The following is a 71,839-nucleotide window of genomic DNA, read 5'->3' on the forward strand; positions in this document are numbered from 1 at the left end:
CTTTTATCATCACTCTATTTCTCTGTCTCATGCTTTCTCCTCTCTCTCCATCCCCCTAATTAGGTTAGTCACTATGCCACCTGCTCCTGTTTGAGTGACAGGAAAAAATACCCCTCTTTCTTCAGAACCATCCCCAGTGATGCCTTCCAGGTGCGGGCTATGGTTCAGATCTTGAGGCATTTTGGATGGACCTGGGTTGGTCTTCTCTATAGTGGAGATGACTATGGCATCTATGCTGCTCAGTTATTTCAACAGGAAATGCAGATGTTTGGGCATTGTGTTGCTTTTTCTGAAATCTTGCCAAATGATCACAACCCCAGAGATATTCAGCATATAACAGGAGTGATTCAGGCCTCTACAGCTAAAGTTGTGGTTGTTTTTGCTCTTTCATCCTTTCTGATACCTTTGATGGATGAGGTGGTGTTACAGAACATGACAGGTAGGCAGTGGATTGCAAGTGAAGCTTGGGCCACCTCTCTTGAATACCACACTCCACGTTTCCTGCCCTTCCTGGGGGGCACACTAGGCATCGCTATCAGACGTGGAGAGATTCAAGGCCTTCATGATTTTCTGCTACATCTCAATCCTAGCAATGATCCAAGAAATAATATGTTGAGGATCTTCTGGGAGAACATGTTTGAGTGCAGTTTTGAAACTGGGGGTAAACAAACAGATAGAGAGCAAGTGAAAAATGTTTGTACAGGACAGGAGGATCTAACCATCATGGACACACCATACACTGATGTTTCAGGATTGAGGGCATCTTATAATGTCTATAAGGCAGTTTATGCCCTGGCACATGCACTTCATAACTTGATGCAGTGTCAGGAAGGGAGAGGACCATTCGCTGGGAACAGTTGTGCTGATATAATCAACCTGAAACCTTGGCAGGTAAGAACCACATGTATAGTGCAAATTCTCTCCAGGCATAGAGAAGAGCTAAAGGTGGAAACTGTGTACGCTAAATTCATTCAAATTTACGATAAACACATAAAACCTGTTCTGTCTACAAACTGCACAGCTGGTTCACTACCTCCAGAAAGTGAACTTCACCACTGGCTTTGGGGATCATGTGTCATTTGATAAGAATGGAGATGCTCTGGCCATCTATGATGTGTTGAACTGGCAGCCAAGCTCTGATGGGTCAATAACGATCCACAAGATCGGTGTAGTAAATGAAGGAGCAGCAACAGGGATGGTGCTCACACTGGATGAAGAAGCAATTTACTGGAACTTTGAGGCAAAAAAAGTAACTAATATTGCATGTTAATGTAATACATTTTGCAGATATGTAATCTGAATAGTCAAAGTTATAAAATAAGATAAATGTCATTTGTCATTATGTAAGAGATGACAAACAAATGATTGGTAATGGATGATATCTCTTTCAGCCCCCACGGTCTGTGTGCAGCGAGAGCTGTTCCCCAGGCACTAGGCGAGCTACAAGGAAGGGCCTTCCTGTCTGCTGTTTTGACTGTCTGCCATGTGGAGATGGAGAGATTTCTAATACAACAGGTAAATCATATTCCGATATTTTAATATAACTTGAAAAGGAATTTTCTCTTTAAGGTTTTTTTTTTTCCTTCATTTTTGTGACAGATGCCATTGAGTGCACAGCGTGTCCAGAGGACTTCTGGTCCAATCCAGATAAGGATCAGTGTGTCCCTAAAGAAGAAGAGTTTCTATCCTATGAGGAAACTCTGGGCATCTCTCTGACCACTATTTCCTTGCTAGGCACCTGTTTCTGCGCTCTTGTGATGGTCATTTTCGCTCTTCACCGCAACACTCCCATAGTACGAGCCAACAATTCAGAGCTCAGCTTCTTGCTGCTGTTGTCACTCAAACTGTGTTTCCTGTGTGTGCTGCTGTTCATTGGTCAGCCTCAGTTGTGGACATGTCAGTTAAGACATGCTGTGTTTGGCATAAGCTTTGTACTGTGTGTCTCCAGCATCCTGGTCAAGACTATGGTGGTAATAGCTGTGTTCAAGTCATCTCGGCCAGAGAGTAAAGGAGCGATGAAATGGTTTGGAGCAGCTCAACAAAGATGCACAGTTCTGGTCCTAACAGCCCTCCAGGTTGTGATATGTGCAGTCTGGCTATCAACTGCCTCTCCAACACCCCATAAAAACAACCAGTATATCCGCTCTAAAATAGTCTATGAATGTGCTATTGGCTCAGTGGCTGGTTTTTCTATGCTGCTGGGATACATTGGACTGTTGGCAGCAGTAAGCTTCCTTTTAGCTTTTCTGGCGAGAAATCTTCCAGATAATTTTAATGAAGCAAAGTTCATCACTTTCAGCATGTTGATCTTCTGTGCTGTGTGGATTGCATTTGTTCCAGCATATGTGAGCTCTCCAGGGAAATATTCAGTTGCTGTGGAGATATTTGCCATTTTAGCTTCTAGTTTTGGTTTACTGGTATCCATATTTGCTCCAAAGTGCTACATCATCCTTTTACATCCAGAGAGAAACACTAAAAAAGCCATGATGGGAAGAGAGGCACAAAATAAATAGTTTTACATTTCTATTTCTATTTTCATCTACATGAACAAAGCAGTTTTTAAATGCATACTGTTTTTTAGTATTACAATTATTAAAATTTATTTGGGTTTGCTTTAAAAAAATAATGTTTATGAATTAATTTGTCATATTGACTTTTATAAATTTTGTCTGCTTCAGTGGTTTACCCTTTTAAATGTTTATTCTTGTAAAATTGTTTGATTTAATAAATTAATGAGAAAAGAATATTTGCCAGTGCAACTTTATTACAGAAAGTCAAAAATCAAAAAGTTTGTGACATGGCACATTTAATTCATTTAACCGTAAGAAGCATGCTACCCTTATGAAGCCAACAGGAGCATCATCTTCAGCCCAACTGCCCATGACTGCTCTACTGCAGCCACCCCATATAAGTTAGCTCCAAGAGAACAGTCAGCTAATAAAGTCACTCCCACCTCCAGCAGTGACAGTAGTGTTAGACACTGTGGAGCATGTCTCGGCTTACCACCAGCTAGGGTGACCACCTGTCACACATTTGCGAGTCATAAGCAGTGTCCTGCATTTCAATTTTTTATGTATTTTTTTATTTATATTATTATTATTATTTCTGCATCATTTTATTTAATCATCCTTTAAATTACAATTTCACAATAAAAAAAAGTTAATAAGAAAACACAGAACATTTGCAGCACAGCTGTTATTGGTTCTAGCCAGAGCGGGAAAACATTGAAAAAAATATATATATCTACAACAGAAAAATGGATCTATCCGGAGCTCCCAAGAAGAAAAAGCATCTTTGTTTGTATAATAAAGAATGGGAGAAAAAGTTTATGTGGTTAAAACCAGCTACAGGTGACCCTAAGAAAGCAGAATGCAGTGTCTGCCACCAAAGTTTCACCATCACGCATGGAGGTGAGGGACATATAAGGAGGCATGGAGATGGGGAAAGTCACAAGAGAAATGCACAGCAAAGAAATGCTATGAAATGACAAGTTTTTTCTCTCCACCAAAAGATAGCAACCAAAATAAAATCACAGCAGCTGAAGTGACAAGTGTCTACCATAATGTGCAACATGGTTTGTCGTATAGGTCAGGCACCTGTACTACTAAACTAGCCCCGGTCATTTTCCCAGATTCAGAAATAGCAAAGAATTGTCCATTGTTACAGGTGTGCTTGCACCAGCATCTTTAGAAACATGCTTGAAACAGTTAAATACGCCAATGATTGCAGATAGACCAGATTCTCTTCCACCTTTCTCAATTGCGTCTGATGCATCAAACCATGGAACAACCAAGTTATTCCCATAAGCATTAAGATATTACACACCCGACCTAGGAGTGCAGAACAAACTGTTGGACTTTTATGATAATTGCAATGAAAACTGATGTGATTTTTAACCAGGTCGTTTCAAGGCTAGAGGAGAGAAACCTGGGGTTAGAACAGATCTCTGCATACTCGGCTGCTAACGCCAGCATTAATTATGGTGTGCATAATTCAGTGTATAAAAAACTGGAATGCCTCGATTATCAAGGCCAACTGCATGGCCCATATTCTACACAACTGTGGGAGGCATGCAGGCGATAAGCTGAGAATTGACATCGAGAACATAGTCACAAAAGTTTACAACCACTTTTCTTCTTCAACTAAACGTGTGCAAGAATTAAAGGAAGTGTTTGTGGACGAGAAGTACACGGCTCTTTACAAGAACGTGCCGACACGGTGGCTAAGTTTGTGGCCTGCAGTCAAGGGTCTGCACGACTCCTGGCCAGCTATAAAAAGCTTTTTTTTATCTCTTGGAGAAAAGCGCTGTACATCAGCAATTTGGAAACTGCTCGCAAATGTTGAGAATGGAGAGGATGTGCCCTGTGAACTCCAAGGCATACCTGATGTTTTTGCAAAATAGCCTCAAGGTTTTTTTCGACGCAGTGTTTAAAGTTGAGGGAGATCAGACAACTGTGTGTGAGCTTTTTCAAATTGATGACCAATCTCAAATCGAAACTTGTGCAAAGGGAAAAGGATCGATTCTTTGGATTGGAGAACAGCACTCACCTGCAACAGTTTCCCACCACACAGGCTGCTGTTATAGAGCAGGACTTATATTCTATCAAAGAGCACTTGCTTACCTAAACAAGTGGTTTAATTTCACTGATGGCAACTACCTAAAGCACATCTCATGCCTGGCTATCAAGAGGGAATTTAGCTTCCAAGACCTCTGTGGAGCAGCCGAAACATTAAAAATGAGCTTTAACTGAACATGAACCAGCTGTATGATGAATTCTGCATTCTTTTGCCATGTATAAAGGAAATCGCAACAACTACAAATCCTGTTGCATCAAAATGGACAGCTCTGCTGAAGCACATCAGTGCCCCAAACATGACAGCTCTGGCATCTTTGACTTTGAGCATTCCTGTCACCAGCGCATTCGTGGAGAGGGTGTTTTCTCTGATGACCGCTGCGTGGACAGAGACAAGGAACCGAGCATCTGTGTAACTCATAAAAAGTGAACTCCTGATGAAAGTAAACTACAGCTACCCCTGCCAGGAGTTCTACAGACACGTAATGAACGAGAAGGCCCTACTCGAAGCTGCCAGATCAGACAAAAAATATAAATTCAAGATGCACTAAATCTGGTAAGAATGCATTTAAAGGATTAGTTCACTTTCTAATTAAAATTTCCTGATAATTTACCCCCATGTCATCCAAGATGTTCATGTCTTTCTTTCTTCAGTCAAAAAGAAATTAAGGTTTTTGATGAAAACATTCCAGGATTTTTCTCCATATAGTGGACTTCAATGGAGCCCAAATGGTTGAAGGTCAAAATTACAGTTTACAGCGATCCCAGACGAGAAATAAGGGTCTTATCTAGAGAAACAATCGCTCATTTTCTATTTTTTTTTTTTTTTAATTTTATACGTTTTAACCATAAATGCTCATCTTGAACTTGAACTGTATTGTTAAACTTATATAATTTATTTATTTATTTATTAAAGAAAATGAGCGATGGTTTCTCTAGATAAGACCTTATTCCTCGTCTGGGATCGTGTAGAATACTTTGAAGCTGCAATGAAACTGTAATTTTGACCTTCAACCGTTTGGAGGCCATTGAAGTCCACTATATGGAGAAAAATGTGGAATGTTTTCATCAAAAACCTTAATTTCTTTTCGACTGAAGATAGAAAGACATGAACATCTTGGATGACATGGGGGTGAGTAAATTATCAGGAAATTTTAATTTGAAAGTGAACTAATCTTTTAATCTTTCAGTCTTTCCTAATGGAATTTATGTGCTAATTTGGAAATGTGCTTTTTAACGATTATTTGATCATTATTTTCACCTCATTATATTTAGTTGAATAGTCCGTGCTGTTAAATTAGTTTGAATCATACTGTGCCAAACTGAGTGACGTTCAGCGCCGATCAGCGCCGTCATTAACGTTTTATAAAGCCTATTAGCATGTTAACACATTGCAAAAAGTCAACTAATATATAATAAACATTTATTCACCTAGTATAATAATAGTAAGTTATCTCTCCCTCGTGTCCCGCATTGTCCCGCAAAATCAGGTCTACTGACCTGCAACAGAGCAAGAGCCAGGTGGTCACCCTAACACCAGCAAAGCCCCTGGAGGCTGAAATCTTGTGGTGCCTGAAGCTTACTGAGTCCCACTGGTCATACAGGTCATCAGAACAAAGTGGTATGTAGCTACAACCTAGTTATAATTAAAAATTATTTTTAAAGTGTAGCCTATGTTAGGTAGCAAAAGGGGTCGGAAATGACACAATTGAAAATGTAGCTAATTAGGTTGCGAGCTAATTACTAATAACTCTTGACAAATTCTTAGCCTCTGCAACTGGTATTTAGTCATGTATTTAAACTCATAGATTTGTGTAAATTAATCATTATTTAAAGTTTTAATCAATGTTGTATTAATGTTGTAGGTTAATTGAAAAGACTGACAACAGGCCCTTGAAATTAAACAAGGCAATTAAATCTAGCTTCCAGTCCAGCTTTGTTGGGGGCTTTAGCACCATATCTTAAACAGATGCGTGATAAAAGATACATTTTCCATGTTAATCATTATTTGTCCTTAACCAGCCACGACATGATAAAGAATTGTTTTTTAAATAGTTTCTATATAATTTCAGTTAACATTTCCTTTTCTGAAACCTTTGGGAAGTCTGAAACCCAAATGTTCACATACTTCTGCACACAAGGTTACTTCACATTTTAAAGGTTTAGTTCACTCAAGAAATGAAAATTATGTCATTTATTACTCCCTCATGTCGCTCTACAGCCGTAAGACCTTCGTTCATCTTCAGAACACAAATTAAGATATTTCTGATCAAATCCAATGGCTCAGTGAGGCCTCCTTCTAAAAAGGATTATGGATCAATCAGAATTATATTTCAGACATGTTTAATAATATTTCAAATTATTTTAAAGTTAACAGACATTACATGAATAAAAAACTTGTTCTTTACTAGTTAATACACAGCAGATACCTTAAAATAAGCATATGTCAATCATCCAGTTTGATAAATTCTTTATACCTTAGTATTACTACTTGTCACTGTATGATTCTAAGGCAGGGTTTTTTTTGTTGTTGTTGTTGTTGTTGTTGTTTTTTTCAAAAGCAAGACTGACATCTAGAGGACATTCTGATGAAAAACACAGTCAAGAAAACATGGACAAATAGATATAATATAATTGATATTATATTCCAAATTTTTGTCACCTCAGCATCTCTCAATAATCATTTACCATCTCCCTGAGCAACAAATCACTGTGAATGCATAAAATATCAATTTTTCCATCAGTACTGTTTTCTTGCCCCCGAACTGAAGAACTGGTTCTATCATAAAAAAAATAAAAAAATTAAAAATAATAAAAATAAAAAAACATCCAAAAGTTGTCATTACTTTACATAGATTAGAAAAACAGTGATAGGAGGGTAACATCCTGATTTCCAGGGACGCCCACTTAGCATCTCCTGCTCATTTAAAGCAACAGCCACACAACCTTTATCATAAATTAGTGAGCTGAGTGGTTGAATAGCTCAGAAATAGAGATGTGGTTCACTCTGAACATCTGCCTGTATCTGTCTTTTAGCTTTATTTTGGCAGCTTCGATACTCAGATCAGACATGTGTCAGCTCCAAGGACACTTCAGGTTAAATGGAATGTACAAGAATGGAGATTTTATATTTGGAGGCCTGTTTGATGTTAATTTCCTCACAGTGTTCCCGGAGCTGAGCTTCAGAACTGAGCCAGAACCACCATACTGTGAGCAGTGAGTCTAGAGTGGATATGGACACCAATACGAGGCTGAAATAAAAAGTTTTTTAAAAAACTGAAAATATACCTCAAAAATATTTTTGCAAAACATCTTGAATTCAATGTTAATTGCCATTGTGAATTTGTTCAAGTTATGTTTTACTGCTTAATTACTGTAATTAATTCCTTATTTAAACTATTCTGGAAGGTAACTGGCAGTACAAATACTATCAACATTCTCTTGCTTTTTCATAGATTTGATATGGAGAGCTTCCAGCAGGCACAGACCATGGCTTTTGCAATAGATGAGATCAATAAGAATCCAAACATGCTTCCTAACATCACTCTTGGTTATCATGTTTATGACAACTGCATGATGCTAGGGATGGCATTCCGGGCTGCCATATCCCTGACCAGTGGTACAGAAGAGTTCTTCTCAAACCAAAACTGCACTGGCCCACCACCAGTGATTGGCATTGTGGGGGATTCAAGTTCAACTGCTTCTATTGCTATTTCTAGTATTCTGGGGCTGTTTCGAGTACCTATAGTAAGATTGGATGAAAGAAAAAAGGGTTTCTTATCTGGTTTTGTATGAAAAAAAAAAAGGTTTCATAAGTACTGATCATTTTTTGTTGGGTTTTCTGTCTTTTCTTCTTCTGTCTTTCTCTCTAATAAGGTTAGTCACTATGCAACCTGCTCCTGTTTGAGTGACAGGAAAAAATACCCCTCTTTCTTCAGAACTATTCCCAGTGATGCTTTCCAGGTGCGGGCTATGGTTCAGATTTTAAAATATTTTGGATGGACCTGGGTTGGTCTTATCTACAGTGATGATGACTATGGCATCTATGCTGCTCAGTCCTTCCATCAGGAAATGCAGCTGTTTGGAGGCTGTGTTGCTTTTTCTGAAATCCTTCCCCATGATAACAACCACAGAGATATTCAGCGTATAACAGGAGTGATTCAGGCCTCTACAGCTAGAGTGGTGGTTGCTTTTTCCACTCCATCCTTTTTGATACCTTTGTTGGATGAGGTGGTGTTGCAGAACATGACAGGCAGACAGTGGATTGCCAGTGAAGCTTGGGCCACCTCTCTTGTAAATCACGCTCCACGTTTATTTCCCTTTCTAAGAGGCACACTGGGGATCGCCATAAGGCGCGGAGAGATCCAAGGGCTTCTGGAATTTCTGCTACATCTCCATTCCAGCAATGATCCAAAAAATAACATGTTAAGGATCTTTTGGGAGAAAATGTTTAGGTGCAGTTTTGAAACTGGGAGTAAAGAGACAGATGGAGAGCAAGTCAAAAAGGTGTGTACAGGACAGGAGAATCTGAGCACAACAGACACACCATACACTGATGTTTCGGAGCTGAGGGCCTCTTATAATGTGTATAAGGCAGTTTATGCCCTGGCACATGCGCTTCATGACCTGATGCAGTGTGAAGAGGGGAGAGGACCATTCAGTGGTAACAGCTGTGCTGACATAACAAACCTGAAACCCTGGCAGGTAAGACCCACAGGAATAGTGCAGATTCTCTCCAGGCATATACACTGTGTTCCAAATTATTATGCAAGTGATGTATCAGTGGTATTTCAGTACAGTAAATACTGAAATCTGAATGATTTAGAGCACAGCAGAACTTGTTCAGTTATAGGCTTATTAAGGAAAGTTTCTGTCAAACAAGTTAATTGTATTAAAAGGGCAGCTATACAAAAACTAAAAATAAAAAAGCCAGTGTTGAGCGACAAACAGTCTCAAAAACCTCTCCATGCAGGCTGGCAGTTAAGCGTAAAGTTGCATTTCAGCCACCCCTAAAAAAAGCTCACAAAGTGAAATGTTTACAGTGGGTGTATAAATACATTTTCAAACAGTTTTATTGCTGTGGTGTTTTTTGCAGCATGGGATAGTGCATTGTCCTAAATGAAAATCATTTTATTTCAGAAGGCACTATCTTTCTTTTATACCATAGCAGAAAATGGTCAGTTTTAAACTCCACATATCTGACAAAGGTTATTTTGACACCATCAGAGACCCTAAAGGGACCTTTCATCTCACTTCCCAATATTTCAGCCCAAATCATCATCTGCTTGCTCCTTGCTGATGTCACAGTAAATAAAACTATTTAAAAATGAGTCTTTATGTAGTTCCAAACCCACTGTAAATGGTAAATGTTTCTCTTTGTGAGGTTTGGTTAGAGGTGGCAGAAATGCAACTTTACGCACAACTGCTGGCCTGCATGGAGAGGTTCTTGAGACCCCAGAGACACAAGCAGCTTCAAATACCTGTTTGCTGCTCAACAGTGGCTTTTTTATATTTTAAATACAATTATTATTATTATTATTATTATTATTATTATTATTCTCTTGTGCTGTAAATAACTCACAAATCTTATGATAGTTCGAAAATCTCCATTCAGTTTTCACACAATTAGTTGTTTTCATGTCTTCTGCATAACATTGCACCAATTAATTCATCTTCAGAAAGATCTTTCTTTCTCCCTATATTACATTTACCTTAGTAGACCTGGAAAACAATTGAACAAACCTGTCTGAGATTGATACCAGTTTTCTAAAAAGATATGGAGAAATAAAACAAATAAACAAACACTTTCTTTGAAAAACTAAAATCTTTGAAACTGTTTATTTTATCTAATATGTTTATTGTACTGAAATTCTGCTCATATGTCATAATAATTTGGAACACAGTGTACAAGAACTGATTTGGAAAAGTTAAATATGTGCGGTACATTAATCAAAATTTTACATAAACATATAACACCTGTCCTGTCTACAAACTGTACAGTTGGTTCACTACCTACAGAAAGTGAACTTCACCACTGGCTTTGGGGATCATGTGTCATTTGATGAGAATGGAAATGCTCTGCCTATCTATGATGTAATGAACTGGCAGCCGAGCTCTGATGGGTCAATAAGGGTCCAAGCTGTTGGTGTAGTAAATGAAGAGGCAGCAACAGGGATGGTGCTCACACTGGATGACGATGCATTATACTGGAACTTTGAGCCAAAACAAGTAACTAACATTGCATGTTAATGTCATCCCTTTTGCAGATATAACCTAAAAATAGACAAATTTTTGAAAAGATAAATAAGAAAGAAGTAATGGAAAGGCCAAGCTTGTCATTAGGTAAAAGAGATGACAGACAAACACATGACTAACAACATGATGTCTCTTTCAGATCCCAAGGTCAGTGTGCAGTGAGAGCTGCCCCCCAGGCACAAGACGAGCCTCGAGGAAGGGCCTTCCTGTTTGCTGTTTTGACTGCCTCCCATGCAGAGATGGATTGATTTCTAATACAACAGGTGAGATGATTATTGTTGGCAAGGTTGGGCAAAAAAAAATTTAAAAGTATTTTAAAATAAAATAACTTAATTTTAAATGTATCAAAATAAACTACAAAATACAGCAGCCACACCATGTATCAAAATAAACTACTGTATTTTTGTATTTTAAAAATACTAAAAAATACTTTTATAAGGGAGCATGAAATTTCTTTGCAAACCTTCCATCAATTGGCCTATTTGATCTATCCCTCCACCATTATGCTGACTCAGCTGATTAAGTAAACAATGTTTGATAGAAACAGCTTTTCTCTGCCCAAGTCAATCAGTAATAAATCTAACATATGCAACCAGTTAAAGGCACAATAGTACAGCAGGATTTTTGGATTAAAATATCCAAAAACCACTAGAACAACGTTATATATTTTGTTGACTTGTGTACTTACATTATCCCAAATGTTTCCACGAATGGTAAAATCCAGAGAAATATGCAATTTTAATCAGGACACAGGCCGTGTCCATGTGTCGCCTATCAATAATAAAAGTTCTGTTGCTCTCGAGACATGTCACGCTCGTCTCTCATTAGCAATCTCTCCAGCGGCCTTGATTCTGCTCGTACAGTACTCGGCCATGAGCTGCTTCATACTACAGTAACATTAATAATCTCACCCATGAACATGATTTCTGCCCAAGTCCCATCCCGATTCTTTTCCACCAGCTGTAGACATGAAGACAACACATCCCATTATTCCACAAAATCAAGGATAAGCCACCTCTAGCAGCGAATTGTACATATCGTGGATTTAACAGATCAAATATTCACATATCCCTGTGATCTAAATGAAGGTTAGTTTTAAAGTAACCAACAGTTTAATGTTTAACAATGTTTGCGAATGACTTATAATTGTATCCTAATTTAGTTACTTGATGTTTGGTAACAAAGGGCCTACTTTGCATCAGCAACACTGACTCAATGACAGACAAGTCATTCATAAGAAGACAGCTGATGGCTTCTGTATTCATAGCAACTAGTTTCTAACTAATTAGTCAATTGATTGTTAATCAGAAGTATAGGGTGCTGCTGCTCAGTATAATAGTTTTCAAGAACATTATGTAAACAATTTAGCGTAGGCTACTAAAAGGAACACCAAAACTTAACATCTGTTCTGAACTCAAACAAGTCTGGGCAAACTACTGAGTGGGAACCAATCAGAGGCTTTTATGATGTCAGTATTTAAACTTCTTACAAAGTATTTTACAGTATTTTAAAACTACAAAAATACAAAACACTAAAGTATTTTGATACAAAATACAAAGCCATTTTCATCAACCCTATCAAATACAAATGACAAAATACTATTTTGTATTTTAAATACGTATTTGAAATACATGTAACATAAATACTGCCCATCCCTGATTGTTGGTGAATTTTAATATTTTATTTTTAATATAATTTTAATTTCAAAGTACTTTACGCTTAAAATCCTCACCATCTTTCTTTCTCTTAAATCACAGATGTAAATGAGTGCACAGTGTGTCCAGATGAGTTCTGGTCCAATCCAGATAGGGATCAATGTGTCCCCAAAGAAGTAGAGTTTCTGTCCTATGAGGATCCTCTGGGCATCTCTCTGACCACTGCTTCTCTGCTTGGCACCTGCTTCTGTGCTCTTGTGATGGTCATCTTCTCTCATCACCGTAACACTCCCATAGTACGAGCCAACAATTCAGAGCTCAGCTTCCTTCTGCTGTTGTCACTCAAACTGTGTTTTCTGTGTGTGCTGCTGTTCATTGGTCAGCCGCAGCGGTGGACATGTCAGTTAAGACATGCTGTGTTTGGCATAAGCTTTGTCCTATGCATCTCCAGCATCCTGGTCAAGACTATGGTGGTAATAGCTGTGTTTAAGTCATCTCGACCAGAGGGCAAAAGTGCGTTAAAATGGTTTGGAGCAACTCAACAAAGATGCACAGTTTTGGTCCTAACAGCCATCCAGGTTGTGATATGTGCAGTCTGGCTATCAACTGCCTCTCCAACACCCCATAAAAACAACCAGTATATCCGCTCTAAAATAGTATATGAATGTGATATTGGCTCAGTGGCTGGTTTTTCTATGCTGCTGGGATACATTGGCCTGTTGGCAGCAGTAAGCTTCATGTTAGCCTTCCTGGCAAGAAATCTTCCAGATAATTTTAATGAAGCAAAGTTCATCACTTTCAGCATGTTGATCTTCTGTGCTGTGTGGATTGCTTTTGTTCCAGCATATTTGAGCTCTCCAGGGAAATATGCAGTAGCTGTGGAGATATTTGCCATTTTAGCTTCTAGTTTTGGATTACTGGTGGCCATATTTGCCCCAAAGTGCTACATCATCCTTTTACATCCAGAAAGAAACACTAAAAAAGCCATCATGGGAAGAGATACACAAAAGAAATGATGATTTATTAACAAAGTCTGGTAGAAGCACGTTCAGATAATCTACTCAATCAATGCAAGAGGAGACATATAGAGCCGACTTACCAGTCTGTTCTATGACAGTTTTTCCAGCATCCCTCCTCCACCCCAACTCTTCAATCTTGATTATTCCTATTTCAGCCAGCAGCCAGGGATGGGGATGGGAGGGGTCATTTGGGGTTTCAACTCAAACAAAAGTAACATTTTTGTAATGCCTGCTGTTTTGTAAAAGTTCAGTATGGAGATTTCAGTCTGGCATGCATGTTTTCCAAGGGAATACAGAATTGTTTTAATTGCACTTTGACTTTTATATAGAGCTGTGATCAAAAGTATTGACAGTGACATAAATTTTGTGTTCAAAAAGTTTCCTGCTTCAGAATTTGCAGATTCCTTTTAAACATGTTTGTATTGTATACTGGAAAAACAACGATAAGCATTTCATCAGTTTTAAAAGCTTTTTTTGGAAAAATATTTAATATGTGCAAAGAGTCAACATTTACATTTACCCTTCTTCAAAACTTATGCAATTTGTTCTGACATGCTGGATAGCTTCTGGGCCAAATCCTGACTGATGGCAATCCATTCATACCTGATTACTGTAATGCTTAAAGCTTACAGTTTGTGAACTTCTGCCTGTCCACTTGCCTTTTGAAGATTGACTACAAGTTCTCTCTGGGATTAAGATTCGGGGAGTTGCCTGGCCACAAGTCCAAAATTGTACATGTAATGATCTCCAAGCCACTTCATTATCACTCTTGGCTTGTCACATGAGTGAACTGATTTCATCAAGTAGAACATGTTCCTGAATCAACATCTTTGTTGAACCTGGAACAACATTCCAATCAACCAATCAGATTTGAGGAACAAGTTTACATTTTTTGTCAACCAGGTTTGATGGTTCTACATCAGTGTTAATCACCTATCATTTACCTCTGATTTTAGGGATAAATAATGGGTAGGGTTAAATTTAGTCGTAGGGATAGGGTTAGGACTAAAAGGTAACACTTTACAATAAGGTTCATTAGTTAACATTAGTTAACTACATTAGTTAACATGAACTAATAATGAACTGCACTTATACAGCATTTATTAATCTTTGTTAATGTTAATTTCAATGTACTATATACTAATACATAAAATCTTGTTACATTACTTAATGCACTGTGAAATAACATGAACAAACAATGAACAACTGTATTTTCATCATTTTCATTCAGAATTTGCAGATTCCTTTTAAACATGTTTGTATTGTATACTGGAAAAACAACGACAAGAATTTCATCAGTTTTAAAAGCTTTTTTTGGAAAAATATTTAATATGTGCAAAGAGTCAACATTTACATTTACCCTTCTTCAAAACTTATGCAATTTGTTCTGACATGCTGGATAGCTTCTGGGCCAAATACAAAGTTCTGGTATTAAACTCTAATGGGCAGGCTAATAGGTCCTTTAACTGTGTTACTGTCCTTTAAATGAGTTAGCATTTGCTTAGCAGTGCAGCGTGTTTCAGAGATCATCTAAGATAAGTACATGGTTGTAACGTAGTTCGTATGTACGGGAAGAAGGAGGCGACAACCAGAGACGTTTAACAAAACTTGAATTCCAAAATAAACAAAGAACAAAACGAAAGTAATGCCGGCAGATCCTCGCGGACGTCTGCCGGCCACACAAACATAATAAAACATAAATAATATCCAGGCCTGGTCCTCTCTCGTCCTTCACTGTCGTTGCTCCTCCTTTTATGCTCCCTGTGCTCCTCCGTGAGAGACTCAAGGCCAGTGCGCCTTCCAGGTGGAGCTCATTAACTCTCGCGCCACCGGCCTCAGGCTGTTCCCTCACGGCTCTCGCCCGCCCTGGTCACCACAATGGGTTTTTATACTATATCACTCTGCATTTTTGCATAGTCGCTCTATCAATTCTGTGTCAGGTCAACAGTCTGTTTAATGCTTAGAGAGAATTACTAAGCATTTTAGCAGCTAGCGCATATTCAGTGTTGTATAAGAATACAGAGACAAGCTTGCTGAACTTTAAATGTAAACAGGTTTCACTTTTGTATTCACATTCTAACGAAGCTACAGCAAGAATATTGTACAGCAGCAGAAGCAGCATGGATAACAAATTCAGATAGCAATGTAGCGAATATCAACAACAATAAAACGCAGCAGGCGTTGCGGTTCGTAGCCTACCGTGTACAGGCCTAAAATTACCTTTTGCTAATTTGAGTGAGATGAGTCATATCATGATATTATCATGATTAAAATGCAAACAATGTTCTCATCTTTTTACATACTAAGTACATAAGCAGCTGTTTTCGGATTTATATTGGGCATGTATTATGTCGTCCTTGGACAATCACGTGACTGTTTTGATGGGATACACCTGTGGAGAAGCGCACAAAGGGACACTTTAAAAGTTGCGTGGTGGAGAAGGAGCAGTGGCTTAGACAACTTTGGTTGTCTCTCGGGGGCAATAGGCCCTCCGGAGATGGAGATAGGTAGTCAGTTAGCTGTCTTTAATATTAGAGAGTGGAGGTAGAGGGGGGAATTGACTTAAGCCGAGTTCAGACTGCACGATTTTCAAAGTAGTCGGGTCACTGTTCTTTTCACACTGCATGACTATCTTGGCCAGCATTCAGTCGCTGCTGTGTTCATACTGCACGATGGATCGGCGATAGAAGGTTTCACACTGCATGATTTTACAATATAGGAAGAATCGCCGACAACTCTGTCTGGCACGCAAACTACGTTTCACAACCAAACACACGGGAGATGTGACAAGGAAACAACGCAATATCACGCGTGCAAGACCGGAGTTATTATTATTATTATTAAAAACGGTAGCCCGCAAGAAGCTAGCAATACGAATTGCCTGTGCGCTGATTTGCAGTGAAAACAAGAAAAAGAAAAGAAGAATATAGGAGGAAATGGTTGGGGAGACTATGGATTGTGTGTTCTGCAACAAGAGTTGGAGGTAAATAAATAACTTTTCAATGTGCTGCTGTTGCGGATGGTCAAGCAAATGTTTGTGCTTTGTTTCTGTTTGATAGAATTGTAACGTTTATCTGAAACAAAGCCATGCTTGCTGATATTGTGGTCTATAACTCCTCCCTGAATTCCCCGCTGCTCTGTATCTTGCTCTCTCATTGTGCTGTTGGTCATCGCCGATGTAGTTTTCAGTCAAAACACTTTTCACACTGCAGGATTTTGAATCGCCGACAGGTCCAGATATTTAGCATGCCAAATATCTCACGGGTGTTTCCTACTCGTTGGCGATTCTCTCAGATCGCGTCTTTGCTCATTCACACTGCGTAAATTTCACTCACGTGAACGAGCACTGATTTGCCTGTGATTTCGGGCATTTGTCGGCGATTTCTCAAAACCTGACGCCGAGCCAAAATCGGGGCTAAAATCGTGCAGTCTGAACTCGGCTTTAGTGTCACCTGCCTCGACACACTGGTTGCTGGCGCCACGTGTTGCCCAACTCAGATACGACTGATGAGAGGGATTCTTGCCTGGCTCTTGTGAACGCAGCACAAGGACGAGACTGCTGCGGAAAACGGACTGATTGTTTTATGAATGAACTTGTGACTTAAACGCCGCCTCCTTAATATGAAGGAACGCTCTCCGGCAAGACGACACAAGTTGCCCGTGCTCTGCTTTACCTCCTATGGATGGGTCTCCTCGGCCTTGGGAGAGGGAAGTGTTTTTAACTTATTCATTAATTTATGTATTCATGAATTGTTTGTTGTATGAGGGGCAACGGGTAAGGGAGGGAAGTTGGGGGTTAAAAGAATGGAGAAACACGCCTTCTGTGTGTTCACGATGTGCTGTGTAAGCGTGCTGTTTGAGTGTCAAATATTTAATGAATTGAGCGTGAAATTCACTGTGTGTAGATTAAGTGTGGTGAATTGTGGGTTGTTCCATGTCGCGTAACGACCCGTGCCTGTGTCTTGAATTATATTTTTGTATATGTGAAATAAAGTGAATTCCCTGTGATTAAAACAAATAGCCGTTGTATGAGAATTTCTTTGACAGACGTGTTTGGGCTTTCAACGAGGTTTATTACAGGCATATACTATTAACTACAGGACGAACAGCAATTTTGCAATGTCTGTATGTTACCGTCATCTAATTAATAGATTTCACGTAGAATGATATTTATCATTTCAACTCAGAGTGTGCCAAGGCAGTTCCATGTATTCTTAAATGAAGCAAGAGTGCTTCAGTTGATGCTTTAATATGTATTTTGTGTTATAATCTGTATAGTATTTGCGCTCTGGATAACATTCGGTGTTCCCTTTCGATACTTCACTCGTACTGCATATGGGGAAAGGTCTCCTTTTTCCCCGTTACTGAAGCCTTTTTCAGTAATGCAGTGTAACTGCATCATCATTGGTTCACTCATAGACAAGTTGTTGTACCAATGACGGTATGGCATAGCTGCGCGGCCTATGGCAACAAAGCCCGCGAATATTCCCGCCGAAATGGGCGGGGTAGCTATATAAGCAGGCGTTTCGCCATAGGATTTCAGTTCTCTCTCCTTCAGCGACGACTTTATAATGCTCTTTGCTGATCTCCGGCTGAAGCCTTTGCCGCCTGGAAGAAGCTCGCCTGGGAGAAGTTCTCGCAGACTGCCGCCTCAAGCACCGCTCTCGAGCCACCCATTTCCCGCTTCCGGCTGCCTCTCAGCACATCTCCTGTCACCATCCGGCGCCGTTTAAAGAGCATTTCCCGCGGCTTAACGCCGCTTTCTAAAAGAGCTTTCCCAGCAGCTCACGCCACTCTAAAAGAGCTACAATCAGCGTTTTCCCGGTGGCAGCATTGCCTCAATGCCGCGCCACAGCTGTGGCACATGCAGCTGTTCACTGCGCCGCCCTTGTGCCGCCTTCAGCATCTGAGAGCATTCAGCTCATCCCCTGCCGTCTTCTGTCAGGTGAGTACAGAGCTTATTTTTCTACTTTCTCGCTGGCGTTTGCTTCAAACGGCGTTTCTGCGAATGCGTCATTTGCCGGTTCCTCCCCCGCAAACCGCGTTCGTTGAGGATGCGTGCGTCACTCGGGAGCACAAAAGCGAGCTCTCACTCTCAGCTGAATTTGATCTGATGCTCTCCCCTGACTCAGGCAAGATTCACGATACATTTTCTATCTGAGTGTATTTCTCCTTATCTCAATGCGCGTCTTTTGCCGGTCCCTCCCCGCGAGCCGCGTTAGTTCAGAATTATGACATGACTTTCTTTCCTAGCTTTGGTGAGAAACATGTTATATGCTTACTATAATAGAGCATATTTCTGCTGTTTGCACTGAGTCTTCTCTACGTGTTGCTTGCCGGTTCTGCCCGCGAGCCACGTTTATTGAGAAATATAACATGTCGCTCTTTCCCCTCTTGGGTGACACCCATGTTATATACATTCAGTTTATATAGCAGATTTTTGCATAAGTTATCTGAATCTCAGCTGAATTTGACATAATGCTCTCCCCTGACTTAGGCGAAACTCATAATACATTTTCTATTTGTGTCAGTGTATTTTTCCTTATCTCAATGCGCGTCGCTCTCCGGTTCCGCCCCGCAAACCGCATCGATTGAGAAATATGACGTGATGTTCTCCCCCGACTCGGGCGAAAAACATGTTTTTATACTGTATTAATGGAGCTGATTCTGCTGTTTGCGCTGAGTTTCTCTATGCGTTGCTTGCCGGTTCCGCCCCGCAAGCTGCATTCATTGAGAAATATAACATGTCGCTCTCCCCCTGTCTTGGGTGAGACATATGTTATATATATATTTCAGTTGATACAATGTATTCCTGCCGAGTTTGCTGAATTTCTCAGCACGTTGCTTGCCGGTTCTGCCCTGCAAACCGCGTTCTTTGAGAAATATATACTCTCACCCATCTCAGGTGAGACCTATGTTATTTATATATTCAGTCAATGGAATAAATATGCTACAGTCTTTCTGCGTGTCGTTTGCCGGCCCTGCCCCTGCAAGCCACGTTCATGAGGATGTATGCGCTCACTGAAACTCACTCGCTCACTCATGCTTGGTGGAACTAACATGCTCATTATGCTGGACCTCTGTTCATGTGACTTGCTGGCTCTGCCCTGCAAGCCATGTTCATTGAGGAAGAGCGGTCTCACTTCCGACACCATTCGGCTGAATATACCTTGATGCTCTCCCCTGACTCAGGTGGGACTCATGATGTATATTTTTTCCAAGAAGCATATATCTGTTTGCTGAGTTTCTCAGAGTGTCGTTTGCCGGTTTCACCCCGCAAGCCACGTTCATGAGGATGCATGAGCATTTCTAAAAACTAGCCGGTGTGCTGGCCCCCTCCCAGCAGCCCGCCACCCGGCACCATTTAACCCCTTGTCACGCAGGCCTGGCAGGCCATCGCCGGAGTATCAAGTGGGTTCTGGGGATAACCCGGACAGTTGGGAATCCGGGTTCTCAATTATCTCGACGACTGGCTCATCCTAGCCCAGTCACGAGCCGAGCTGGAGCATCACAGATCTGTGCTACTCCGCCACATGGAGTGCCTGGGTCTCGGGGTCAACTTGCCAAGAGCTCACTGCTCCCCATCCAACGTATAATGTTCCTGGGTGCAGTCTTCGACTCAGCCCGTATAACGGCTGTAGTATCGCCAGAGCGCACTCTGGCCATTCAGCAGCTCGTGGCATCGGTCAGGAACAGAGCCTATCTCCCTCTGAAGTATTTCCAGAGGATGCTAGGGCTGATGGCTTCCACCTTCCTGGTTCTGCAGCTCGGCCTTCTTCGGATGCGGCCTCTACAATACTGGTTGAAGTTCGGGCTCCATCCTCACACCTGGCGGCACGGGGTGCTCTTTGCAAGGGCAGACCGGCCTTCAGCTCGTGGTCTCACGAAGAAAGCCATCTGTACATCAACTGCCTCGAGATGTTGGCAGTGATTCGAGCCCTTCACGCATTTTATGCACACCTGACAGGATGCCACATCTTAAGTCCAGTCGGACAGCATGACAGTGGTGTCATACATAAATCACCAGGGCGGTCTTTTGTCCAGCCACTTATGCGCTCTGGTGAAGCGTCTTCTGGAATGAGCATTACCGAAGTTTCAGTCGCTCAGAGTGACTCACATACCCAGGAGAACAAACTTGGGAGCAGATATGCTATCTTGGAGCAGTGTCCCCTCAGACGAGTGGATGCTCCACCCCCAGACGGTTCTCACGATCTGGGAGTTCTTCGGGAAGGCAGAGGTAGACCTCTTCGCCTCAGAAGACAACACACTGCCCAAATTATTTCTCGAAAGAGGACGATGCGCTGGCTCACGTCTGGCCCAGCACCCTCCTTTACGCTTTTCCCCCGATCGCTCTGATCTCGCAGATCATCAAATGAATCAGGGAAGACATGCACAGAGTCCTCCTGGTGGCCCCGCTCTGGTGGAGCCAAGTTTGGTCCTCAGAGCTGTTCAGGCTTTCAACGAAAGCTCCGTGGCTGATCCCCCTGAGACGGGACCCTCCTCTCTCAGGCAAACAGGACGATTTGGCATCCCCAGCCAGAACTCTGGGCTCTGCACCTCTGGTCCCTCAATGGGAGCCTGCTAACCTCCCCGGGGATGTGCTGAATACCATCTCTCAGGCGAGAGCTCTGTCCACGAGACAACTCTACACCCAAAAATGGTCAGTCTTTGTTGGCTGGTGTTCTGCACGCAACATAGACCCAGTGGAGTGTGACGTATCTCCGATACTGTCTTTCCTCCAGGAGCGTTTAGAACTGGGTCGCACCCCTTCAACGCTCAAAGTTTACGTAGCAGCCATCGTAGTGTTTCACCCTCCTATTGCTGGCCAGTCAGTGGGACGAAACAACCTTGTGGTGCGTTTTTTGAGAGGTTCTAGGCGATTGAATCCACCTCGTCCTCTCACCGTTCCCACCTGGGACCTCTCCATGAGCCCTGCATGCCTTGAGTTCGGGCCCAACGACTCCAAGGTCGTTTTGAAACCTAGGCATGGCTACGTCCCTAAGGTGCTCTCAACTCCATTCAGAGCATAGGTCATTTCCCTCTCAGTGCTTCCTCCCTCGTCGGACAAGCGAGAGCTGGAAGTGTTCTGCCCTGTCAGGGCACTAAGGACCTACGTTGAGCGATCACAGACTTTCCAGCAATCCGATCAGCTCTTTATCTGCTTTGGTGGCTGCACCAAAGGGTCTTCGGTCTCAAAGCAACATCTTGCGTGTTCAACCCCATAGGAGTTAGAGCCCACTCCACTAGAGGAATGGCTTCCTCTTGGGCCTGGTCTAGTGGAGTTTCGATTAAAGACATCTGTGAGGTGGCCGGCTGGTCCTCGCCGCCAATTTCGCCAATTTCGGCGGGAATATTCACGGGCTTTGTCGCCATAGGAAGCGCAGCTATGCCGCGCTGTCATTGGTTCAACAACTTGTCTATGAGTGAACCAATGACGATGCAGTTACACTGCGTTATTGAAAAAGGCTTCAGTAATGGGGAAAAAGGAGACCTTTCCCCATACGCAGTACTCGTTCCGTATCTCAGGGCACCGAGGTTACGTTAGTAACCGAATACGTTTTCTATATGCGGGGTGTTGCAGCGGCAGGCAGTGTGGCTGATTTATGGACATGCATTTTTGATCTGAGCTATGGCTGCATGTCTGTCAGAAATCACTCTCTCTGCTTAAAACGCTGAGGTATTTGTTAACAACAGGAGTGTAAATAGGAGATACTTTGCAATGTGGACAGCTCATTGACGTAGCAGAACTTCAGAGTTTGCTACTGAGATGAGTGAACGTTGGCACACTCTCGCGGCCATACGTTTTCATTTGTTTATGCTGTAAGGACCAACAGTGGGTCGCACGCTGTGGAAGTGATGTTATGGGATTCACTGTCAAATTGCATCGAATCACATAACCATTGCATGGGACAAAGATATAATAGTAATGCATTTGCATGCAACTCAGACAAGATAGAAATATTGATTCAAATATTTTGAGTTTTTATTGAAATCTCATTCATATAATGACTTGTAAATCTAAATGTTTCACAGTATTACTATTCTTATGGTGGAGACGTTGCCTGTACAACATCTGTATTAAAGCACCCTCACTAAATTCTGGGAAATTTCTGGAATCGGGCTGGGCATTCATGTCATAAACCTTTTCTTTTAATCTATGAAACATAACGACTATGCTTATTTGTCTTAGAAGGGTGTTTACAGTCTGCACTGATGTAGGAATGAAACACAAGCATACAGCAGCAGTGATATGTATTTTATATTTTGTATTTCATACTGTTCACTAGAGCTAAGCCATTCGGCGTGGTAACCCAAGCACACATAACCATATTGTTCACTAGAGCTAAGCCATTCGGAGTGGTAGCCCAGGCACACATAGTCTAATAGGCAATAAAGCAGCAGCAGCATATCAGATCTATTCCGCCAAGACCAAACACATCTACATTGTCATACCCATTACCATGCAAAACACTCAGAGTTGTCATGACAGAACTAACATTAAATGAAGATCAGTAAATGCAGTAACAAATGTATTGCTCATGATTAGTTCACTTAATACATTTGCTAATGTTTAACTAATGAACAAAATTTTCAGACAGGAATGTTGTTCCATGATCAACAAAATATGCTGAATCAGTAACATGTCTTAGTTGACAAAATCATGGTGACCGAACGCTGTACAACCTGGATGCTGCATATTAATTGTTGATAGTGTTGCCATAGAAATGCAACATGGAAGGAGACTGGATTAGCAAAAACAAAACAAAAAAACAACAACGGTGATACGCAGGGAGGGAGACAAGAGGCCATTTCTTTGGATGAATGTCAAAGGTCAGCTAATGTTTACCATATTTGTCCTTAACCCTTTCAAGTGTGAGTTTAAAATATTCTAACTGACCCCCCAGATTTAGTTTTTTTAAGGCGACCGTTATTTTAGAACATTTGCCCTTATTGTTTCCATGGCGACATGTCTTGTGTGTCACGAGTGCTGAACGCAGCCACAATAAGGGGCCGTTCACACAGAACGCGTTTTTCTATTCCAATGCGCTACTTTCCCATTGTTTTTCTATGTAAACACGAGCTTAACAGACGTGCATGACCGTTACGCTCGCGTCTCGCGTCTTTTGCAGCGCCTCACACATGAGCGCCGCGTTTTTAAGACGCTGTGTCAAGTTAAAAGAATTTCAACTTTTACACGCAGCGCCGCTCATCAACGTCAGTTCCAAAACAGTGGACCAATCAGAAGAACTCGGAGGCGGGGCAAGCGTTGCGAGCTTCTGTTTACAGTAGCAAGTTGGCATGACAACTGTTTTATATGACGGCAACATGGCGGAGGGGGCGCTCATTATTATCTTATTTTCTTTTTTTCCATGTCAAAACTTGTATCTGTCAATTGTGCTGTTTGCCTATTTCTATTATTTCCGTTATTGTCGTTATTGCCTCACGTCTCAAAAGCGCGTCTCGAGACCCTCGCGTTCTATGCTGCGCTTTTTTTAAAACCACTCCTGAGCGCCGTTTTTAGACGCAAAGACGCGTTCTGTGTGAACGGCCCCTAACACTGTATGACAGATGAATCACTAATCATTTTGTTTTTCCAGAAATCATTTTGTTTTTCCTTTTTTATTTAAAATATTCGCAAACTTGCTATATGATATGATAAATAAGAAAACCATAAAAACAAAACACACAATACAATGCATTTCATCCATCTACTGAAAAGGCACAGTCACCCCTACTTTTTAGCTTTGATTTCGGAATACGTAACATTCTCTGATTAGACGACCGGAGAGACACAACTGGACAATGTTCTGTCAGTAAATCCGAAAGGTAAGGAGGGGCCAAACCATTTAAAGATTTAAATACTAAAAGAAGAATTTTAAAATCAATACGGTATCGTACAGGCAACCAGTGCAAAGACCGTAGCACTGGAATAATATGGTCCTGTTTTTTAATATTGTCAAAAGTCTTGTTGCCACATTTTGTACAATCTGTAACCGGGATAATGCTGTTTGGCTAATCCCATAATACAGTGAATTGCAATAGTCTAGCCTTGATGTTAAAAATACATTAATTATTCTTTCAAAAATTTTTAAAAGATAAAACAGGTTTTACTTTAGCTAAAAGACGAAGCTGAAAAAAACAGGATTTGACTACTGAATTTATCTGCTTTTCAAATGAGTGATTGTGTTTCGTCATTTTAAAACCTTTATAAATGATCTTTATCTTGATGTCTGACATCAGTGTGTATTTTATAAACTCTAAATGTATTGTTTTAATGGTGCTTATGCATATTTAAATGTATGAAACCTTAAAAGAAACATGTGGCTGAAAACATTGCATTGCTGTGATATATGACAAGAGCTGCGCGCATCCGTCTTACAGCCAAAGCGTGAAAGCACAGTTTGAATCTGGCAGTTATGTGACGTTGCTGAAATTTCTAAATCCCATATGTGGGACCGTATGCCCAGGGGCACAGAAATAAAAATCCCATATGTGGGACCGTACCATTCAAAGGGTTAAACATGTTTGGATTGTAAATGTAAATAAAATAGCAGTTATGAAAAACTGTAATATTCTCTTAATAATTAATGCTAAGACATACATTTTCACCCATTTACTCGCAATCTCGGTTACGTATGTAATCCTTGTTCCCTGAAGGAGGGAACGGAGACGTATGTCAGTAGTGACCGACAAATTGGGATATTGCCAGAGAGCCCTATCAGCTTCGAGTGAACTTAAACAAGCCAATGGAATTGGCGTGCAATATTTGCATAATGCGCACCACCCCCGACAGGTGGTATAAATAGGGAAGCAGATGCAATCGCACTCTGTTTTTCGCTAAGGAGACAACTGTAAGTCTGCACTGCAGCGAGGGCACAGGAACTGCAGCGACGGTACATACGTCTCCGTTCCCTCCTTCAGGGAATGAGGGTTATATACGTAAACAAGACGTTCCCTTTCAGTCGGTCAGTCGTTCCCTTTCAGACATTCCCAATTCATTGGTCTACTGCTGTTCCCTATGACTTAGACAACACTGGGGAAGTGAACCTGAAAGGGACGCTGCGGAGGCCACAACCTACCCTGCAGGGGAGGAATTTACGTGGAATACACATATGGACTGGCCATGGGCAGTATGCATATGGAGTCCCTGGGATGGCTCCAGCCTAGAGATAGGTCGAGACTCATCTGACAGGTGACAGCAGAGGTGGCTCTGCTAAGGGAAAGACACGGGCTCACCATGGGGAGTTGACCGTGGACAATACACATATGGGACCACTCACGTGGAGGGGTCACGACATATCCCAGCTAACAAAAAGGAGTTGTCAGAACGTTTTGTTAACATTCTCTTTAAGTTATGAAAACGTTATTTTGGAATGTTTTCTAAACGTTCAAAACGTCCAGTTTTTTTAATGTATCAAGAATGTTTTTTTCTTGGTTTATGTTAACGTTAGAGGAACATTCCATTCTATCATTTTGGAAATGTTATGAAAACGTTATTTCGGAATGTTTTCTAAACGTTCAAAACGTCCAGTTTTTTTAATGTATCAAGAATGTTTTTTCTTGGTTTATGTTAACGTTAGATGAACATTCCATTCTATTATTTTGGAAATGTTATAAAAACGTTATTTTGTAATATTTTTGGAACGTTCAAATGAACTGTTTTTAAGAAAGTTTTTTCTTGGTTTATGTGAACGATAAAGGAACATTCCATTCTATCATTTTGGAAATGTTATGAAAACGTTATTTTCTGAACGTTCACAACACCCTGCCCCGCTAGAAATGTTACGTTCCCAGAACATTCTCAAAACATCCCCACTGGTGTTAAGGACGTTGTCTAATAATGTTCCCAGAACGTTCTGAAACGGTCACGATGTGGAGCTCTTTTAAGGTTTGGGGGACGTTATTTGGCGGACATTCACAGAACATTTAGGAAACCATATTTTATTTTTTATTATTTTTAGGCAACATCCCTGCTGCCCTCGTCAAAAACGTTGATTAATAAGAGTATCTGCTCAAACAAAAACTAATTTTTCTTAAATGTTTTACAAAAAACAACAGCACATGCATGAGCTAATATAACTGCTGTATCACTGCATCAGTAACTACACAGTTACTGTCTTTAAATAAAGCGACATGCAGCAGAGCATCAGTGTCTCTGGATCATCACTGACTGAAGCTCAGGATCTACTCTCCAGCACAATGGTGACACACAAAACTCAGATAACAGAAACAACATTAAACACTAACAGATCTCTGTAGATCTCTGCATCTTCACTTATTACAAACCACTCTGACTTTGTTTCTTTCATACAAATCTTCTTTATGAGGTGTTGATGTTTTATCAAATTTATAAATGTCACCGTTATGGAGGTAAGCACTTGTTTTAGTTGGACTCCTGACCCTTTACATTTTAATTATTTAAAATTGTTGCAATTGTGTTTTAAAGCATGCATTGCAAAATAAATTGTGAGAAAAATCTGATCATATGGATTTGATTGTTCATTGTTATTATTCTCATCATACAGTGGCCTTATTCTCTGGTCTCTGAATATTGTATTTTCTTTCGTGTTATTATAGTCCAATGATAGTGTATAAAATCCTGCCATGCTTTGATATTTTGAAAGCTTTCATTATTGTGCAGAAATTATTCAAACAGTATCATACAGATTCACACAGACATCAAGATTCTGCGTATGATCCTCAACAATATTGACAAAATTTTCAGATAAACCGATTAACTCTGAACATCACAAAACAAGCTACTAAAGTCACAAAAAAGATTTTGTTTAGTGTCACCATCGTTGAGGATCATACGCTGATTCATGATGTCTGTGTTGAAGGTTGAATAAAAAGCCCTCCTCAAAACTCTTGTCTGTAAGAATTAAATATAATAAACATTAATAAAACTAACAGTTAATACATTCTCAGCTTGAGGCTTTAGTGATGATGACTAAATCATCAGCAATAAACAACTCAATTCATCTGATCAGAAGTTCTCTTGCGTTTATTGCTATCACTGTTATGTCTTGATAACACAAGCAGCCAGAGAAAATCTAACATCATGTGTCAAGAATCAAGAGCCCATCTAAAGCAAACGCTCACCTCTATAACGGTGACTTCAAACTTTATTATTTTCTATAAAACACACACGCGGAAGGCAATGTTCTCGTGACCTTGTTCAACTTTGCCTAAAAGTTCTCTAAAAGTGACAAAAATTCTGACATTTTACAGAACATTTGTGACATAAACGTCCTCTTTTGGTAATGAAAGTGCTGCAGTTCAAGGTTCCTTATATGACTTTAGGGGGACGTTCCAATTTGGGTCATTTTATGGTCACATAAGAACGTTCAAAACATTGAACTTCAAAAACATTTAGCAAATATTAATTACATCATAAAGACGTTACGGCTACAGCAATGTTGTTCTCACAACGTTTTCTCTATATAATGAGAACATTCATTAAGTACAGATTACAATGTAAGGACGCTTTTTATAAACATTGTACTCAGAACGTATTATGATAACATTCTGAAAACATTTAGCAAATAATAATAACATTAAAAGCATGTTCTCAGAATGTTATCCTAAGAACGTTTTCGCTCAACATTACGAGAACATCAGTCAAGTACAAATAACGTGATAAGACGTTTCAAGAACATTGTTATGAGAACGTTTTTACTCAACATTATGAGAACATCAGTCAAGTACAAATAACGTGATAAAGACGTTACAAGAACGTTGTTATGAGAACATTTTCGCTCAACATTACGAGAACATCAGTCAAGTACAAATAACGTGATAAGACGTTTCAAGAACGTTGTTATGAGAACGTTTTTACTCAACATTATGAGAACATCAGTCAAGTACAAATAACGTGATAAGACGTTTCAAGAACGTTGTTATGAGAACGTTTACCCTCAACATTAGGAGAACATCAGTCAAGTACAAATAACATGATAAAGACGTTACAAGAACGTTGTTATGAGAACGTTTTTGATCAACATTAGGAGAACATCAGTCAAGTACAAATAACATGGTAAGAACGTTCCAACAATGTTGTTCTAAGAATGTTTCCTCTCAACGTTATGAGAACGTATTTTAACTATGACAACATTAAAAGAATGTTCTTGAAACATTATTTTAGAAATGTTTTTTTCTAACATTTTCAAAACTTTAACAACGTTAGTGAAAGTTATGGAAACATTCCCTGTTAGCTGGGATGGTACCCAGCCAAACATCAACGTTGGTGACAGAATGTCCGAGCCGCAAGGGGAGGCAGAGGAACTTGACAGGGTTTGCCAAGCGTGGAACTACTGGAGTAATGGATGCATGTATCTGGCCCAGGGGGCTGGAATGGCATTGCAAGCCAACACTAGAATGGGTTTTTCACGTTACTGGCTACTGGAAGCGAGTACATGGGAAGATACCGGTTCCACACGAAAGCTATAGAATCTAGCGAACATATTGGGTGTTGCCCAGCCCGCAGCTCTACAGATATCTGTCAGCGAGGCGATGTGCGCCAGCACCCGGGAAGAGGCAACTCCTCTGGTGGAGTGAGCTCTCAACCCAAGCAGGCAAAGCACACCTTGGGACTGATAAGCCAAGGCAATGGCATCCACTATCCAGTGGGCCATCCTCTGCTTGGAGACAGCCTTTCCCTTCTGCTGGCCTCCGTAACAGACAAAGAGCTGATCTGAGGTCCTAAAGCTTCGCATTCTATCCATGTAAAGATGCCGAGCACAGACGGGACAGAGCAAAGCCAGGGCTGGGTCTCCCTCCTCCGAAGGCAGCACTTGCAGGTTCACTACCTGATCTCTGAAGGGAGTGATAGGAACCTTGGGCACATATCCAGGCAGGGGTTTCAGAATAACATGAGAGTCACCGGGCCCGAATTCTAGGTATGATTCGTCAACCGAAAATGCGTGCAGTTCCCCTACCCTCTTCACAAAGGCCAATGCAACCAGGAGGATGGTCTTAAGGGACAGTACTTTTAACTCAGCTGACTGCAAAACCTCGAAGGGATGACCCTGGAGAGATGTAAGAACCAGGGAGAGATCCTAAGAGGGTATAGAGGAAGGGCGAGGTGGATTCAGTCTCCTTGCCCCCCTCAGGAACCTGACAATCAGGTTGTGCTTCCCCAACGACTTACCTTTAACTGCATCGTAATGTGCGGCAATAGTGGCAACATACACCTTGAGGGTGGAGGGAGACAGTCTTCGCTCAAGCCCTCTTGCAGGTAGGAAAGCACAGACCTGACCGAACATGATCGGGGGTCCTCTCGGTGAGAGGAACACCATTCGACAAACAGGTTCCACTTCAACGCATAGAGGTTCCTTGTGGAAGGAGCTCTAGTGGAAGTGATAGTGTTTACAACCGACTGGGAGAGATAACTTTGAACCTCCGTGTCCCATTCAGGGACCACACATGGAGTTTTCACAGGTCGAGACGCAGGTGCTAGAGGGTGCCCCATCTGTGCGAGAAGGCTCACTGGGGGAAAAGCATTGTGATAAAGTTCGTATGAAGGAAGGCAGAAGACAAGGGTCGGCTGACTGCTGACGGTGGTATTTATTGTAAATTTCAAATACAAACACAAAAGCAGGTGCATCAGCACAATAACTCAAATCATAGCGCAACAAAACTTTCACTCCATGGCAGGTCGTGAATGACAAAGTCCACCGGTCAGCAGTCCTTCTCTCTCTCGCTCACTCCTGTTTGTCCTGGCATTATATACTCTCTCCACGCCAATTACTGAAACAAGAAACAGGTGTTCATCATTTACATTCAACCCACTCATTAACCGATTGTCTTCTGCCTCTCTCTCCCGCTGCAGCTTTCGCTGAACCACGCCCCCCCTGCCACACGCATATTTGCGTAGAACTCGGGGCCAGCTGTGTGCCAGAGCATCCGTGCCGAGCGTGAGGGAATAGAACAACTGGCAGTGGGCAGTGTCCGGGGAGGCAAAAAGATCTATCTGTGCAGCCCCAAAGTGCTGCCAAATCAGCTGGACCACCTGGGGATGGAGTCTCCATTCGCCCAGAAGCAGAGGCTGCCGTGAGAGCTTGTCAAGTCAAAGTCTGCTTTATTGTCAGTTTTGCCACATATACAGTACATACATACAGAGAATTGAAATTGCATAACTCTCAGACCCCTGACTCTCAGACCCATGCATGGGGTAAAAGAAGGGAGGAGGGGCAATGTCTGGAGGGAGTTCAGCTTCCTGACAGCCTGATGTATGAAGCTGCCTCCCTGATGGCAGCAGACTGAAGAAGCTATATGTTGGGTGGGTGGGATCACCTGCAATGCAGAGGGCTTTGTGGGTGAGACGGGTGCAGTAGATGTCCTGGAGGGAGGGAAGAGAGACACCAACGATCTTCTCAGCTGCTCTCACTATGTGTTGAAGTGACTTTCGGCAGGACGCATTGCAGGCGCCATACCACACAGTGATGCAGCTAGTCAGAATGCTCTTGAGGTTCCTCTGTAGAAGGTACACATGATAGGGACCGGGGCTTTGGCCCCGCATTTTGCGGAGGAAGTAGAGACGCTGCTGTGCTTTCTTGGCCAGTGCTGCAGTGTTGCTAGTCCAGGAGAGGTTCTCTGTGATGTGCAATCTTGATGTGGTGCATGACTAGTCATTCAAAGCATGAGGATAGGATTAAGTGCGACTGGACGGTAGTCATTGAAGCAGGATGGAGATGACATCTTCGGGACTGGAATGATGGTCATAGCCTTGAAGCATATAGGGACAAAAGCCTGACTTAGTGAGATGTTGAAAATGTCTGTGAAGACATCGGTGAGTTCCACTGCACAGTCTCTCAGTATACGCCCAGGAATGTTGTCAGGACCCGGGGCTTTGCGCGGTCGGCTGCACGGTTGAGCACGCCTGGGACATGAATGGCATGAAGCGACCTCAAATGCTTCTGACTCCATAACAAGAGATGGTGGGCGAGTTGCGACATGCGATGGGAGCGTAGACCACCCTGATGGTTGATGTACGCAACGGCCGCAGTGCTGTCTGAGCGGACCAGTACGTGCTTCTCTGTCAGCAGCTACTTGAAGCGTACTGCTAGCAACTCGAGCAATTGATATGCCAATGCAGTTGAGGCCCCGTCCACAGACCTGATACTGCATGCCCGTTGTACGTGGCTACCCACCCTGTGGCAGAAGCATCTGTGTAGACCACATCATGCCTGGACACTTGTTTCAGGGGAACACCTGCCAGCAGGAAGGAAGGGTCCGTCCACTGGGTGAGGGTGCGACGGCAGTTTGGTGTAACGGGGACACGGAAAGTACCGCACTGCCACGCCAATTTCGGGACATGGTCGTGAAGCCAGTTTTCAGGCGGCCTCATATGAAGCAATCCGAGCGCTGTGACTGTGGCTGCGGATGCCATATGCCCCAGGAGCCTCTGAAAAAGTTTCAGTGGGGCCGCTGTCCTGCGCTTGAGTGTACTCAGGCAGTTGGCACAACTGCTCCCGCTCCTGTCAAATTGCATGCTTTTGATGGGTCAATGTGCAATCAGACGTCCGTCCAGGTGTATGTGAATACTTTGGCTTGCCATACATGGCCCCTATGCCTGCATCTCCATTTCTCCAATTATGGTCTAGGTCACGGGTCAAACAGAAATTGCGTGCTGCGTTAATCGCACGTTAATAAAATTATGATAATAAAAAAATGCTGTTAAAATGAATTTGTGTTAACGCGTTAATTTTGACAGCCCTATATGTGCCCTATATATGAATATATAAACACTACAGATTATTCATTAGACACTACATCAAAAAAAAATCATCAAAAGAAGAAAAAAATAACACAGTACCCAGAACTGTCACAACTTTAAAAATCCAATAATGAAGAAGAATAGAAAGGTTCCAATACATTTAATAATAAAACAAACAATCCACATGGCATTAAAACCGACGGTAACACAAACAACAACCGACCATGATCAGAGGAACCAAAGGAAACAAACAAGGTTAATAAGGAGACACAGCTGAACTAATAGAACTAATCATATCAGTAACCATGACAACTCATAAGTAGCAGGAAACTAGACAAAGAAAACACTGAAAATAAACTAAAAGTCACTAAAAATGAAACTAAACAGAACAGTGTAGCATGCAGTCACAGAAAAAAAGGTAAGTTGTATGCAATAAACATTTTGCAATTGCATAAAAAAGGATTGTAATCACAACTTAGCAGTGCTTGAAGTGGGCCAGTTTGCATAACTGGGACTTCTATATTTTAACCTGTAGCTTACCCTCACTAATTATTGTGTACTTTCACTTCTCACATGTTGCTGGTATGTTGACTGCCCACACCAAAACATAAATTAGGCTATTAATTAATTGTATACATTGCGTTCAGAGCTTTTATAAGCTGTATGAATTGAATGGACCAATTATCTGTGCTTTTTTTTAGCAAAAGATAAATGCATGCCTGACATCTAGAGGACATTCTGAGAAAAATCACTGTCAAGTAAGACATGAACAAATATATATAATATGCTATGGCAATAAAACCAGTTGTTTCTCAGTTGTTTCTAAATAACCTGTGAAGTAATTCACTGAAAAAAGTCGATTATTTTTTTTTATTTTTTTTATTATTTTTTTTTTCTCCCAGTTTAAAGATTGATTTAGCAAATAAACACATCAGTACTATTCTGGCAACAAAGTAAACACCAAAGAAAATACCATAGATAATTCCTAACCTTTTGGCCATTCCTAGATGTTGGTTGTCCACTGTAGGTGGAAGGTCAATTTGTGTTACTGTTTCTAAACCTTAGAACTCACTACACTTTACTCTCCATAACATTTCTTCTCTGTTTACTTTTATGACCCAGCTAAAAATATATCTGTTTGAAATATATGTTAAATAATGTGGCTTCATGAGGCCTTCACGTGTTTTCAGTGTGTATTCAAATGTATTTGGCATGCACTATGAAAAATGACCTTGAGCTACAGAAAGGCACTATATAAATAAAACTACTTCCTCTTTAAAGTTGTAATTTCTTTGTAATCTTGTTTAACCTTTCTTAACCTTTTCTTAACCTTGTAACCTTGTTTAGAAAAAGAAATCATGATGAGATCGGATGGTGACGTCCTGATTTCCAAGGATGGCACCACCCGCTCTTTTAAAGTAACACCCCTCCAACCTTCAACCACAACCTTCATCAAATTAGTTAGCTGAGTGAGTGAGAAAGGACAAGAGATGTACATCACACTGTATATTTTTCTATACCTGTCATTTAACTGTATTTCTGCAGCTTCAATCCTCAGATCAGGTTCCTGTCAGCTCCAGGGACGGTTCAAATTGAATGGAATGTACCAGGATGGAGATGTTATACTTGGAGGCCTGTTTCAGGTTCATTTTTTCACAGTGTTCCCAGATCTGAGCTTCAGAATGAAACCAGAACCACCACACTGTGAAAAGTGAGTCTAGAGCCAGACATATTGCTTAACTATAAAAGAGGAGAGAAACATATTTAAAATAATAAATAAATAAATAACCTAATTAATTAATAATAAGAATTATGAATGTTCTTCTTGAGCCTCTTTTTTCATATTTAATTTGCTCAAATTATGTGTTGACAGCAGTAATAACAAGCCTTGATGGGGGAAAAAATTGTAGATCTGTATTGAAATTACAGTGTACAGTTCACTTTATTTACTGTGTAAATAAAGTGATGCTTTAACTCAGAAGTATTTGAAATGTGTTAATGGTTCTATTAATTTGTATTTTAATTATCTTTAAGTATCACTAAATGTACACATTTAACATTTTGTCTTTCCTAGATTTGATATGGAGAGCTTCCAGCAGGCTCAGACCATGGCTTTTGCAATAGATGAGATCAATAAGAATCCCAGACTGCTGCCTAACATCACTCTTGGTTACCATCTTTATGACAACTGTGTGAGGCTAGGAATGGCATTCCGGGCTGCCATATCCCTGGCTAGTGGGACAGAGGAGTCCTTCTCAAACCTAAACTGCACTGGCCATCCTCCGGTGATTGGGATTGTCGGGGATCCAAGTTCAACTCCTTCCATTGCTATTTCCAGTGTTCTGGGACTGTTTCGAGTACCTATAGTAAGATGGAATGAAAAAGTAAAAATACACTGTGTGCAAATGCACTTTTAAGTTAAATTTGGTGTCCCTTTCTGCCACAACCACACACACACACACACACACATTTTATATATATATAAAATATAATATCGGAACTTCTCATCTGTTTTTTATTTTTTTATTTAATCTTTTTTTTATTTTATTTTTTTTCTACACTATTTTTCTGGCTCAACTCTTCTCTTCTTTCTCCATCTCCACTAATTAGGTTAGTTACTATGCCACCTGCTCCTGTTTGAGTGACAGGAAAAAATACCCCTCTTTCTTCAGAACTATCCCCAGTGATGCCTTCCAGGTGCGGGCTATGGTTCAGATCTTGAGATATTTTGGATGGACCTGGGTTGGTCTTGTCTACAGTGATGATGACTATGGCATCTATGCTGCTCAGTCCTTCCAGCAGGAAATGCAGCTGATTGGACATTGTTTTGCTTTTTCTGAAATTCTGCCCCATGATAACAACCACAGAGATATTCAGCGTATAATCGGAGTAATCCAGGCCTCTACAGCTAGAGTGGTTGTTGTTTTTTCTACATCATCCTTTCTGTTGCCTTTGATGGATGAGGTGGTGTTGCAGAACATCACAGGCAGGCAGTGGATTGCAAGTGAAGCTTGGGCCACCTCACCTGTATACTACACTCCACGTTTCATGCCCTTTCTTAGGGGCACGCTGGGCATTGCCGTTAGGCGTGGAGAAATTCAGGGGCTTCATGACTTTCTGCTACGTCTTTGTCCCAGCAATGATCCAAGAAATAATATGTTGAGGATCTTTTGGGAGAACATGTTTGGGTGCAGTTTTGAAACAGGGGATAAAGAGACAGATGGAGAGCAAGTGAAAAAGGTGTGTACAGGACAGGAGGATCTGAGCACAACAGACACACCATACACTGATGTTTCAGGTTTGAGGGCAGCGTATAATGTCTATAAGGCAGTTTATGCCCTGGCACATGCGCTTCATGACCTGATGCAGTGTGAGGAGGGTAGAGGACCATTCAGTGGGAACAGCTGTGCTGACATAATCAAACTAAAACCCTGGCAGGTAACAACCACAGATATAGTGCAGATTCTCTTTAGGCATATAGACTAGCTATATGTAGAAAAGCAAAATATATGCTCTATGTTAATTCAAATTTCAGATAAACATATAACACCTGTCCTGTCTACGAACTGTACAGCTGGTTCACTATCTACAGAAAGTGAACTTCACAACAGGTTTTGGGGATCATGTGTCATTTGATAAGAATGGAGATGCTCTGGCCATCTATGATGTGTTAAACTGGCAGCCGAGCTCTGATGGGTCAATAAGTATCTACACGGTCGGTATAGTAAATGAAGGGATGGCAACGGGGACGGTGCTCACACTGGATGAAGAAGCAATTTACTGGAACTTTGAGACAAAAAAGGTAAGTAACATTAAAATATTCAATGATGTGATAAGAAAAATAAATGAATACAAAAGACACGCTTATCATTATGTAGAAGAGATAAACACATGAAATATGATGTCTCTTTCAGCCCCCACGTTCTGTGTGCAGTGAGAGCTGCCCCCCAGGAACCAGACAATCCACAAGGAAGGGCCATCCTGTCTGCTGTTTTGACTGCCTGTCATGTGGAGATGGAGAGATTTCTAATACAACAGGTGCTAATTCTATTGAAGAGTTTACTATTGGTAAACAGTATTTGACTATAATATGAAAATGCCCCAATTTCCTCTTAAATTCTTGCCTTTTTCCCTTTTTCTTAATCACAGGTGCTATTGAGTGCACAGTGTGTCCAGATGAGTTCTGGTCCAATAAAGATAAAGATCAGTGTGTCCCTAAAGATGTAGAGTTTCTATCCTATGAGGAACCTCTGGGCATCTCTCTGACCACTGCTTCCCTGCTTGGCACCTGCTTCTGTGCTTTTGTGATGGTCATCTTTGCTCTTCACCATAATACTCCCATAGTACGAGCCAACAATTCAGAGCTCAGCTTCCTACTTCTGCTGTCACTCAAACTGTGTTTCCTGTGTGTGCTGCTGTTCATTGGTCAGCCACAGCTGTGGACATGTCAGTTAAGACATGCTGTGTTTGGCATAAGCTTTGTCCTGTGCATCTCCAGCATCCTGGTCAAAACTATGGTGGTAATAGCTGTGTTTAAGTCATCTCGGCCAGAGAGTAAAGGAGCGATGAAATGGTTTGGAGCAGTTCAACAAAGATGCACAGTTCTGGTCCTAACAGCCCTCCAGGTTGTGATATGTGCAGTCTGGCTATCAACTGCCTCTCCAACACCCCATAAAAACAACCAGTATATCCGCTCTAAAATAGTATATGAATGTGCTATTGGCTCAGTGGCTGGTTTTTCTATGCTGCTGGGATACATTGGACTGTTGGCAGCAGTAAGTTTCCTTTTAGCCTTCCTGGTGAGAAATCTTCCAGATAATTTTAATGAAGCAAAGTTCATCACTTTCAGTATGTTGATCTTCTGTGCTGTGTGGATTGCGTTTATTCCAGCATATGTGAGCTCTCCAGGAAAATATGCAGTAGCTGTAGAGATATTTGCCATTTTAGCTTCTAGTTTTGGATTACTGGTGGCCATATTCGCCCCAAAGTGCTACATCATCCTTTTACATCCGGAGAGAAACACTAGACATGCCATAATGGGAAGAGAAACACATAAGAAATAGTTTTACAGGCTGCCTGCATATCTTTGGTGTATGCTTGTAGATATGTTATTTTGAGTGTTCCTAATGCATGTAATTGAAAGACTTCCTCTACATGCAGATGACTCATACAATGCATGTTTTGCATATTTTATTCACAGATAATATAATGATTAAAGTTGTTGATTTATACAAGAAAAAAAAACAAATAAAGTAACGGTAAACGAGGGGGGAAAAAATACACATTTATGCTTCTTCTTGTTTAATTGCCTGGGTATTAAAGATGAAGTGGCCCATATTTTGTAATGATGAAATGGCCCAGTTGTTCCATATTTTTAATCTGCCCTATTAACACTAAATTGTAAAGATGTATCTTATCAGAACCGGATCTGGATAATAGATCTTTAACGGCACAGAAGATCAGCATCTCTCTGGTGACATATGCAGGACTGCGAGCCATTTCTGCCAAAACAATGACCATTTCTTCCAAATGACTTCATGCTTACATTTGATCCATCCAATCAATAACAGATGGATAAAACCAAGTCCCCATCTCACAGTGTCCCGAAACACAGCTTCGATAAATCCAAGCAGCACATTGAAAATAAATATACTGAAGAATAAATAGAAAAATATATAAAAACACACAGAAAGCAATAAATAAATACAAAAATATATAAAAGCATACAAAATTAAATTTAAACTAAAATGTTAATTTATTTCTGGGACTGTTTTGAGTACCTATAGTAAAATGGGATGATAAAAATTAGATGGGTGGCAAAAAATTTATATTCATGTTAATTCATTTTTTTTTTTTTTTCATGTTCATTTCCATTGCTTTAAGGATTGAAAATTAAGTATATTAATGTTAATTATAAGGATAACATTTTCGAATACTTTTTTAAATGCCGCAAAACTTGAAAGGGTAAATAAAGCACACAGTTTCCGCCAATCTCATGTTAATCTTGAGTATCTATAGAGTAGTATCGCATCATTCATATCCCCGATAAGTCTTTAGTTTTATCAGGACAGTCAATAAAATCTGGAATCTTCAGGATGCTTCTCGCATGCTGGACTGTGCTGTAAGCTGACCTCGGCTCTGGCCGTTCTAGAGAAAAACAGACACTCTGACACCTTTGTTACCCTCCGAGGTAAAACAGAAGGCCTAATTTCCTAGCTCTTAGGACATCAAAGGGGCCCTCATGTGGACTACGGGCCAGATTCACATTCCAACACACACACACACACACACACACACACACACACACACACACACACACACATAGACACACACACAAAAACACACAAACATACATTACTGACTGTATATGTAAAATATAACGATGCCAAGTCACATCCATGTATTTACCCATCATTTATCTCAAGTGTACGCATGTTTCCTAATGTTTAGACTTAGTTTAAATAACTGTAGTTGAGTTAGTTTTAGTTGTAATAAGGGAATTTTATCTGTAAACCATAACTTCCTTTATATGCCTGCAGGGCTTAACATTAACTTTTTTGCTCACCAGCCCCTGTGTCTAGTGGTTTTCCAAAGTTACCAGCCATTCAGCATTTTCACTGGCCACAATTTTGCTGTTGGGAAATTACATTTTATATGATTAAAGTTGACTTTGGCATGCTTAAATTACTAGATTTTGAGTCATTTAACTTGATTTACAAGATTTAAAATCCTTTCAAACTTACAAATGCAGATTGACCACCCAAATCAAGACTATACATTGTATATATCAGCTGGAATGTACAGTTATTTTTGTTCAGCTATATAAAAAGAACAAAGAATCAAAATTACAAATAGTAATTTTAAAAAAAAAAAAATTTTTTTGTTTATTTAGCATGTATACATTTATTTAACATTTTACGATGTTTGATTAACATTAATGACATAAAGGTATTTATTTGGGTGCTGCTGAATGCATGGACGTCATACACATCCAGTTTTTACCCACCTGTTTACGTCCACAAGCCATAGCTGACTGTATTCACGCGAGATAAGCTACTTCACACGATGCATTTTGACATCTGTGTGTGCTTGTATTCAGGCGCAACGAGAACTGATCGCGCGCGCGACAGAGAGCACACACGCCAGCGATTCAGTTGTGTGTAATTCAGCGCGATTCCGCCTATCCCGCCTTCACTAACCGCAAGTTAATCGATAAAGAACTGTGACTGAATTGTAATTTGTGATACGACGAGCTTAGCTACCTTTCATTTGGCTGTAGGCTGAAATTATATTTAACCCGCCAAAGTGGCTAGTGGGAGTGGCTGTCTTACCCGCCACAGCGGAAATCTACCCGCATTTGGCGGGTTGGTGGATGTTAATGTCAAGCCCTGTATGCCTGTCTGATCTATCGAGTTTGATCTCGTTTTAAAGCTCTGGCTACTGATCATTCACTGAGATATGTCACATAGCTGATAAATGCATTTTTCTATGTGTTTAATGATACTGTGAAGAAAGTACTACATCTCGAAATCTGATCTGATAGTCATAAATTCAGCTAGGAGACCAAACAAAGGAACTTTGCCCGCCAAATAGTGCTGCGTATCTATTGGCCGTTACAATTCAGGGGGTGTGTTAGCTTGGTTTTCCATAAAAACAACGACACACAACTTTTTGGTTGTCTCTTCTTTCTTCTCTGTCATCTTACGTGTCAGTTAAACCTCGTTTGAAAACCCCGCCGGAGAAACCCTCTCGGAAAGGACCAACCAAGCCAGGCGCATTGAAACTCTGCTGCACACCAACTTGAACCATAAGTATCATAATTTCTCTGAAATTTGTTTAAACTGATTTCTGTGCTGGCTTTCAAAGGGTTAACTGTCGTAATTTGCCATTCTTTGACCATCCTTCCTGTCCTGTCTCTACGTTCCCCTTTTGTATATATTTGTATATTCTGTATTTAGACGTATAACCTATGTATTAGTAGTTTTCATATATTAAATACATTATATCCATGCTCTTTGTTCTCTTACTCGTTCAACAAAGACCAGGTCACTTTAACGTTTCGACCCTATCCTTGTTTTACATTTGGATACTATCATAGGAATTTATCCTCGTGGCCAGAGGACAACATTTCCGTTGTAATAGTCTGTGGCGAACTTTTCTCGGTTTGCCGGACGAACTGATAGTTTCTCTACATAATTATTAAACCAGAACTAATCATGTATGTGATTGATTATAATTTGTTGTAATGAATTCACCATAAATGGTTAATTCCCCCTTGGGTCGGTATGTGCATAATAATTATTCATAAAGCTTTATGAATTATTATATTCATATTCCACCCATAAATTGATAACTGTACGAATCGCTACATTGGGAATCTAAAAAAAAGGTTATCTTTCCCTCACAACCAAAAAGACACTTCTTTTTAAAAAGTTGTGAAGTAAAATATCTAGCTCCCACCAGAACGCCTTTCATATTCAATGTACGAAGAAAGTGTAAAACTCTTGCAGTTCTCAAAGCAAACGCTACATCCTACGCCTTCCCTATTCAATTTATAGAAAAAGTGTAACTGCCAGTTTACACTTTCTTCGTAACTTACAGTAAATACGGATAGCGGTGTGGCGGAAGCTAGATATTTCATTGCATAACAGAAGGCCTTTATTAACCCTCTGGAGTCTGAGGCTGATTTTGGGCCCTGGAGAAGTTTTGACATGCCCTGACATTTGTGCTTTTATCAGTTGGTTATAAACATATTAATGACAAAAGTGTCATTACACTGTATTCAGCACAAACTAGGCTACCATAATATGTGAGGAACATGTATGTACATGTTTGTGTTTTTAAAGGAATAATGTTTATGCGTGGTTATTGAAAAAACAAAAAAAAAAAAAGTAACTGAAACAATACCTAAAAATGCATACTAAATGTTTTTTCACAAGACTTTTGAGAATTGTATATTTTAGTGTAGAGTTTTTGCTTCAAAATGATGTGGAAATGATCCTCCCTACTCTGACACATAAAACATTGTATTGATTTTAAATTTCTAAGACACTTTTTGTTTAGGTAGGCCATATGCGAAGAGGTGTGACTCTTCATGAATAATGAAGTGATTTACACCTGGGGAGATTAAGACCCTGCCCCTAATGAGCCGCATAATGAGCCATTCAGTCAGGAATGTGACTGAGTCAACTAAGAAAATGCAAAGACAAGACATATCATTGTTTTTTTTCTTTTTTATTTAAAATAAAGTTAACAATATAATCCACATATAAACTAGGGTCAAAGGCACATTTTTTGTGTATACAGGCAAATAAAGGTAAGGTTTATAAAAAAAGCCCACTTTTACACCCTATACATAACCTGCTTGATCACATATAGATAATCTTTGCAGCCCAATGGTCAGTGAGAGGTGGTGAACAGAGAATCTGAACAGTCACACATCTGTGTGCCATTTTAGAAAACAGTTCAACTGAAGACACAAGTAAATGTCACATGCCTGGCATTTCCAAGGTGTGTCTTGCCTTTTACCAAGCTGTACTTTGCAAAGCATGCAGTTCCGATGACCAGCGGTGGCATTATTCCTTGCATCTGATGTCAGCTCTGCTCCTGGAACCGGTACATGGTCACTTTTGGTCCGTTTTGGAGCTGCTTTCTGTGACGACACACCACAGAGCTCTGCAAATATATTATCATCAAATATGAATCTTATTAATATTATCATCAAATATTATCATCAAATATGATGATTTGCTACTTATGAAACATTTCTGAACAATTGTAAACAATAAATGTTTCTTGAGCTGCAAATCATCATATTAGAATGATTTCTGAAGGATCATGCGACACTGAAGACTGGAGTAATGATGCTGGACATCACAAGAATAAACGACTTTGTGAAATATATTCAAATAGAAAACAGTTATTTTAAATTGTAATAATATTTCACAATATTACTGTTTTTACTGTATTTTTAATTGAATAAATGCAGCCTTGGTGAGCAGACGAAACTTATTTTAAAAACATGAAAAATCTTACAGATTTCAATATAGGCCTACCATATAGTGGGTAAAAGTGTACTTACTCAACTGTGTTGCTGCGTGCCCTCCTAGTGGGAATTGCAGGTGAATGTGAGAGTGATGGATCCACATTCCTAAAAAAAAATGTAAAAAAAAACCCTGTTATTATTAGCATATAAGATAATACTCTCATACCATTAGCTATGCATAACTGACAGGAAAGTAACAGGTATACAAGCATGCTGTATATGTCTGTCAATTGGCCATTACCGGACAAAGTGTGCGAATGTGTAAACGTTTACAGTCTGCTATATCAGTTAGCACATTTAGCAAATAGCAACATGTTCGCAGCATTTCACAACCAAGCATATTTTAGCACATTCACGCCTATCATATACGGTACTTAGATACGCTATATATATATTTATAGATAGATGTAAATATAAGGCAAATATAGATGTACGCTTGTATATAAAAAAAAAAACACGTCAAATAATTTGAGTATATCAACAGAAAAGCATTCTATTTATAAGCATTTTTATGAGATAAAGTTATATATATATATATATATATATATATATATATATATATATATATATATATATATAGATAGATAGATAGATAGATATAAATATAAGGCAAATATAGATGTACGCTTATATAAATAATTTAAGTAGGCCCTATATCAACAGAAAAGCATTCTATTTATAAGCGTTTTTATGAGATAAAGTTATATATATAGTTATATAGATAGATGTAAATATAAGGCAAATATATGTACGCTTATATAGAAAAAAAAAACACGTCAAATAATTTAAGTAAAACTAAATCACTTACTCATCAGAAACTGTATCTTCAGCTGGATCAAGTCGCTCTTCAAAATGCAGACGTTCATCGTCAGAGTCGTGTTCTTCTTCCGAGGAAAGAGTGAACTTCCTCACTGTCCAGGACCATCTGAAGAGCCTGCTCACCTGTGTAGTGTGCCATCTTCCAAACGCGAAGGACAGCGAATGAATCTGATGAAACTTGATGCTTTTTAAGACGCTGTTAGGGGCGTTTACAGTTTGCATAAATCGCCTCAGCACATTATCTTATGAATAGAGCGCTCTGCGCGTGGGCGGGCACACATTAAAGATAATTAGGTCAGACAGGAGAAACAGTACCTCTCTTTACTTTTATACTGATTACATAAAGGGAGAATATTTGTTTTAGAATTTATTTGTTTTGTTTAAAAGTAGACACTTAAAGCTTTCCAAAGACATATCTCTCATGTCCATGTAGCATGTATAAGCCATCTATTTTAGTTACTTTTAGTGACGTTTTAGAACGATGTTTGCAGAGACGGAGACGGCAGGACAGCACACCCTGTATATTTTATTTATTTTTAAAAAGCACAAAGTTTTATTTTGATTGTGAGTGTACACAAAAAAAAGAAGACATTCTATAGTTTCAATTGATATATTACTTATGTCTCTATGACAAAAAATGACGGAGTATTTTAAGTCTGTTTTGCTGCAATGTGAAAAAAAAACTGCAAAACGCGCCGGCGCGTTTTTAGACCTCAGAGTGTTAACCCCCCGGAGCTGTGTGGAGCACACATTTATGATGAATGGAAGCACTTTCTTCAGCTCATATTCACTGATCCCTATCACTGCCATTATAAATCTCGGATGTTTAATAATGTTTATGCGTGATCATTGAAAAAACAAAAAACTTAAGTCACTGAAATAAGGCCAAAAAATAGTATTATATATGTGTTCACAAGACTTCTGGGTATTAGAGATTGTAGACTAGAGTTTTTGCTTCAAAATTATGTAAAAATTACCCTACCTACTCTTTTATATAAAACAATAGAGAGATTTAAATTTTGTAAGACACTTTTTGTCAAGAAACACAGTATGTGTGGAGGCATGAATCATCATGAATAATGGGTCATTTACACTTGAGAAGACAAAATAATCGCATAATGAGTTGTAATGACCTGCTTAATAATGAGGTCTTTCAGTCAGGTAGGCTGTGGAAAAAGCCTAATCAAAAGCTCATCATGGTGTATATCAAACATACAGAAAAAACAGCAATACTGTGAAATATTATTACAATTTAAAATAATGGTATTCTATTATATACTTTAAATATAATGCATTTCTGTGATGCAAAGCATGCACATTTGGAGAAATATTGATGGATTCTCATATGTTTATGTCAATTTTTTATACAGAGGAGTAATATTTATTCAATATTTATTGTCATCACTATGAACGCTGGATACTGTGTTTTCAATTCATACTTGCAGCCGGAGGGCCCTCTGTGCACCTTTAGTCCACAAATTAATCTAAAGAAGAACAGACACCATGTGACATTCCAGGAACTAACAGAGGCCAGAGATCGCTATAACATCCAGATAAACACTTTTGAAGACAATAAATACACGATTGAGACGATGTATACATGTATTGCCTCAGAATTTGCTTCTGAATAGGGCGTGGCTGAATTAGCAGATAATGAGCTGAATCACGGACTTCTGACATGGCTCTCTTTTCATACAGATTACATAAACAGAGAACATTTGTTTTCGATTTGACTTACAAGATTTAAAACCTGACATTTCAACGTTTTTTTAGACATAAGTCTCATTTTTGTGTCATTAGTATTCACTAAGTTACAGTTCGTTTTCTGAGAACTATCAGGTTGGACTTTGTTCAGAGGGAGACGACAGATCACGCATCATGTTAGTTTTCTTTATTTTACAAAAAGCACAACATTTTGTTTTTACTCTAAGTGTCCACAAATAAAAGAAAATATTCCACAGATTAAAATGGTGTATAACTCTTAATTGTATGTGCAACATTGACAGAGTATTTTGAGTCTCTTTCACACTGGTAAGAAAAAAAACGAGGTGGTATCGCCGGCGATACCTTAAACTCCAGAGTGTTAACAGTGTAAATAAGTCAGAATGCATGAAATAGCATTAGAAATAGGCTGTCTCCCTCCACTATCAAAGTTCATGCAGCCTCAATTTCCACATACCACGACCACATCGATGGTAAGTCTGTTGTTAAGCACAACCTGGTCGTCAGGTTCCTCAGGGGGGCGAGACAGTTAAATCCTCCTTGACCCCCCTCCATACCCTCTTGGGACCTTGCTCTGGTGCTTCGAGCACTCTAGAATGCTCCCTTTCAGCCCTTGCAGTCAGCAGACTTAAAGATTCTGTCTATGAAGACTTTGCTGCTGGTTGCATTGGCCTCCATCAAGATGGTAGGGGACCTGCAGGCATTTTCAATAGACGAATCGTGCCTAGCGTTCGGGCCGGGTGACGGCCATATGGTACTGAGACCCCAGCCTGGCTATGTGCCCAAGGTTCCTACCACTCCCTTCAGGGACCAGGTAGTGAGCCTGCAAGTGCTGCCCCCGGAGGAGGCAGGCCCAGCCCTGGCTTTGCTCTGTCCAGTTCGTGCTTTGGGACTGTATATAGACAGAACTCAAAGCCTCAGGACCTCAGACCAGCTCTTTGTCTGTTACAGAGGCCAGCAGAAGGGAAAGGCTGACTCCAAGCAGTGGATTGGCAACTGGATAGTGGAAACCATCGCCTTGCCTTGGCTTACCAAGCACAAGGCGTACCCTGCCCACTCAGGTTGCATGCTCACTCTACGAGAGATGTTGCATCCTAATAAAGAAAACTAACATGAGTCTTTGTGTCCAAAGAAACTTTTAAATGTCAGGTTTTAAATAATGTAAGTCAAATCAAAAACAAATAGTCTCTGTTTATGTAATCTGTTTAAAAAAGAGAGAGATGTCAGTTTTTCATAAGTCACCTCATTATACACTAATGTGGCCACGCCCATGAAGAGCGCACACTATTCAAAGGCAAATTCGGAGGTGATCCATGTAAACAAAGTAAACGACTCCCACAGTCTGTTACGGTTCGATGTGGTAGAGATGAGGCGTTCACGGATTTCCACAATCAATGGGTATTTATTCACATAACTAGAGGAGAGACAACATCCAAACACATAAAGCAACATTTAGGACAGACAAGGAGTGAAGGGAGTGAGTCCATTATATAGGATGTGCTGATGAACAGGAGCAAGTGCAGGTAATCCGAGATGAGTGCTGATGGGAAGCTGACGAGGGAAGTGAGTGCAGGTGAGGAGACAAGAGGATCATGGGATTTGGAGTTCTGGAGACGAGGGATCCGTGACAGTACCTCCCCTTCCCGGTAGGCGCGTCCTCGCGCCGTAGATGTAACACCGGGGAGGGGGGGTGGGCGCCCTGGAGACCTCATGCCAGTGCAGGGAGAGGCATGGGTAGGAGTGGAGGTCTCCAGGGCGGGTCCATGAGCCATGGCGGGTCAGGTGCAGTGGGCAGCCACGGCGGGTCAGGTGCAGCGGGCAGCCATGGCGGGTCAGGTGCAGCGGGCAGCCATGGCGGGTCAGGTGCCGTAGCCGAATTGCAGCCAAGCCCAGGTGGAGGTGAGGATCCGGTGGGACATGGCGATGTCGCAGGCTCAGCCAACTGAGGCGCAGGCAGGGCTCCAGAAGGCCGCAGAGGAGCCAGAGCGACAGACGACCAAAGGGGAGCAGGAGGGAGTGAGGAACGTGAGGGACGAAGGGACGAGGTGAAATCCGAGGAGTGCAGTCCCGATGTGAGGGCAGGCCGACGAACGACCGATGCGGAACCGGGGGAAGGATGGAGCCTGGCGGAACTGGTGAACTGATGGGTCAAGGTGGAGATGAGGGAGGTTTGAGCCAAGGGGGAGCAGATGGACCAACGGGCTGAGGTGGAGTTCTGGGTGAGGTGGCTTGAGGTGCAGTGTGGACATAAGTGGGAGGAGGCGGGAGAAGGAGGCAGGGAGGGAAAACAGTTTCATAGCTGAAGACGAGCGGGGAGATAAAAAGTTCATAAGCTGTAGCTGGAGCGGCTGGAGCGGCTGGCTCGGCGGCGGCTGGTGCGGCGGCTGGTTCGGCGGCTGAGTCAGGAGCGGAGGGCTCGGCGGCTGAGACAGGAGCGGAGGGCTCGGCGGCTGAGACTGGAGCGGAGGACTCGGCGGCTGAGACTGGAGCGGAGGGCTCGGCGGCGGAGACTGGAGATGCTGGCTCGGCGGCGGAGACTGGAGATGAGGGTTCGTTGGCCGTGACTGGAGCTGAGGGCTTGTTAAGGGCTGGAGCCACGGGCTCTGTGACAAAGTCTATCAACCAGCCAGCATCCTCTGGCGGCCCGTGAAAGGCTGGAGCGGATTGCTCAGTGGCGGCAGCAGCTGGAGCAGAGGGCTCGGCGGCGGCTGGCGGCCAGGAGTAGGCAGGACCGTTGAATCGGTATGTGCAGGGTTCTGGGGTGAGGTGAGCTGCTGATGCCTGATAAGCTGCTGATGGGGCTGGACAAGGACTATGGTTCCTTTGAACTTTATCCACTTCAAAATTAGAACCATTTAAAAGGAGAATTATATTCAGAGAATCGACTAAGGAGAAATTACAGGCTGGTTCGTTATAACAAATTACGTCCTTGTCCAGTCCCATCAGAAAAACAGCATTAAGACAAGCATCAGTCCAGCTCACCAAATAAGAAACCTCCAAAAACTCCTCCACATACCTCTCCAACGGCCTGCCACTCTGCCGCAAATGATAAAGTCTTTCATTGGCCGCCTGGAGAGACCCTTGACACTTGGGGATCAGGTAGATACCCATCTTTAGAATTGTGGAAGTCCAGCGTTTGGGTCTGTCCTTCTGTTACGGTTCGATGTTGTAGAGATGAGGCGTTTACGGATTTCCACAATCAATGGGTATTTATTCACATAACTAGAGGAGAGACAACATCCAAACACATAAAGCAACATTTAGGACAGACAAGGAGTGAAGGGAGTGAGTCCATTATATAGGACTGATGAACAGGAGCAGGTGCAGGTAATCCGAGATGAGTGCTGATGGGAAGCTGACGAGGGAAGTGAGTGCAGGTGAGGAGACAAGAGGATCATAATCTTTACATTTTTTTATATATAGCGCTTTTCTGGGCACTCAAAGCGCTTTACATATAGAAGGGGGAATCTCCTCAACCACCACCAATGTGCAGCATCCACCTGGATGATGCGACGGCAGCCATATTGCGCCAGTACGCCCACCACACACCAGCTTATTGGTAGAGAGGAGACAGAGTGAGGAAGCCAATCAGTGTATAGGGATGATGATTAGGAGGCCATGATGGACAGAGGCCAATGGGCAAGTTTGGCCAGGATGTCGGGGTTACACCCCTACTCTTTTCGAAGGACATCCTGGGATTTTTAATGACCACAGAGAGTCAGGACCTCGGTTTAACGTCTCATCCGAAGGACGGTGCTTTTTGTCAGTATAGTGTCCCCATCACTATACTGGGGTGTTAGGACCCACACAGACCACAGGGTGAGCACCCCCTGCTGGCCTCACTAACACCTCTTCCAGCAGCAACCTAGTTTTCCCAGGAGGTCTCCCATCCAGGTACTAACCAGGCTCAGCCCTGCTTAGCTTCAGTGGGCAACCAGTCTTGGGCTACAGGGTGATATGGCTGCTGGCCAGGGATTTGGAGTTCTGGAGACGAGGGATCCATGACACAGTCATCAACTCGAGGAAAAAAATGCATTAAGTTTAGTGAGATTCATGTACTTTTCATCGTTTTGAGATATGGTGTGGAATAATGTTCAAGTCACAAGTAAGTTGCAAGACCCTATCATCTCAAGCAAGTCACAGTGAACACAAAACAATCAAGTCCTGCTAAAGGCCAAGTCAAGTCAAGTTACAATACCAAACAGAAACAAATATTTTTTTACAACTGTAAAAAATATACTTATAAAAAATATATTTTGATGATTTGTTATCACTACATTTTTTCTTTTGTCAGATCAACTTAGATAATTAATTGGGTTCAGATAACATAATATTTTGAGTTTCTGTTGATTAAAACAATGGCCTTCATTGTATTAATTAAACTTTTTAATTTCAATGAACTCAAATTTTAAGGCAACCAGGTAACTTACTTTTTAAAATTAAATCAATGTGACGAGCAGGGCGGGCGAGAGCCGTGAGGGAACGGCGCGAGGCCGGTGACGCGAGTGATAATGAGCGTCACCTGCGAGGCGTGACGGCCTTGAGTCTCTCACGGAGGAGCGACTCGAGGCCGGAAAAAAAGGAGGAGCGACGACCGTGGAGGCGGTCGAGGATCGGGCCGTCCACTGAGCGTCCAGTGCCACCGCATGGCACCGCGAAGAAGAGCCTCTTGGCAGGCTGAGGACCAAGCGGCAGTGTGTCGGGGAACCGGACCAAGAATTTTTTTTTTTTTCTCTTTCTGGCGTTGGGGGTATGTGACGAGCAGGGCAGGCGAGAACCGTGAGGGAACGGCTCTCACGGAGGAGCTCCGGAGGCATAAAAGGAGGAGCGACTACAGTGAAGGATGAGAGAGGACCAGGCCTGGACTTTATGTTATGTTTTATTATGTTTGTGTGGCATTACTTTCGTTTTGTGTTTGTTTATTTTGAGATTAAAGTTTTGTTGAATGTTCGCCGGTTCCCGCCTCCTTCTTCCCACATCTACTGACCTCGTTACAATCAACAATTCTTTTTTTTTTTTTTTTACAGTGTAAAGTTTTATATTGGCCTCAACCTTATTTATTTTCCGCTCAGAAATGAACTTTCTTAATTATCCTTGTAATGCATTTATATTGGTTTTATAGGAAATATAGGAAAATAGCTTGTATCTGCTAATTCTATTCATCGGTGTAAAAATAAAAAAGGAACAAACCACATTTTCCATATTTAATTTCTGGTTTAAAAAAGGAAAAATGAATGGATGCAAAAGTACACAGGCCCAGTCAAAGGGGCGTTTCATCACATCAATTGAATGGATATGTATTTATGTTTACTCTCACAAGAACTGAATATTTTATAACGCTGACTAAACACCCTTTGGCTCTGCCTGCTACAGCAGACACATCCCAAACTCTTGCTATCCTAATTATTTGGCAACATGGATTAAGTGTTTTCTGTGAATATGTGAACTTACAATTGATTAGTTGCTATAGGTAAATAACTAGAATAATAACAAAATGCAGGAAATGGTAATTCAATTTGTGCTACACAACACTGTGTTTACAATAATAGATAATATGATAATAAATAATGTCATGAAAATAATATAGCAGCATTTATTAGCAGCATTTTGTACAGCTAAAATAACAGAAAACAGATGAGACCGGAAGGCTCGACACATTCAAATAACAAATGGCCTCGCCCGAATGGTATATTAATCTTTGTCAATGAAAAATAAACTGGGTTAAGAGAATGTATTTTAATATTAAAATTCTTACATACTTCACCTTTAACATAAATTAGAAAGTGATTGAAAGGTGACATGTTTTTCAGAGACGCCCACTTAGCACCACCTGCACATTTAAAGCAACACCCCACACAATCATCATCATCATAAATTAGAAAGCAGAATGGGTGAGTGGGTCAGAAAGAGAGAGATGTGGATCATGCTAAACATCTGCCTGTGTCTGTCTTTTAAGTGCATCTCTGCAGCATCAATCATCAAATCAGGTACCTGTCAGCTCCAAGGACGCTTCAAGTTGAATGGAATGTACAAGGATGGAGATGTTATACTTGGAGGCCTATTTGAGGTTCATTTTTTCACAGTGTTCCCAGAGCTGAGCTTCAGAGCAGAGCCAGAACCACCATTTTGTGAAAAGTGAGTCTGGGGCCAGAATGACTACATAACTATGAAAGAAGAGAGAAGGAATCAAACAAAAAATAAATAGGAAATATTGCTGTTTTTGTCAAATAATGTGTAGACAGCTATGATGCTATTTGACCAAAATAACAACAATGATATTAATAAGAATAATAATTAAAAAATGTATTAAAACCACTTTATATCTAACGAAAGGTGCACCATAGGAGGGTTCCATGAGTGATGCATGATCTCACATTCATTTGGAATGTATTAATGCTTAATTCATATTTTAGTTATTTGCTTTTTTTGTACCACTTTATTATAATAATTTCTCTTAATTTTTCCTTAGATTTGATATGGAAAGCTTCCAGCAGGCACAGACCATGGTTTTTGCTATAGAGGAGATCAATAAGAATCCAAACCTGCTCCCAAACATCACTCTTGGTTACCACATTTATGACAACTGTGTGATGCTAGGGATGGCGTTTCGGGCTGCCATAACCCTGGTTAGCGGGACAGAGGATTCATTCTCCAACCTAAACTGCACTGGCCCTCCTCCAGTGATTGGGATTGTGGGGGATCCAGGATCAACTCCATCCATTGCGATTTCCAGTGTTCTGGGGCTGTTTAGAGTACCTATAGTAAGATGGGATGAAAAAAGTAAAAATGCACTATATGCATATATATATATATATATATATTTTTTTTTTTTTTTTTCAGTTACATGTTCTTTTCAGCCAAATATATTCTGAATCTATTTCTTGAATGACTTTTTTTCTCATCTGTATGTGTATGTTGATCATAACTCCATTTCACCATTTAATTTCTGTTCCATGCATTTGCTCCATCTTTCCTAATTAGGTTAGTCACTATGCCACCTGCTCCTGTTTGAGTGACAGGAAAAAATACCCCTCTTTCTTCAGAACAATCCCCAGTGATGCCTTCCAGGTGCGGGCTATGGTTCAGATCTTGAGGCATTTTGGATGGACCTGGGTTGGTCTCCTCTACAGTGATGACGACTACGGAATCTATGCTTCTGTTTCCTTTCAGCAGGAAATGCAGCTGTTTGGAGGCTGTGTTGCTTTTTCTGAAATCTTGCCCCATGATAACAACCCCAAAGATATTCAACGTATAATGAGTGTGATTCAGGCCTCTACAGCAAGAGTGGTGGTTGTTTTTTCTACTTCATCCTATCTGATACCTTTGATGGATGAGGTGGTGTTGCAAAATCTGACAGGCAGGCAGTGGATTGCGAGTGAAGCTTGGGCCACTTCACCCGTGTTTCACAGTCCACATTTCCTGCCCTTCCTGGGGGGCACACTGGGCATCGCCATCAGGCGTGGAGAGATTCAGAGACTTAAAGACTTTCTGCTACGTCTCTGTCCCAGCCATGACCCAAGAAATAATATGTTGAGGATCTTCTGGGAGAACATGTTCAGTTGCATTTTTGAAACTGGAGGTAAAGAGACAAATGGAGAACAAATGAAAAAGGTGTGTACAGGAGAGGAGGATCTGAACACCACGGACACACCATACACTGATGTTTCAGGTTTGAGGGCAGCTTATAATGTCTATAAGGCAGTTTATGCCCTGGCACATGCGCTTCATGACTTGATGCAGTGTGAGGAGGGTAGAGGACCATTCAATGGGAACAACTGTGCTGACATAATCAACCTAAAACCCTGGCAGGTACAGTAAGACTGCAGGTACTGCAGATTCTCTCCAGGAATATAGAAGAGCTTATGTGGAAAAGCAAAATATGTGCTCTACGTTAATTCATATTTTGGATATTTTGATTAAACTGATATTGTCACAATTATATTACTATTACTTTATTTTAATAACAAAAGATATTATATGTGATATTATTTGAAACCATAACAATTAAACTTTAAGAAATATCAGTCAATAATGCATTTTTATCACAGAACTTTAGTAAGTAAAAGTAAAGCGTGGAAATCATTTTTAACTTTTAAATACCTTTCCTGTCTACAAACTGTACAGCTTGTTCACTACCTACAGAAAGTGAACTTCATTACAGGCTTTGGGGATCATGTGTCATTTGATAAGAATGGAGATGCTCTGGCCATCTATGATGTGTTGAACTGGCAGCCGAGCTCTGATGGGTCAATAAGGGTAAAAACGGTTGGTGTAGTAAATGAAGGGCCAGGAACAGGGAAGGTGCTCACACTGGATGAGGATGCATTATATTGGAATTTTCAGATGAAAAAGGTAATTCATTTTATAAAGTTTGTTATTTATTTTATTTTTTAATTAAAGGCATGATACATTCAATTTCTGGCATACTGTAGAACAATGATTTCCAAATGCCTCATGAAACTATTACAGTATATGAGCTTTCACTCTATTAATAAATAATAACTTATGCTGTCCCCTGACAGCCCCCACATTCTGTGTGCAGTGAGAGCTGCCCCCCAGGAACCAGACAAGCCATGAGGAAGGGCCATCCTGTCTGCTGTTTTGACTGCATGCCATGCAGAGATGGAGAGATTTCTAATACAACAGGTAAGGTTTTTGTTGGAAAAACTCTGAATATAATTTGAGAATAATTTCCTCATAACTTTTTACCTTCTCTCTTTTTTCTTACTCACAGATGCCATAGAGTGCACAATGTGTCCAGATGAGTTCTGGTCTAATCCAGATAAGGATCAGTGTGTCCCCAAAGAAGTAGAGTTTCTGTCCTATGAGGATCCTCTCGGCATCTCTCTGATCACTGCTTCCCTGCTTGGCACCTGTTTCTGTGCTCTTGTAATGGTCATCTTTGCACATCATCGTAACACTCCCATAGTACGCGCCAACAATTCAGAGCTCAGCTTCCTTCTGCTGTTGTCTCTCAAACTGTGTTTCCTATGTGTTCTGTTATTTATTGGCCAGCCTCAGTTGTGGACGTGTCAGTTAAGACATGCTGTGTTTGGCATAAGCTTTGTCCTGTGCGTCTCCAGCATCCTGGTCAAGACTATGGTGGTAATAGCTGTTTTTAAGTCATCTCGACCAGAGGGTAAAGGTGCAATGAAATGGTTTGGAGCAGCTCAACAAAGATGCACAGTTCTGGTCCTAACTGCCCTCCAGGTTGTGATATGTGCAGTCTGGCTATCAACTGCCTCTCCAACACCCCATAAAAACAACCAGTATATCCGCTCAAAAATAGTATATGAATGTGATATTGGCTCAGTGGCTGGTTTTTCTATGCTGCTGGGATACATTGGCCTGTTGGCAGCAGTAAGCTTCATGTTAGCTTTCCTGGCGAGAAACCTTCCAGATAATTTTAATGAAGCAAAGTTTATCACATTCAGCATGTTGATCTTCTGTGCTGTGTGGATTGCGTTTGTTCCTGCATATGTGAGCTCACCAGGGAAATATGCAGTAGCTGTGGAGATATTTGCCATTTTAGCTTCCAGTTTTGGATTACTGGTAGCCATTTTTGCCCCAAAGTGCTACATCATTCTTTTACATCCAGAAAGAAACACTAAAAAAGCCATCATGGGAAGAGAAACACAAAAGAGATAGTTTTGCATTATTGTGATGTTTCATCTTTGTGTAAAATTATTTAAAATATTTAAATGCCTGCTGTTTTAAAGAATTATAATTATGAAAAGGATAGTTCACATAAAAATGAAAATTATCCAATGATTTACTCATCCTCAAGCCAGGTGTATATGGCTTTTTTCTTTCAGATGAACAAAATCAGAGATATATTTAAAAATATCTTGGCTCTTCCAAGTTTTAGAATGGTAGTGAATGGGGGTGTGATTTTTGTAACCCAAAAATGCATCCATCCATCATAAAAATAACCCATACAGATCCAGGGAGGTAATAAAGGCCTTCTGAAGAAAAGTGGTTGTTTTTTGTAAGAAAAATATCCATATTAAAAACTTTATTAATAACTAGCTTCCAGCAGATGGCCGTATTCATCGATTTGCGACGCATGGCTCAAGAAAACTTGTGCAGTGCGCGTAAATCAACCCCCACACAATCACAAAAAAAATAAATAAAATAACAATCAGTGTACACCCCAACCTCCTAACTAACATCATAAATAACATAATTCAATAATTTAATTTCATTAAAAGTTTTAGAGATTTTTCCTTGTTTAAATTAAGATATTTTATTTGTTAATTTTATGGTTTCTGTTTAGCAGCCAGTCATTTGACTTTACAGTATAAAACTGTTATTTTACAGAGTTTTCCTAGATTATTATGATCAAACACCACACCTTCAATAAAGTGACAGCACTAAAAGTTCAACACAGAATCACTGTTATTTTACATATTATAATAAGAAAAAGCCTTCAATAAAGTGTTAAAGCATGCTCAAGATTCTAAATCAACAGTTTTATTTTGGAAGACAAAATACAAAGACTGTACAAATACTGTGTAAAACAGAAAATGTAATAATTCAGTTTTTGAAGAAATACAGTGCAAATTTAAAGTTGAGTAAACAGGCAAAAGGTCCAAACACAGTCATCAGTCCAAATCAGGCTACCAGTGCAAAGGGATAATCCAACAGATGTAAATCAGAAAATCAGGCAGAAAACAATGGAAACGCTCATTAAAGGTGCCCTAGAATCAGAATTTGAATTTATCTCGGCATAGTTGAATAACAAGAGTTCAGTACATGGAAAAGACATACATTGAGTTTCAAACCCCATTGTTTCCTCCTCCTTATGTAAATCTCATTTGTTTAAAAGACTTCCGGAAAACACTCGGATCTCAACATAACACTGTTACGTAACAGTCGGGACCATTAATATGTATGATTCGACGCATTAGACAAGGAAAGGCAGTATTAACGGCTGTATCTGTGCACAGACAAGGTAAGCAAGCAAGAACAACAGCGAAAAATGGCAGATGGAGCAATAATAACTGACATGATCCATGATATCATGATATTTTTAGTGATATTTGTAAATTGTCTTTCTAAATGTTTCATTAGCATGTTGCTAATATACTGTTAAATGTGGTTAAAGTTACCATTGTTTCTTACTGTATTCACAGAGAAAGGAGTCGTTGCTATTTTCATTTTTAAACACTTGCAGTCTGTATAATTCATAAACACAACTTTATTCTTTCTAAATCTCTCCAACAGTGTGTAATGTTTGCTTTAGCCACAGAGCATAGCCTCAAACTCACACAGAATCAAACGTAACCATCTAAATAAATACTTTACTCACATAATTCGAAGCATGCATACAGCATGCATGACGAACTTCTTGTAAAGATCCATTTGAGGGTTATATTAGCTGTGTGAACTTTGTAAATGCACTGTATTATAGTCGAGAGCTCGTGGGGCAGAGGAAGCGCATCTCTTAAAGGGGCAGTGCTGAAAAAAATCAGTGCATAGTTAATGATGCTCCAAAATAGGCAGTTAAAAAAATTAATTTAAAAAAAATCGATGGGGTATTTTGAGCTGAAACTTCACAGACACATTCAGGGGACATCTAGGACTTATATTACATCTTGTAAAAAAAACAATCTAGGGCACCCTTTAAGAAAGATGAACTGGCAATACTTTGTAATGTGCGAACACACATGCTGCATCCTAATTCGCCTACTACGCCCTAAAAGTATGTACTCTTTCTGTAAACAAAAAGTACTTACTTTTGAGTGTGTAGCAAAAGAGTAGACAAGCTTTGGGACATACTATCACGTCATACAATCACATCTTTTCTCTCTGTCGCATCCTGTCACCGTAACCTGGCCTGTCAATCATCTTACAAACCCGATTCCAAAAAAGCTGGGACACTGTACAAATTGTGAATAAAAAAGGAATGCAATAATTTACAAATCTCATAAACTTATATTTTATTCAATATAGATTACATATCAAATGTTGAAAGTGAGACATTTTGAAATGTCATGCCAAATATTGGTTTATTTTGGATTTCATGAGAGCGGCTTGAATAGTGAGTGTGTGAGGAGATGATTGGCTGCAGGTGTGTGAGTAATCAGTCCCAGGTATGTGGGTGCATGGGAAATGAAGTCCAATGTAAACTAATATTCAGGTGACGGCTCCCTCTGGTGGTTCGGGAGATCTGGTGCAGGTGACTCGATCGTGACACATATAAATGTACTTGACGAGATCATTATATTACTCAAGATATCATAATTTTAGGATGAAAATTTTCCAACCTGTAAATGACTTTCTTCTATGGAGCACAAAAGATATTTTTGAGAGATGCCTCGGTGATGTAAAATTTGGTCCAAGTTTGTTGTTTGTTTACCAATATTCTTCAAAATATTTTGTTTCACAGAAGTAAGTAAGTCATACAAGTTTGATCAGACATGAGGGTGAGAAAATGAAGAGGGAGTTTTCATTTTGCGTGTGCTTTGCTTTAAAAAGCATAATTCACCCAAAAATTTAAATTCTGGAATTAATTACTAACACTAATGTCGTTCCAAACCCTAAAGACCTTTGTTCATCTTCAGAACAAAAATGAAGATCTTTTTGATAAAATTGAGATATTTCTGTCCCTCCTTAGACAGCTACACAATTGAAACTTTGACGCTTAAAAAGTTCATAAAGAGATGGTAAAACCAATCAATATGAATAAAGCGGTTTAGTCCAGATTTTCTGAAAAGAATCAATCGCTTTATATGATGAACAGATTTAAAGGGTTAGTTCACCCTAAAATTCTGTCATTAATTACTCACCAAACCCATAAGACCTTTGATCGCCTTCGGGTTACAAATTAAGATATTTTTGATGCAATCCGAGAGATTTCTGATCCCTCCATAGACAGCAATTCAATGACCAGTTTTAAGGCCAAGAAAAGTAGTAAAGACATTATTAAAATAGTCCATGTGACTACAGTGGTTCAACCTTGACCCCTCTGGGGTTTGAGGCTGATTTGGGATCCTGGTGTAGTTTTGACATGCCCTGACATATTAATGAGAAAAATCTTATTACACTGTATTTGTCACCAATCACAGCGCACTCCATCTCCTGAGTTCTAATCACCTGCACCTCATCAACACCTCATCACCTTCAGTATTAAGGACACTCACACTACTACCACATTGTCCGGTCTCGTTTGCATCTAAACTTAAATGTATGCTTACCTCAAGGACTCTTCACAATCTATTTACCTGTCTCCAGCGTCTCCTGTTCTCCTCATGTGATCTCCAGTCTGTGTGTGAGTGTTCTCCATCTCCAACATCTAACTTCTCCAACGCCATTCAAGATCTTCACTCTTACAACCACAAAAGGACAGTATCACTTATCTCCACTTCAGTTACATTGTCTCATACTCACCTGCACTGCTGTTTTACTCTGCTGGTATCAATAAACATCCCTGTCTGTGATTTACTGTCTCCGACCCTTCTGTGTTGTAACAGAAGACTGGACCATAACAGCCTGATACCAGCATGAGTCACCCAGATCCGTTCCAAGAGCTTGTTGACACCCTGTACTGAGCTCTCACCTCCAGCACATCTCCACCGCCGCCAGCGGTCACTTCCACAAACACTGTCTCCACTTCTTCGCCTCCCGTTCACGCCAGTCCCATGGCCAAACCACTGCCCTACTCAGGATTGGCGGAGGACTGCAGTGGTTTCCTCCTGCAATGTGCGCTGGTCCTGGAGATGCAACCGCACCTGTATCCCACTGATACCTCCAAGGTAACGTTCATAATTTCTCAACTTCAAGGCAAAGCACTTCAGTGGGCAGATTCCATCTGGTCTCAGAACAGTCCTGTCACTCAGTCGTATTCCAGCTATGTTACTCACTTCCGGGAAGTCTTCGGCAAGCCTGCTTCTGATTCATCGGTCGGTGAGAAACTATATAATCTGAAACAAGGTTCTATGTCTGTCAACGAATATGCTTTGCAACTCAGAACGCTAACTGCTTCAAGTGGTTGGAACGAACAAGCCCTTATCACCACCTACCGGCAAGGACTGGATCCTCGGGTGCAGTTGCATCTCGCTGCATACGAGGATTCCATCGGCCTTGAGCGCTTTATCCAGCTTTCCATCTGCTTTGCCTCCCGTATGCATTTGTGTATCAAAGAACACCAGGGCCAGCCACTGTTTAACACCTTCCTTCGTCGGTCAGAACCAATCAGCCCTCCATAACCAGCCAGCGAGCCCATGCAACTTGAAAATTCAAGACTCACTCCTGCTGAACGTCAAACGCAGCTGACCCTGAATCTTTGCCTCTATTGTGGTTCTCGTGGGCATGTCATCTCCCCATGCCCAATTCGTCCTCCGCATCCTATGGTGAGTGCCATCATTCCCTCCATAAATAAGATGAAACCACTCACCACTATTGTAGACCTTACTGCTGCTGATGTTTCCATTCCAGTGGTGGCACTCCTCGATTCAGGGTCAGCAGGCAACTTCATATCCAGCGCCCTCTGTTGACAACTCAAGCTCAATCCACTCAATAACGGGCAGACCCCTCAGTAGAAAGCACGTACGTCGCTGTGTTGGACCCATCTGACTTCGGGTCAGAGTGTTACATCATGAAGAAATACATGTGCTGGTTCTAGAGGAATCCACCTCTGACGTGGTTCTAGGGCACCCCTGGTTGGAGCAGCACAACCCAGTCATCTCTTGGAGTACAGGTGAGATCCTGAAGTGGGGTGAAACTTGTTTCTCCAACTGCTTCTCCGAGCTTCCAGTTCCTTTGTCTCCTTGTTCTAAAGATCTCTCCATCTGCACCACCTCCATCGAAAGTCCAGTTGAGAAGCGTTCCATGGACATGCCATCTTGTTACACCCACTTCAGTGATGTGTTCTGCCTGCAAAGAGCCTCCAAGCTGCCTCCACACCAGCCATGGGACTGCGCCATCGATCTGCTTCCGGGTGAGTCAGTGCCCAGGGGAAAAATCTACCCTCTGTCAATCACCGGAGGAGAAGGCCATGGAGGAATACATCAAGGAGGCCCTAGCTCAAGGTTACATCTGCCCGTCTACTTCCCCTGCTGCTTCGAGTTTCTTCTTAGTGACAAAAAAGGATGGATGACTACCGTGCCCTCAACAAGATCACAGTCAAGTTCCATTATCCCCTTCCTCTCATCCCAGCTGCCCTAGAACATCTCCGTGGTGCCACTGTGTTCACCAAGCTGGACCTCCGCAGCGTGTATAACCTTGTATAATCGACACTCGTAATTATTTTGTAATGTACTTAAATATCACAAATAAAGTGTACTTATAATACAAAGTATACTCATAACAGAAATAAAGTATACTTGTAACACAAATAAAAGTATACTTATAACAGAAATAAAGTATACTTATAATACAACATATATTATAAAAAATATACTTTTAACACACAAAGATACTTATAACACAAATTAAGTACACTTTAATATCACTAATCAAGCATGTAATTAGTCCCTGCACAGACATATACTTAAAGTGTACTAAGTATACTTAAAGTTGTTCCAATTTAGCACACATAAGTTTACTAAATATACTTAAAGTTGTATTTTAATAATACTTAATTTCAACTTAAATATACTTAGTACAAAATTAGTTGTTTCAAAATAGCACACTTTAAATTAACTAATCATTAACACACTTGAAATATACTAATAATTAGTCTTGCTGCAAGTATACTTAGTATACTATTTTTTCACTAGGGAATGGACAGAGACAATACGATGTTACACATGCTGTTCACATTCACATAAACAACGCGAATATATGCCAAGATGGGCATTTTGACATAACTGTGTATTTGAACGTTTATGTGTAATAAACCGTGAAAATTTGACACTCGTGAGAGGCGGCTATGTGTGTACGCTTTGGCTAAGAAAGCACTGACTGAAGACCGTCTCTCAGAAAGCATGCACAGTTTTTTCTCTCTAGGACATAGCTTACATTTTACCATAATGTTCTTGCCTACCTGTGTCAAAAAAGTGAAGTAATTGGAATATTTCCATTCTGCAAAACAGCCACTTGCTTCTGCTGACATCTTCAGACAGTGATTACGCAGCCATTACTTAGTAACGCGTTACACTTAACACTGTACATGTTTGTATTTTTGAGAGAATTACATGCGTGGTTTTTGACAAAACAAAAAAATAAATCACTGAAATAAGGCCTCAAAACACATACTAAACATTTTTTTCACAAGATTTTGGGAACTATATATTTTACCCTAGAGTTTTTGCTTCACAATGATGTAAAAATCATTCTGCCTACTCTGACAAATAAAACAATGTATTGTTTTGAAATTTCTAAGACACTTTTTGTTTAGGAAGCCCATATGCAAAGAGATCTGCATCTTCATGAAAAATGCTGTGATTCACATCTGAGGTGATTAAAGGGATACTCCATCGTTTTTTCATATTAAACTATGTTATTCCCTTAACTAAGACGAGTTGATACATACCTCTCTCGTCTCAGTGCGTGCTCTAAATCCCTCTTTCTCGCAGCAAAACTTTATTAGCACTTAGCTTAGCCCAGTTCATTCAATAGGGGCCAAGCAGAGAAGCTACCAAACACCTCCACGTTTTCCCTATTTAAATACAGTTACTCGAGTAGTATAACTCGACCTAGGACGGTGACACAAAACAAAACTGTAACGGAGCCCTAGTGAAAAAAAAGTATACTAAGTATACTTGCAGCAAGACTAATTATTAGTATATTTCAAGTGTGTTAATGATTAGTTAATTTAAAGTGTTATTTTGAAACAACTAATTTTGTACTTAGTATATTTAAGTTGAAATTAAGTAGTATTACAATACAACTTTAAGTATATTTAGTATACTTATGTGTGCTAAATTGGAACAACTTCAAGTATACTGTAACGAATGGAGACTCAGGCAGGGGATCCAAATGCAGCGTTTTATTAGAAGTGAGCGTGGTCGTACAGGCAGGGTCAAACAGGAACAAACAGGAGCAATAAGGAACAGGCAGAGTCGTAGTCAGGGTACAGGCAAGGATCGAGGCAGGCAGCAATGGGTCGTAAAACAGGAATAGGCAGGAACGATAACAGACAGGCAGACAGGAATGGTAATGCTCGGAAATGACACACGGTGTAATCAAGACTTCGCAAACTGGTGGTGAGAGTGTGAGTCCTTTATAGTCCTGTTAATGTACTGCAGCTGGGTGTGGTGATTAGTGATAGTGATTGATGGAGTGAGTGCAGGTGATAGGCAGAGAGGATTATGGGAAATGGAGTCCGGGGTGAACAGGAACAGACTGTGATCGTGACATAACGCCCCCCCTCCCGGAAGGCGCGTCCTCGCGACGTAAAGGAACAGCTAGGGAGGGGGGGGGGGGGTGCATTGGAGATCTAACAGCAGCCGGGAACAGGATCTCCAATGCAGCCCCAGGGACTCAGGCAGGCACGGCGGGTCAGGTGGCTCGAGTAGTGGCAGAAGTGGCAGCAGTGGCTGGGCAGGGTCCCCACCCCCAAGCTCCCCACCCCTAGGTATACTGCCCCCCCCCCAAAAAGTTCTTGGGGAAATCAAGGGAGGCATTGGTGGGTTCATGGGCAAGGAGCTCGGGTGGCGCCAGCAGGGCTGATGGCCTGAGCGGCAGCGGTAGAGCAAATGGTCCAGGCGGTGGTGGCAAGGCCGACCAAGGCTGCTCTGTGGCCGTATCAGGCAGAGCGGGCAGTTCGGTGACGGCCTCCATGGCCGTATCAAGGAGAGCAGACAGCTCCGGGACGGCAGCGGGCTCGGGCTGCTCCGGGACGGCAGCGGGCTCGGGCTGCTCCGGGACGGCAGCGGGCTCGGGCTGATCCGGGACGGCAGCGGGCTCGGGCTGATCCGGGATGGCAGCGGGCTCGGGCTGCTCTGAGTGCATCCTCCAGGCTCGCAAGAACGACAAAACATAAAACGTGAGTACAGCCCTCTTGGCCCTCTCCGGACTGATAGGGAGAGCATGCAGAACTGGAGTGGACTCACTGGCTGGAGCGGACTCTGGAGTGGATTCACTGGCTGGAGCGGGCTCTGGGGCAGACTCACTAACTGGAGAGGTTTCCGGAACGGATTCACTGGTTGGAGCGGACTCAACGGCAGGAACGGCCCCTTTGTTCACTGACACTGCAGGGGCGGCCAACTTGTCCATCGCGTCCAGGGTGCTTGAGTCCATGGCAACTGGTGAGTTTGAGTGCGTTACAATCGGCGAACAAGAGTCCATAGCAACCGGCGAACTTGAGAGCGTTGCAATAGACGAACTTGAGAGCGTTGCAATAGACGAACTTGAGAGCGTTGCAATAGACGAACTTGAGAGCGAAGCGGCCACCGGGCAGCAGAGGCTTGGGAATGCCAGCCACTCGTGCTGAAGTCAGCGGAGGATCAGCCACACTGGAACGTAGTCCTCTGCGCCCCTGGATAGATCCAGAGACGTGACGTGACTCTGGGCGATCAGCGGAGACGTGACGTGACTCTGGGCGATCAGCGGAGACGTGACGTGACTCTGGGCGATCAGCGGAGACGTGACGTGACTCTGGGCGATCAGCGGAGACGTGACGTGACTCTGGGCGATCAGCGGAGACGTGACGTGACTCTGGGCGATCAGCGGAGACGTGACGTGACTCTGGGCGATCAGCGGAGACGTGACGTGACTCTGGGCGATCAGCGGAGACGTGACGTGACTCTGGGCGATCAGCGGAGACGTGACGTGACTCTGGGCGATCAGCGGAGACGTGACGTGACTCTGGGCGATCAGCGGAGACGTGACGTGACTCTGGGCGATCAGCGGAGACGTGACGTGACTCTGGGCGATCAGCGGAGACGTGACGTGACTCTGGGCGATCAGCGGAGACGTGACGTGACTCTGGGCGATCAGCGGAGACGTGACGTGACTCTGGGCGATCAGCGGAGACGTGACGTGACTCTGGGCGATCAGCGGAGACGTGACGTGACTCTGGGCGATCAGCGGAGACGTGACGTGACTCTGGGCGATCAGCGGAGACGTGACGTGACTCTGGGCGATCAGCGGAGACGTGACGTGACTCTGGGCGATCAGCGGAGACGTGACGTGACTCTGGGCGATCAGCGGAGACGTGACGTGACTCTGGGCGATCAGCGGAGACGTGACGTGACTCTGGGCGATCAGCGGAGACGTGACGTGACTCTGGGCGATCAGCGGAGACGTGACGTGACTCTGGGCGATCAGCGGAGACGTGACGTGACTCTGGGCGATCAGCGGAGACGTGACGTGACTCTGGGCGATCAGCGGAGACGTGACGTGACTCTGGGCGATCAGCGGAGACGTGACGTGACTCTGGGCGATCAGCGGAGACGTGACGTGACTCTGGGCGATCAGCGGAGACGTGACGTGACTCTGGGCGATCAGCGGAGACGTGACGTGACTCTGGGCGATCAGCGGAGACGTGACGTGACTCTGGGCGATCAGCGGAGACGTGACGTGACTCTGGGCGATCAGCGGAGACGTGACGTGACTCTGGGCGATCAGCGGAGACGTGACGTGACTCTGGGCGATCAGCGGAGACGTGACGTGACTCTGGGCGATCAGCGGAGACGTGACGTGACTCTGGGCGATCAGCGGAGACGTGACGTGACTCTGGGCGATCAGCGGAGACGTGACGTGACTCTGGGCGATCAGCGGAGACGTGACGTGACTCTGGGCGATCAGCGGAGACGTGACGTGACTCTGGGCGATCAGCGGAGACGTGACGTGACTCTGGGCGATCAGCGGAGACGTGACGTGACTCTGGGCGATCAGCGGAGACGTGACGTGACTCTGGGCGATCAGCGGAGACGTGACGTGACTCTGGGCGATCAGCGGAGACGTGACGTGACTCTGGGCGATCAGCGGAGACGTGACGTGACTCTGGGCGATCAGCGGAGACGTGACGTGACTCTGGGCGATCAGCGGAGACGTGACGTGACTCTGGGCGATCAGCGGAGACGTGACGTGACTCTGGGCGATCAGCGGAGGCGTGACGTTGCTCTGGGCGATCAGCGGAGGCGTGACGTTGCTCTGGGCGATCAGCGGAGGCGTGACGTTGCTCTGGGCGATCAGCGGAGGCGTGACGTTGCTCTGGGCGATCAGCGGAGGCGTGACGTTGCTCTGGGCGATCAGCGGAGGCGTGACGTTGCTCTGGGCGATCAGCGGCGACGTGACTCGTGGTAGAGGCCGCCATTTTGTGTGTGTTCTCGGGCTTGGCAGCCATTACAGGATTCACCGTTGTGTCGGAATCCTCCGCGACTCCCACAGTGAAAGTCGAACCAACTGCAAGCAAGGCAAAGTCCAGGAATTCTATGAACGATCCGCGGGGACCATTGGTGAGTACACAGTCCTTTAGTGGTTCGTTTAATCCGTAAGCGAAGAAGTCAATGAGGGCACAGTCCGGCAGATCAGATAGATAAGCAATATCCAAAAAGTTCTGAATGTGCACCTCGAGGGTACGGGTACCTTGGCGGAGGCTGATCAGTTGCATTGCTGGGTCCATGTTGAAACGGGAAAGACGCTCACCGAAGCTGCTGGATCTGGTAGTGGCGAAGTCTTCTGTAACGAATGGAGACTCAGGCAGGGGATCCAAATGCGGCGTTTTATTAGAAGTGAGCGTGGTCGTACAGGCAGGGTCAAACAGGAACAAACAGGAGCAATAAGGAACAGGCAGAGTCGTAGTCAGGGTACAGGCAAGGATCGAGGCAGGCAGCAATGGGTCGTAAAACAGGAATAGGCAGGAACGATAACAGACAGGCAGACAGGAATGGTAATGCTCGGAAATGACACACGGTGTAATCAAGACTTCGCAAACTGGTGGTGAGAGTGTGAGTCCTTTATAGTCCTGTTAATGTACTGCAGCTGGGTGTGGTGATTAGTGATAGTGATTGATGGAGTGAGTGCAGGTGATAGGCAGAGAGGATTATGGGAAATGGAGTCCGGGGTGAACAGGAACAGACTGTGATCGTGACATATACTTAGTACACTTTAAGTATATGCCTGTGTAGGGACTAATTACATGCTTGATTAGTGTTATTAAAGTGTACTTAATTTGTGTTATAAGTATACTTTATTTGTGTTGTAAGTATACTTTATTATAAGTGTACTTTATTTGTGCTTTCAGTGTATTTTAATTGTTCTAAATATACTATTATAAGTGTATTTTATTTGTGTTATAAGTATACCATATTTTTGTTACATTTCAAATGTATTAAAAGTGAAACACACAAGCAATAAATCATAAGTGTATTATACTTGAGTAAAACATATGCTTTGTAATACCTTTGGCTTATTCCTAATACTAGTAATGGCATACTTTGTCTTTAATAACAAACTGTTATTACTTAACTGTACAATATACTTTAAACATTAAATTGTATTACACAAGACAGTATTTTAAATGTATTACTTAAATACTAAAGGCTGAATTTCTTGTGGAACATTTTTACCCAATGCTGAATGCACCTGTTTTTAAGGCTATTACAATAAATAACATAACTTCAATAACAAACAAAGACATGGTATTAACTCAAACTTAAACTGTGTTTATTGAAATCTCACATGGTTTTAAGATTATAAAACATGGCTAAATGAACCTTGTTTCTAAATTAAAAGAACTCTAAAAGAAAAAAACAAAGAACATTTTAAACAGTGGTCACAAACTGCGCATTCACTTTAATTTATTGAAATATTCATTATTGCACTTGCGCCCGATGGCCGCTCTCACATCAGATGCACTTGTGTGCGGAAATTCGGCAAGAACAGCATCTGTAAAAAGAGTAAAAAAGAAAAAGAAAAAGGTCAGAGCCATGTTCATGAAACTTTTTCTTTCCACTACATCAGTCTGTCTACATTCTGCATTAAACTAGTACTACTTAATAGAAAATACAGTAGGATTACAAGTGAGGAACTGTATCGTTAAGTCATGTCAATATTGTTTCCAGTATATAGTCCAACATACAATAAGCAACAGAAGCGAATATACTCATGCAAGATCACATTATAAACCAAAAAAAAGGTCCTTGAGGTAAGCATACAACAAGTTGTACAACGAACGAAACCGGACAATGTGTGTGTGTGAGTGTGGGGTTTTTGTAGTGTGGCTGATGACTGTGATGATGAGCTTCAGGTGGCGGTGATTAGAATTCCGGTGATTGAGTGCGCGGGTAAGGGAGTGAGGTGGAACCTGACGTGTCTGTGACAGTACCCCCCCTCCCACGGCCCGCTCCTGAGGGCCGAGGACCCCGACGTCGTGGTGGTCGTCCTCGAGGTCGTGGGGCAGGTCTGTCTGGGTGGTTGGTGTGGAAAGTCTGTAACAGAGTAGGATCAAGGATATCATTCTTGGGGACCCATGAGCGTTCTTCGGGGCCGTAGCCTTCCCAATCCACCAGATATTCTAAGAGACCACCACGGCGCCGGGAGTCCAGGATCTCTCGAACCTCGTAGGCAGTCCCATCGTCCAGGATGAGTGGAAGGGGGGGCTCCACGGCTGCCACGTCAGGTTCTGTGGAAGGAAGAACAGAAGGGTGGTGAGGTTTTAAGAGTGACACATGGAAGGTTGGATGAATTCTTTTGTACTGTGCAGGGAGTTGTAACCGGTAGGTGACGGGGTTGATCTGTCGGAGGATGGTGAATGGGCCAATGAAGCGGGGACTCAGCTTCTTGCAGGGCAGGCGCATCCTGATGTCTCTGGTGGACAGCCAGACCTTCTGCCCCGGTTGGTAGGTTGGAGCGTGGGAGCGCCGAAGGTCGGCTGTCATCTTGCGCCTGCGCAGGGCTCTCTGCAGCTGGTGGTGAGCTGAGTCCCATACCCTCTCGCTCTCCCGGAACCAGTAGTCGACTGCAGGCACGTTGGAGGGTTCCCCGTCCCAGGGGAACAGTGGGGGTTGGAAACCGAGTACGCATTGGAAAGGTGTTAATCCAGTTGTGGCTTGACGGAGGGAGTTCTGGGCGTACTCGGCCCAACCCAGGTACTGGTTCCAGGAGTCCTGGTGGCCGTGACAGAAGGTACGCAGGAAGCGACCGATCTCCTGGATCTTCCGTTCCGTCTGCCCGTTCGACTGAGGATGGTATCCAGACGATAGGCTGACGGTCACACCCAGGAGGGAGAAAAACGCCTTCCAGACTCGAGAGACAAATTGAGGTCCTCTGTCAGAGACTATGTCTTCGGGGATTCCATAATGACGGAAGACATGATTGAACATTAATTCCGCTGTGGCCATGGCAGTGGGTAGACCTTCCAGGGGGATCAGACGGCAGGCTTTGGAGAAACGGTCTACAACAACCAGAATACAGGTGTGACCATCAGATTCGGGGAGATCCGTGACGAAGTCCACTCCCAGGTGTGACCAGGGTCTCTCAGGAACGGGCAGAGGATTGAGCTTGCCGGTTGGAAGATGGCGTGGGCTCTTGGAGATGGCGCACTCCCTGCAGCCCTGCACGTACCTTCTGACGTCGCTGGCCATATTTGGCCACCAGAAGCGCTGTTTGAGCAGCGAGAGGGTCTCATTGACCCCCGGGTGACCAGTGCCAAGTGATGAGTGAACGGAGTGCAGTAGTGGAGTGCGTCGTGTCCTGGTGATGTAACGCAAGCCCTGGGGGCAACCCGGCGGAGTGCGTGAGGAGGCATTGGAGGAGGGTAAAGTCTCTTCTGACCATTCAATGGGACTCACGAAGATAGATTCAGGTAGAATGGTTTCGGGGTCGTCATTCTTTTCTTCGGGAGCGTGGAGACGTGAAAGAGCATCGGCTTTGAGGTTCTTGGAACCAGGGCGGTATGAAATGGAGAAGTTAAATCTTGAAAAGAACATTGCCCATCTGGCTTGGCGTGGGTTGAGTCGTTTGGCAGCTTTCAGATATTCAAGATTTTTATGGTCTGTTAGTACTTGGAAAGGGTGGTTTGCTCCCTTCAACCAATGCCTCCATTCTTCTAGGGCGAGCTTTACAGCTAGGAGTTCACGGTCCCCGATGTCGTAATTCACCTCCGCCGGGTTGAGCTTGCGGGAGAAGAAGGCGCATGGATGGAGCCTACTTGGATTCCCCTGCTGCTGTGAGAGGACCGCTCCCACTCCGGTGGTGGAGGCGTCCACTTCTACGACGAATGGCAGGTCCGGGTTAGGGTGGACGAGGAGGGGAGCGGTGGTGAAGGCCTTCTTGAGGGTCTCAAAAGCTTCTGTGGCAGGCTGGGACCAGGACAGAGACTTGGGCTGCTTACGGAGTAGGTTGGTGAGTGGACTGACTATGGTGCTGTAATTCTTGATGAAACGACGGTAGAAATTGGAGAAGCCAAGGAAGCGTTGGAGTTCTTTTATGGTACTTGGAGTGGGCCAGTTCTGGATTGCAGAGACCTTCCCCTCGTCCATCCGGATGCCACTGTGGTCAATCACATATCCGAGGAAATGGACAGAGGGCTGGTGGAAAGAGCACTTCTCTGCTTTCAGGAAGAGATGGAATTGCCGCAAGCGCTTGAGGACCTCCGCAACGTGGTGGCGATACTCGGCCAAGCTCCGGGAGTAGATGAGGATGTCATCAATATACACCAGCACGAACTTGTGGAGAAACTCCCGGAGCACCTCGTGGATGAAATCCTGGAATACGGAGGGGGCGTTGACCAGGCCATACGGCATCACAAGGTATTCATAGTGGCCGGTGGGCGTGACGAAGGCGGTCTTCCACTCGTCCCCCTCGCGTATCCGGATGAGGTTATACGCACTGCGGAGGTCCAGCTTGGTGAACACAGTGGCACCGCGGAGATGTTCCAGGGCCGCTGGGACGAGGGGAAGTGGATATCTGAATTTTACTGTGATCTTGTTCAAGGAGCGATAATCGATGCAAGGCCGCAAGCCTCCGTCCTTCTTGGCCACGAAGAAGAAGCTTGAAGCAGCAGGGGAAGTAGACGGGCGGATGTATCCTTGGTTAAGGGCCTTCTCCTCCGGTACTGATAGGGGGTATATACGTCCCCTAGGCACTGGCTCACCCGGTAACAGATCGATGGCACAGTCCCATGGCCGGTGTGGAGGAAGCTTGGAGGCACGTTGCGGGCAGAAGACGTCACTGAAGGGGGCGTAGTCGGGTGGAACATCGACGGAGCGCTTTTCCACAGGACTTTCGATGGAAGTGGCATTGATGGAGATATTCTTGGAGGAAGGAGATCTTGAAACTGGAAGTTCTGGGAAGCAGTTGGAGAAACAGTTATCGCCCCACTTCAGGACTTCGCCCGTGCGCCAGGAGATGGTGGGATTGTGGAGTTCCAACCATGGGCGCCCTAGAACCACGTCAGCGGTGGATTCCTCCAGAACCAGCAGATGGATGTACTCTGTGGGGAAGATGCCCACTTGCAGTTGAAGGGGTCCCGTGACACGACGAATCATCTTGCGGCTCAGGGGTTTACCCGTGATAGAGTGGACCTGGTACTTAGTCAGAGAAGGCGAGGTCTTGAGCCCGAGGTGTCGACAGAGGGCGCCGGAGATGAAGTTTCCTGCTGACCCTGAATCGAGGAGGGCCACCACTGGAACAGAAGCATTATCAGCAGTAAGGTTTACTATAGTAGTGAGTGGTTTCATCTGTTGTATAGAGGGAACGATAGCACTCACCACGGGCCGAGGAGGACGGGTTGGGCATGTGGAAAGGACATGCCCAGGAGATCCACAATATAAACAAAGATTCAGGGTCAGCCTTCTCTGTCTTTCAGCTGGGGACAAACGGGAGTTATCCACTTGCATTGACTCGGTGGCTGGTTCTGGAGGGCTGACGGGCTCGGATCGACGGAGGGTGGTGGTCAGTGGCTGGCCCTGGTGCTCTAGGAGACACGACTGCATACGAGAACCCACGCGGATGGCGAGTTGGATGAATTGTTCGAGTCCAATGGAGTCCTCGTATGCAGCGAGATGCAACCGCACATTAGGCTCCAAACCTTGTCGAAAGGTGGTGATGAGGGCTTGTTCATTCCATCCGCTGGTCGCGGCGAGCGTTCTGAACTGCAAGGCATAATCGTTAACAGTACTGTTTCCTTGTTTTAAATTGTACAATTTCTCACCAGTTGAAGAGTCAGTTAGGGGTTTTCCGAAGACTTCTCTGAAGTGGGACACGAATGCAGAATAGGATTGTATGACAGAGCCTTTTTGAGTCCAGAGGGAATCCGCCCATTGAAGGGCCTTACCTTGCAACTGGGAAATTATGAACGCTATTTTTGCCGTATCGGTGGGATAGAAGTGCGGCTGCATCTCCAGGACCAACTCACACTGAAGGAGGAATCCGCTGCAGTCCTCCGCCGATCCTGAGTAGGGCGCCGGTTTGGCCATGGGACTGGCGGTGTAAACAGGTGAAGCAGCGGTGACTGCGGGTGCGGAAGAGGCAGCGGCGGTGGGTGCTGGTGACGGTGCTGGGTGTTGAGGAGTGAGTGCTCGGCGCAATGCGTCCACGAGCTCTTGAAACGGGTCCCGGTTGCTCATGCTGATGGGTAGCTGTTATGGTCCGGTCTTCTGTTACAACAGAGACACAGGAAGCAGAGATATAAGCAGTTTCGGTGTTTATTGAAGTGACCAGCAGAGCAACAGGTAAGTAGATGGTGATGAAGATGGTTATTGGAGAAGAATGCAAGTTAATACTGTCCTTTTAAGTGCTGCAGGTGATGGTGGATGGAGACGCTGGAGATTGCAGACAGGAACACTCACACACACAGGCAGGTAGGAACACGAGGAGAGCTGGAGACGAAGGAGACGATGGAGGCGGGTAAGTATCACTTGGGAAGTCCTTGAGGTAAGCATACAACAAGTTGTACAACGAACGAGACCGGACAATGTGTGTGTGTGAGTGTGGGGTTTTTGTAGTGTGGCTGATGACTGTGATGATGAGCTTCAGGTGGCGGTGATTAGAATTCCGGTGATTGAGTGCGCGGGTAAGGGAGTGAGGTGGAACCTGACGTGTCTGTGACAATATCATTTCCAAGAAGGAATAAATTTTTCTTTGAGACGAGGTCTTTGAACGAATCTAATATAACAAGAAGAGTATACCAATAAAGT

At 42.4% G+C, this 71,839-nt stretch overlaps 4 protein-coding genes, 1 long non-coding RNA gene and 1 pseudogene across 5 annotated transcripts in view; 4 read left to right on the top strand and 2 right to left on the bottom strand.

Annotated features, from left to right (window-relative positions):
- LOC137022695 (extracellular calcium-sensing receptor-like) overlaps window positions 1-2,513 on the top strand; it is a 4,062-nt gene extending 1,549 nt beyond the window's left edge. Inside the window, exons 4-7 of the mRNA XM_067389136.1 lie at window positions 64-891; window positions 1,022-1,249; window positions 1,392-1,515; window positions 1,600-2,513. Coding sequence (XP_067245237.1) covers window positions 64-891; window positions 1,022-1,249; window positions 1,392-1,515; window positions 1,600-2,513 — 2,094 coding nt within the window. The remainder of the gene's footprint in view (window positions 1-63; window positions 892-1,021; window positions 1,250-1,391; window positions 1,516-1,599) is intronic.
- A 5,056-nt stretch (window positions 2,514-7,569) lies between these two features.
- Window positions 7,570-13,500, top strand: LOC137022696 (extracellular calcium-sensing receptor-like). Its single transcript, XM_067389137.1, has 6 exons — window positions 7,570-7,790; window positions 8,030-8,321; window positions 8,451-9,278; window positions 10,575-10,802; window positions 10,969-11,092; window positions 12,587-13,500. Exons 1-6 carry the CDS (start codon window positions 7,570-7,572, stop codon window positions 13,498-13,500), a joined length of 2,607 nt encoding a protein of 868 aa, XP_067245238.1.
- Window positions 13,501-33,711: 20,211 nt separating this feature from the next.
- Window positions 33,712-37,284, top strand: LOC137022698 (extracellular calcium-sensing receptor-like). The gene is made up of 6 exons (XM_067389138.1): window positions 33,712-33,932; window positions 34,296-34,587; window positions 34,832-35,659; window positions 35,796-36,023; window positions 36,136-36,259; window positions 36,371-37,284. Exons 1-6 carry the CDS (start codon window positions 33,712-33,714, stop codon window positions 37,282-37,284), a joined length of 2,607 nt encoding a protein of 868 aa, XP_067245239.1.
- A 4,439-nt stretch (window positions 37,285-41,723) lies between these two features.
- Window positions 41,724-43,788, bottom strand: LOC137022699 (uncharacterized). Its single transcript, XR_010895417.1, has 3 exons — window positions 43,075-43,788; window positions 42,303-42,371; window positions 41,724-41,896 (listed from the first exon to the last, which is right to left on the bottom strand). It is a non-coding gene; the product is annotated as an uncharacterized lncRNA (long non-coding RNA).
- Window positions 43,789-48,659: 4,871 nt separating this feature from the next.
- On the bottom strand, window positions 48,660-48,776 carry LOC137023570 (5S ribosomal RNA; annotated as a pseudogene).
- Window positions 48,777-50,721: 1,945 nt separating this feature from the next.
- LOC137022700 (extracellular calcium-sensing receptor-like) lies at window positions 50,722-54,455 on the top strand. The gene is made up of 6 exons (XM_067389139.1): window positions 50,722-50,942; window positions 51,277-51,568; window positions 51,789-52,616; window positions 52,932-53,159; window positions 53,330-53,453; window positions 53,542-54,455. The coding sequence occupies exons 1-6, from the start codon at window positions 50,722-50,724 to the stop codon at window positions 54,453-54,455; spliced, it is 2,607 nt and encodes an 868-aa protein (XP_067245240.1).
- The last annotated feature ends 17,384 nt before the right edge of the window (window positions 54,456-71,839 follow it).

The sequence above is a fragment of the Chanodichthys erythropterus genome, chromosome 7 (genome assembly GCF_024489055.1).
Source record: "Chanodichthys erythropterus isolate Z2021 chromosome 7, ASM2448905v1, whole genome shotgun sequence".
Taxonomy (NCBI): domain Eukaryota; kingdom Metazoa; phylum Chordata; class Actinopteri; order Cypriniformes; family Xenocyprididae; genus Chanodichthys; species Chanodichthys erythropterus.

Bases quoted from the DNA above. Each gene is read 5' to 3' on its own strand.
- LOC137022696 (XM_067389137.1), top strand. From the start codon at position 7,570: ATGTGGTTCACTCTGAACATCTGCCTGTATCTGTCTTTTAGCTTTATT. The intron at 7,791-8,029 runs GTGAGTCTAGAG...GCTTTTTCATAG, and splicing joins GAACCACCATACTGTGAGCA to ATTTGATATGGAGAGCTTCC. The intron at 9,279-10,574 runs GTAAGACCCACA...CAAACTGTACAG, and splicing joins CAAACCTGAAACCCTGGCAG to TTGGTTCACTACCTACAGAA.
- LOC137022700 (XM_067389139.1), top strand. From the start codon at position 50,722: ATGTGGATCATGCTAAACATCTGCCTGTGTCTGTCTTTTAAGTGCATC. The intron at 50,943-51,276 runs GTGAGTCTGGGG...ATTTTTCCTTAG, and splicing joins GAACCACCATTTTGTGAAAA to ATTTGATATGGAAAGCTTCC. The intron at 52,617-52,931 runs GTACAGTAAGAC...CAAACTGTACAG, and splicing joins TCAACCTAAAACCCTGGCAG to CTTGTTCACTACCTACAGAA.
- LOC137022698 (XM_067389138.1), top strand. From the start codon at position 33,712: ATGTACATCACACTGTATATTTTTCTATACCTGTCATTTAACTGTATT. The intron at 34,588-34,831 runs GTAAGATGGAAT...TCCACTAATTAG, and splicing joins GACTGTTTCGAGTACCTATA to GTTAGTTACTATGCCACCTG. The intron at 36,260-36,370 runs GTGCTAATTCTA...TCTTAATCACAG, and splicing joins AGAGATTTCTAATACAACAG to GTGCTATTGAGTGCACAGTG.